This window comes from Sceloporus undulatus, chromosome 3 (genome assembly GCF_019175285.1).
Source record: "Sceloporus undulatus isolate JIND9_A2432 ecotype Alabama chromosome 3, SceUnd_v1.1, whole genome shotgun sequence".
Lineage (NCBI taxonomy): Eukaryota > Metazoa > Chordata > Lepidosauria > Squamata > Phrynosomatidae > Sceloporus > Sceloporus undulatus.
Genome location: NC_056524.1, coordinates 161,548 through 232,656, shown reverse-complemented (window position 1 = coordinate 232,656; position 71,109 = coordinate 161,548). Strand labels below are relative to the sequence as shown.

The following is a 71,109-nucleotide window of genomic DNA, read 5'->3' as shown; positions in this document are numbered from 1 at the left end:
TGTTCAAAGTCTTGCCATCTTGGCTTCTTCCAGGAGGTTTCTGGCTTGATCTGCTCTAGGGCCCCTTGGTTTTGTCCTTTTGGGATTGTCCATGGGATCCTCAGCCCTCTTCTCCAGCCCACATCATCTCAAATACATTGATTCTCTTCCTAGCCACTTTCCTCACTGTCCAGCTCTCAAATCCATCCATGGTAATAAAAGGGAATCGATGGCTTGTACGATTCTAACTTTTGTGCTCAGTTGTATGTCTTTGCATTTAGGATCTTTTCTAGTTCTTTCAGCTGCTCTCCCATTCTTAACCTTCTTCTGATTCCTGGCTGCAATCCCTGTTCCTATCAATGTTTGATTCCAGCTATGGGGATTCTTTGACTATTTCTATTTCTTCATAGGTTGAACGTGAGAGGTCTGCGTGGTCACTATTTTGGCTTTCTCTATGTTCAACATTGGCGCCCGCTTGTCGTGGGGGAGAGGCTTACGTACCTAATGAAGCTGTGAGCATGCTGGGCGGGTGATATAATAGCCACTATGGGGCCTCCCAGGCCAGACAGGTCACAACCGAAGGGTCTGATCAAGAGCGCCAAAGGGCAGGATGGGCTCTCTAGCCTTAGGGCAACCATCCTAGGAGAATAAAACTCTGATCCCAAACCTGGGCAGATGGTGCTCGTTTAACCCTGTAAGGTTGCATGCTGGAACATCAGAACCATGCAAGATTCTGCAGACAGTGGACGTCCTGAGCATTGTTCTGCCCTAATTGCCCATGAACTGTCACGACTTAACATTGACATTGCTGCTCTCAGTGAATTTCGTCTCCACGAGAAGGCAGCCTAAAGAACACGGTGCCGGCTACACACTCTACTGGTCTGGCAAACCCAAAACTGAAAAACACTTTCAGTGTGAGGCTTCATGATCAAAAACTCTATTGCCTCCAAACTCAAAACTTGCCAACAGGACACTCTGATCGCATTATCTCCTTACGCCCCCACATGTTGTTCTCTTCAGTATATATGCCCCAACCATGCAAGCCGACCCTGCGGAGAAAGACAAATTCTACTCAGACCTACGTCACCTTATACAGAAAGCCCTCGAAGAACAAAATCATTATCCTTGGTGACTTCAATGCCAGAGTAGGAAAGAACTTTGAAGCCTGGAAAGGTGTTTTAGGCAAGCATGGTGTTGGAAACTGTAATGATAACGGACACCTCCTGCTAGAGTTCTGTGAAGAACAGCAGCTGACTAACAAACACCATCTTTCAGCAGAAAGACAGCCTGAAGACAGCCTGGATGCACCCAGACCAAACACTGGCACCTCATTGGACTACATCCTAATGCGCCAGAGAAATATTCGCGATGTCCGTCATACCCGAGTGATGCCCAGTGCAGAAGTGCAAACAGATCATCGCCTCGTAAGATGTAAACTAAACCTTCATTTTAAGTTAAACCAAGAGGGGTGACCCTAAAGAGGAGACTCCAGTCAACAATCTTCAACAAGCTGCCATGAGAGACAACTTTCAGGCAAATCTGCAACAAAACTGGAAGACCACCCTAAGACCTCTCCTACGCGCTTTGGCAACTTACATATCAAAAACAGCATCCTGCAGTCTGCGGAAGAATCCTTAGGATTCTCCCTCAAGAAAAACCAAGACTGGTTTGATGAAAACAACCAAGAGATCCAGGAGCTGTTGACAAAGAAGAGAACTGCTCACCAGGCTCACCTCGCCCAGCCATCCTGCCATGTCAGAAAAGCAGCCTTTCGCCTCGCATGTAGTCAACTCCAACACAAACTCAGAGACATTCAGAACAAGTGGTGGATCAACTTAGCAGAAAAGATACAACCTTGTGCAGATCTGGGTGATTCCAGAAGCTTTTATGGAGCTCTTAAAGCAGTGTTTGGACCTACATATCAGACCCAAAGCTCCCTATACAGTTCAGATGGTCAAACACTAATCACAGATAAAGCTTCCATTCTGGACCAATGGGCTGAACACTTCCAAAGCCTCTTTAGCACCAACCGAGTCGTCCAAGACTCAGCTATTCAACAGTTGACACAACAACCGATGAAGAAGGAATTGGACATAGCTCCCACTTTGGAAGAAACCCTTAAGGCCATACAGCAGATGAAGAATGGCAAGGCTGCCAGGATTGATGGAATTCCACCTGAAGCCTGGAAACATGGAGGTCATGCACTCCATGCTAAACTCCACGAGCTCCTTGTGAGTTGCTGGGGAAAAGGTGAACTGCCATCAGATCTCCGAGACGCAGTCATCATCATCACTCTGTACAAGGAAAAAGGAGCAAAATCGGATTGCTCGAAGTACTGAGGTATAACACTGCTCTCCATTGCTGGAAAAATCCTTCCAAGGATACTGCTGAACAGATTAGTTCCTGCCATTGCAGAAGAACTTCTTCCCGAAAGCCAATGTGGCTTCAGAGCTAATAGGAGCACTACAGACATGATATTTGCCCTCAGACAACTGCAAGAGAAATGTAGAGAGCAGAACAAAGGACTCTATGTAACATTTGTCGACCTCACCAAAGCCTTCGACACGGTGAATAGAAAAGGTCTGTGGCATCAGATCCTGGAATGACTAGGATGCCCCCCAAAATCCTCCAAATGATCATCCTGCTACATGAAGGCCAGCGAGGTCAAGTCAGATATGGCGATGCTCTCTCGGAGCCCTTTCTAATAACTAATGGTGTGAAACAAGGTTGTGTTCTCGCTCCAACTTTATTTACAATCTTCTTCAGCATGATGCTCCAAAGGGCTACGGCAGATCTCAAAGAAGACGACGATGGCATCTATATACGCTACCGTTCTGATGGTAGCCTGTTTAACTTAAGCCGCCTGAGGGCTCGCACTAAGACTCTAAACTATCTAGTCCGTGAGCTGCTTTTTGCTGATGATGCTGCCCTCGTTGCCCATACGGAAGCAGCTCTGCAGCGCCTCACATCTTGCTTTGCAACAGCTGCAGAGCTCTTTGGACTGGAAGTCAGTCTGAAGAAAACGGAAATTCTCTACCAGCCTCACCTCAGGAAGAACACTACCATTCCCACATCGCCGTAGGCACATCTGTGCTTAAGTCCGTCCAGCAGTTCACCTGCCTGGGAAGCGTCATCGCCTCAGATGCCAAGATTGATAAAGAGATCAATCACAGACTGGCAAAGGCATATAGCGCATTTGGAAGGCTTCACAAAAGAGTCTGGAGTAACAAACACTTGAGGCGAAGCACAAAAATCAGAGTGTATAGAGCCATTGTACTGTCTATTCTCCTCTATGGGTCTGAAACATGGGTCACCTATCGCCAACACCTACGACTCCTCGAATGGTTTCATCAGCGCTGTTTACACACAATTCTAAATATACACTGGACTGACTGTGTGACAAATGTTGCTGTCCTTGAGCAAGCAGGGATCACCAGCATTGAGGCCATGCTATTGAGGACGCAGCTGCACTGGGCAGGACATGTTTCTAGGATGGAGGACCATCGCCTCCGAAAAACAGTATTCTATGGTGAACTCGCCACGGGTCAAGAGCGTAAGAGGGGCGCCCCAAAGAAGAGATACAAGGACTCCCTGAAACAACATCTCAGGCTTGGCCAGATAGATCACCAACAATGGTCCTCCCTGGCCTCGCATCGGGAGGCATGGAGACGCACTATCCATGACGCTGCAGCCTTTTTCGAAAGCTCACGGCAGACGAGTCTCGAAGAAAAAGGACAACGCAGAAAGAACCACAACCCGGAAACATCACCCAAGAAGACTTTCCGCTGTGCTATCTGCAACCGGACCTGTTTATCCTGGATTGGCCTTTTCAGTCATCAACGCGCTGCTTCTAGAAAGTGAGGGATCATGAGTCCTTCCTGAATCTTCGTGCGTGAAGTAAAGCCAGAGTGAGAGAGAGAGAGATGTTCAACAGTAAGCCTGCCTTTGCAGTTTCTTCCTTGATCTTCCTTAGCAGTTCTTCGAAGTCTTTGCTAATATTATGGAGTCACCTGTGTATATCTTAGATGGTTGATATTCCTTCCTCCTGTTTTCACTCCTCCTCCTTTTGCATTCAATCCTGCTTTTTGTTTGTTCTGCATACAAGTTGCAGAGCATGGAAGGTAGAAAACAGTTGGCGCTGAGAACCCTTCCATCGGATGGTCCTTCTTTGCCTTGGCACACTGGACTCCATTCCTAAACAGGAAGCTGAAGAGACTACTCCAAGGCTAGAAATTTGGGGAATAAATGGGGGAAGAGGAACTCTTATTTGGGAGGCAATGGCTTCTTTGTTTTGGCCTCTCTTCTTATGGCATCCCATGAGTGTCACTCTTCCACATGGACTTAAATTCTATTATTGGTCCTGTTCGGAGGCAAGACATGGAGTCAAGGGGGTTTACTTTCATGTTGGAGAGCCAATATGGTAGAATGGTTTGAACACTGGACTGAAGACCAGGGTTTGAATTTGGGCTCCACCATGAAAACCTTGGACAAGTCCCACTCTCTGGCCTTAGAAGAAGGCAAAGGCAAAGCCCTCTGAACAAACCTTGTTGAGAAAAACCCTGCGAGTCGGAAACAATGCAAAGGCACCCAACAACAGCAATGCTAACTGCATCTGAGGAAGTAGACTTAAGTCTAGAGCTGCATCCACACTGGAGAGATAACCTGGTTTGCCACCACTTAAACTTGTCTGGCTCAAGGCTATGGAATTTTGGGAGTTTGTTGTGGGGCCTTCCTTCCTTAAGCTCTGGGCCCACAACAAACTCCAACTCCCAGAATTCCATAACCTTGAGTCAGAAGGAGTTAAAGCAGTGCCAAACTGGGTTATCTCTCCAGTGTGAATGCAGCCTAGGAAAGCTCATATTGCCCATGTCTTGCTTTCAGTGAGTCTCAAAGATGCTGCAAAAAATCTCTGCATACCAACAGCAACAGCAGTGTGTAGTGTGTAAGGAGCCCATGTGGTTTTGCAGTGTAAGTGCTCTGGGAGACCAGGGTTCGAATCCCTGCTCAGCCATGGAAACCCACTTGGGCAACCCCTTTCTGGGCAAATCTTGCCAAGAAAACTCCATGACCCTCAGCCCTCTTCTCCAGCTCAAAGGAGTGTCTTTGTCCAGCTCTTGCATCTGTACATGGGGATGATGGGGAATATGATGAATTGGGGGGTTCTAACTTTAGTCCTCGGTTGTATGTCATTATACTTTAGGATCTTGCCTAGTTCTTCCATAGCTGCCCTCCCCATTCTTACAGCCTGTGCAGACCGGCCATTAAGGCCAGCCTGGGGGCGGAATCTGGGCGTGGCATCCACATGGCGGTGTGATACTGCATGGCACACCACACGGTGCTTGGCGTCATGGTGCTCCTCTGGCGCTGTGTTTAGATGACGCAGGGCCAAAGGGGTGCCGTAAAGCCACAGCGGCTACAGCGCCCTTTCCAGGGTGCAAAAAAGCCACCACTTTTGTGGGTCTTTTTTGCGCCACAGAAAGGCAGATTGGGGCCATGGTGTGTGCGGTTGCCACAGCCCTGATTTGGCGAAGATGGTGGTGTCTGCTGCAGGCTGCCCCTTTTGGAAAGGTCTCCACAGCCCTTTTGTCTTCATCTGACTTCTCGACTGCAGTCCCGTTCTGATCAATATTTGATCCCAGGCATTAAAACTCTTTTACTACTACTACTACTACTACTATTATTATTATTATTATTATTATTATAGCGCTGTAGATTTGCACAGCTCTGTACATAAAAACAACAAATATAAAAGAGTAAACATGACTATGGCGTACAATCTAAGAAATGATAGGATAATACAAATAAAAATACAAATAAAAATACAAATAAAATACAAATACTATTTCTATTTCTATATCTAGGCTGAATCTGTGTATATACTCCATGGTTCCCCCCCACCCCTTATGTTCAATATTAGGCCTGCCTTTGCACTTCCTCCCTTGACCCTCCTTCGTAATTGCTGAAAAGTCAAGAATCATAGAATCCTAGAGTTGGAAGAGACCCCAAGAAGGGCCCTGATCCAGTCCAATCCCCTTCTTCTGCCATGCAGGAAATCCCAATCAAAGCAGCCCCATTGACAGATGGCCATCCAGCCTCTGCTTAAAGACTTCCAAGGAAGGAGACTCCACTAGACTCCGAGGAAGGAGTGTCTTCCACTGGCAAACAGCCCTTACTCTCCGGAAGTTCTTCCTAATGTTGAGGTGGAATCTCTTTTCCTGCAGCTTGCATCCATTGTTCCAGGTCCTGTTCTCTGGAGCAGCAGAAAACTTCTCCAGGCTAACGCCCGGTTCTCGTAAGTCAGTCCTCATAGGGCTCATGGTTTCCAGACCCGTCACCATTTTAGTGGCCCTCTTTGGACACATCATGGCTCCAGTTTCCCTCTCCTTTGTTGAATTGTGTGCCCAGAACTGGACACAGATTATCCTCCCATCTGGGGCCTGACCAGAGCAGAACAGAAGGCACTGTTACTTCCCTTGATCTAGATGCTATACTTCTATTGATGCACCTAAAATGCTTGGCCTTGTTTGTGATGCATCACATTAGACACTATATGCCATAAAATCCAGATAAAAAAACAAACAATTATATGAACCAAAGTTTATAAACCCAAGTTCATTGAGATAAAAAGGGCCACACACAATAAGACCTCTTAAAAACCACAGCCAATAGGGAAACCAATGGAGCTTTCCAGAAGCACAAACTGGCTCCTCAGTTGCCTGGGGAAATAAGTCGCCAGCGTTGCAAGGGAAGTGCCAGGTCAGTCTCTGCAGGGAGGGCGGTTCCAAAGGCCGGGTGCCCACCCCAAAAGGGTCTTCTCCTTCCAGGTCACTCACCACCCCCCCACCCCCATTTTTGGGAAAGAGGGCACTGCAGGGAGGGTCAGGTCCGTAAGTTCTCTAAGATTCTGGACCTCCAGCGGTTTGTGGAAACATGTGCCCCGGCAGCTGCATCCCACACGACCTTTTGGGGTTGGGTTAGACTTTTAGGCGTGGTTCTCCCTTTAGCTTGATCCCAGCAGTGTTGTGTGATGGTTTGTTGCCATGTTTTAAAAAATAATATTAAATGATCCAGGTGGTGCTGGAAGCGACGGATGGTTTTTGCTGCGCAGAAGGTATGTTAAATGCGTTTGTTCCAGACAATTAACTCATCTGCTGAAGCCAGAAGTCCAGGGGCATTTTTGCGATGTAGATTAACGGAGCATCTTTACCTTTAAAAACCTGGCTCTTTCCAACTTTCTCCCGTGAGAAAGGATTTTGTTTTTTGTGTATTAGTGTATCGTTTTAGTATTTTAGCATTTTGTTCAGAACTCTTCCTCTTCACCGTCTCTCAGATGAGTCTGTTTTCTTCATAAGGCTTTCTTCACCTCCAGCTTTCACACCTTTCTAGAGAAATAAATGAAACGGGTGACATTGTCCATTGCTGTGTGTGTCTGTGTGTGTAGCTTTCAGCATCTTGTTGGTTGGCTGTGGTGTGGCTCAAGCCATTGCTGACTTATGGCATCCAGCTCAGCATCTTGTAACGTACCTTCAAGTTTGGGACTAATACCCAAGTAGGTTTAACCACCCCATGACCCAGAAAGTACCAGTGGCTTTGGAGCAGCACAGCAGACAGGCCTCAACAAGGGCAGCTTGTGTCCAGCCTGGCATTTCAGTGTGGATCCTGTGCAGCGCGGTGCTGCGAATCTCCACTCCTCAAGTCACAACCCTTTAAAGCAACAACCGAGGCACCCATTTTGCCACCAGAGAGAGGTGGCAGGAACTCGTGTGAGCCTTTGGGAACCCATTGTCTGTGTGTCCTTTGCGGTTCAAGGAATGCGGGCGTTTGCTGCTGATCGGAGAAGAGGCAGCGGCCTCCTTTTTGCAAAGTGAGAACATTGCAGCAGCATCTTTAGGTTTTATGTCGGTTAACTTTTTTAGAGTTGCAAAGCTTTCTGTTCTCTGGGGGAAAACAGCGTTTCCTCCATGGTGGAGTAAATGAAAGCCTCCTTGCTCTGGTTTGGGAGGGATTGCACTCAAAGGCGACCTCAGGAGGGGGCCTGGGAGCTGTCATCTATTCTCCTCTCTCCCTGTCCTTTTTTAATAGAAGGAACTGTGGCACCTGCTTCCAAGGCCTAATTCCAGTAATGTAGTATGTCAAGCAGCAGAGAAAAAAGATCTTGTTCAATAGAGCCCTTCCTGGGGAGAGGAAGGAGAGGAGAGCAGAGGGATGCTGCTTCTCCGCATGCCCCCTTCTTCTGCTGCTTTGGAAAGTTCTTTGCAGGACTACAAAATCCCAGAATCCCCAGCCATGCTGGCTCCAAAATTTTTGAGAGCTGCGTTTGAAAAAACAACTTTTCCTAAGCTTTAATGGAAGACCTCCACCTGTTTCTGCCACCCTCTTTCTCATTCTGCTGCTCTGGAGAGACAAAGCCAGCATGGCCTAGTGCTTTGGGGCATTGGACTAGGGCCCTGGGAGACCTGGGTTCAAGTGCCTGCTCTGCCAAGTAATCCGCTTAATCTGGGTGGTAAGTTCACACTCTCCAGCCTCAGAGGGTTGCAAAGGCAAACCCCTCGACAAACACTCCTCTGGAGGTTTTCAAACCGAGGTTGGATGGCCTCTGTCCCATGGACTGCTTGGATTGTGAGTTCCCTGCATGGCAGAAGAAAGGGGTTTGAATTGGGGAGGGTCCTCCTTGGGGTCTCTCCGATTGCCAAGAAAACCCCACTGATTGCCTTAAGCTTTAAGCAGGTCTCCATAAGTCAAAAATGGCTTGGATGCACAACAACCACAACCTGAGATAGCAGCCTCTGTCTTTGTAGAATTGTGTTGATGGTAAAATAATAATAATAATAAAGAATTTTTATTTTTATCCCGCCCTTCCAGGTCAGGGCGGCTACAACAGGATGAAAATACATACAATACAGAGAAAGTTTAAAAAAACCATAACACATAACAGATAAAAAGCCCCTATAGCCCCAACCCTCATGCCACGGAAGGGAGGAGGCCCACAGGATATTTATTTTTTCCGGGGATGCCTGCTGGAATAGGAAGTTTTGAGAATCCTTCCGAAATTGGGCCAGGGGGGTGGTAGATGACGGAGCCATGGGCAGCTTATTCCAAAGGTCTGTGGCAAAGCTGTGGAAGAGAGTCTCCTCGAGGTGAGGCTAATCTGGCCCCAGGCACCTCAGTAGTTGCTGCCGAGACGATCTGAAGGGTGGCGAGGCGGAATGTGCGGGAGAGACGGTCCGTTTAGGTATCCTGGGCCCAAGCCCATTAGGGCATTGAATAGGTAATACCAACGCTAAGAGTGAGCTCGGAAGCGAATGGGGGAGCCCAGTGGAGGTGTTGCCTGGTGTCTCCGATAGTGTCAGTCTGGGGGTCATCCGTGGCCTGGGAGACTCTGGGCCAAAACCGAGACCTCTGGACAATGGTCACCAGGGATGTCTTCAGCTTTGTGCATTATTGCCCCAGCTACAGTTTCGTTCAGACATGCAAACACAACAACAAAAATAACTTCCCCATGGCTCTGACATTCCTACCACTCTCTGCCTGGAAAAACTGGACATGCTGAAGATTTGAACCCAGAATTGTCTGCAGGCAAAGCAGGTGCCTGCCTTTCTTTCCTTTCCCTTTACACTGCTTTGTCTTGATCTAAAAAAAGAGCTCTGTCTAATGGCAAAGCTTGCATGGTTCCACAAACAGTGGATGTTGGGACGGTTTTACAAACTTTTCACTCATGGCAGCCACATGTGTTTGTAAAATTAGCTTCTTTCCCCAAACCCCCCCCCATCATCCCCTCCCCCCAAATCCTTAAAGTGGGCGCTCTGAAGAAACCTTGCCAGAAGAGCCCATGAGAGGTTCACTGAGGGTTGCGTAACAGTTGGGGAAGGACTTTGAAGGCACACAAAAGCAGGAGCGCACACTCAGAAAATGGGGTCGTTGGAGGAGGAGGAGGGAAAAGGAGGCCTGGGCTTTGCAAGCCGGCAGACCAGTTCTCCTCCCTGGACGCTTCCCATGTTGCCAAACCATTGTTCCCGCCTGCTGCTGTTTGAGATACTTACGGGTCCATAAAAAGACAGCAAGGCCTTCTTCCTTCTGACTTGCATCTTCCTTGCTCCTGCGGCCGGCATTAATGGCAAGGTTGGCTTGTCTTGGTTTGTGGCGCTTCATTCTGCAACTATTATTTTCCTTTCTTTACTGAATTATAGGCCTTCCTTTCTCCTTCTCCTCCGGATGGAGTCCAAGGTGGCTTTCATTAAAAACAAGCTAAGTGGCAGAGTCTCCTCTTTTGAGGTCTTCAACAGAGGTTTGATGGCCATTTGTCAGGGATCTGTCAAATAGGTTGGACTGGGTGGCCCTTTGGGGGATCTCTCCCAACTCGTGGATTATTTATTTATTATTTATTTATTTAATGGATTTCTTTATATCCCACCCTTCTTCCAAACGATCCAAAAAAGCCTTGATTCTGCCATTTTATATAAGGGGCACCATTTTTCTATGCCATTGTCATAGTGGGGCTTGAGCATCCACAGATTTCAGTCTCCATGGGTAACAAATTAAATGTGATTAGATTAAAAACAAGCATGCAACCACAACACTTGCATACACACTGTTGCGTAATTGAATCTCAGAGCCCTGCCGAAGGAGAAAGCTCTCCATCTGCTGGCAATTGGGTAGCCAAGGAAGGGGGCAGTGGCCATCTTCCAGTGGCAGGAGTCCCACCCAAAGGCACCTGTAGAGCCCTCCACCCCAGATCCCCTTATTTTTAACTGTTATGTATTGGATTATGTCCTGGCTTTTCTCCAAGTGGGACCCCAATTAAAACTGGGGAGCTGGCTCATGTGACAAATATCATCCTCTGTTGTCCTTTTTGGGAAGCTCTTCTTCTTTGCTTCTTTCTGTCCATTCACACCTGCAGCCCAGTGGGGGACCCGGCTCCAGGGGCCAAATTGGGGCCTGGAGCTCCCCAGAGGGTCCCATCCTTTCCTTTGGTCCCAAAGGGGGGGGGTCTTACCTGCCCACTCCTTCTAAAAGTTGCAAATAAAGGTAGGGAGAGTTGGCGAGCATAAAAGTTAAGATGTTTTTAGTCTGCCGCTCTGATTTTTGGCCCCATCCACGGAAGAAGGGGGGGGGGGGGGGGGGGGGGATGGGCCCTTCAGCGGAGCTGGTTCCACAATGGGAGTCTCCAGGCTTTAAGCAGAGGTTGGGTGGGCATCTTTGGGAGGTGATAAGACAGCCCTGTTTAAGTATTGGTGGGGTGTCACATTGAGGACGGAGCAAGCTTGTTTTCTGTTGCTCCAGAGATAAGAGACCAGTGAGCACGGATAAGCTCCAGGAAAAGAGATTGCACTATCAACACTAGGAGGACTTCCTGAGAGTAAGGGCCGGTGGACAGTGACAACTCCCTGGAGTTGGGGTGGAGTTCTCTTCCTGGAGGTCTTAAACAAGCTGGATGCCATCTGTCGATGCTGTGATGGAGTGTTCCTGCATGGCAGAAGAAGGGTTGGACGGATGTCCCTTTTTGGGGTCTCTCCAACTCTAGATTCTCTGATTCTAGGAGCCTTGGTTGGCTTCCGGCTGGCAGATTGAGGTTGGGATGGATGGCCCTTGGATGTCGTCAACTCCAGACTCCATGGAGTCGCCAGTTTGATGTCTTTGCAGGTTCAGCCATCCTCAGCAGTCGCCATTTGGGTTAGCAAAGGGCTGGTTCCTCTGCTTCATCATGGGCTGGGAAAGGGGCTGTGTGGGGGAACTTCAAGTTTGGGCAGGTGAGCAGAAGAAAGTGGAAGACAGGAAGGTGGAAGACAGTCTATAGGAAAGCCCACCCTCCAAGTAAATGACTGCCAAGCCCAGTTCAGGAAGTGGAGGGGCTCAATGGAGGTGGAGGGCAAAGGAAGCATTGGGGCGGAGGAATGGCGTGGTACCTGTGTTGGGAGAAGAAGAGAGGGAATAGAAAATAAAATAGTAGTAGTATAAGAATATTTAATACCCCCCCCCCCCATTCTCTCCTCAGCGTGTCTTAGAATGGCATGGGTGCAGTTGTTGAATATTGTGAATTGCGTTGGCAAACAAACAGCTCTGGAGCGAGATCGCTGGATCATCTGGGTATTAAATGGCATGTTTGGCAGGAGGAGACCCAGCAGGCGGTTAATGTTTAACACCATCCTGGTCGGCTTCCCAAAGAGCCGTTGGTCAGACGGGGCGGCTGGCAGCGTGGCATTTGCTCAGTCGGCAAGAGGGATGGATTCTATCTTCTGTGGGCTGGACAAGGAAGGACTGTGTATGGGGGTTTGTATTGGTGACCGGCTAAATTCAAAGGAATGGTCAGCCATGGCCCTTAACATCCTGGAGAGAATGTGACCAGTGGGGTGTCAGTGGGGCCTGTCCTATGCCGTCTATAACATCTTTATCAAATGACGTGGGATGACAGAATTGGGAGCCCAACTTATCAATTTCAGATGAACACAAAGTAGGGGGAAAGCTAATACTCCAGAGGACAGGATCAAATTCAAAATGACCTGAATAGGAAGGCTGGGCCAAAGCTAACAAAATGAATTTCAACACGAGAAATGTAAGGTATGCACTTAGGGGGGAAAAATGAAATGCACAATATAGGATGGGGGGAGACATGGCTGAATGAAACACGTGGGAAAGGGATCTAGGATCCAAAGAATGACAGGTGAACATGAGTCACAGTGCGATGCAGCAGCTAAAAGGCCAATGTGAATTTATGCTGCATCAAAGAAGTAATAGTGTCTACTAGTATCAGTGACCCGAGAGGCCCCACTTGGAATACTGTGTCCAGTTCTGGGCACCACAATTCAATGACAAGAGGGAGCGTGTCCAGAGGGGGCATCCCAATAGCGAAGAGGTCTAGAAGCCATGGCTTGGAAGAGAGACTAGGGAGAAGCTGGAGATTTTAGTTTTTTTTATTGATGGTAGTTGATACCCCGCTCTTCAGCCTAAAGGCTCTCAGGAGCGGCCTGGAGAAGAGAAGGTTAAGAGGTGATATGAGGAGAGCCTGTTTAGTAGTCTGAAGGGGATGTCCCCTGAGGAGTGACAGGAAACCTGGGATAGGTTGCACGGAAGTTGCCCATATGTCGGAAAATGCTGGGAAGGGCACCCAACAGCGCGAATAATATATTGCCAATCCCTTGGAGAATTAGGGCATTTGAGAGCTGTAGCTCATCCTGTGGAACCTTGGACTTGTAGGTTACAAGGGTCTTTGAGACTTTCTGCCAAAGATGCGGGGACTCACCAAACTACAGAGCCCAGGATTCCATAGGATGGAGCCACGGAAGATAAGCGGGTTCCATTATTCACTCTGTAGAGTCAGTGGCCCCAGGACTTTTTCCAGTTCCGTCGCCCCTTCCTTTGGGCAACAACCCTTGCGCCCCTCGCTGCCGGCCCGCTGCGTATTCTGACATGAGGGCTGTTCGTCTGCGAGTTCAAAAGAACGCATCTCGGCACTGCTCCATTGAACCTTTGGGAGCAGTGAGGAAGCCTCGGACTGTCCTGGGCCTTGGCGCAAAGGCTGGTTGGGGCAAGGAGGCTCTCGGGTCACTGCGACCGGTGGCTTGGCGCGCTCCCTTTGCCCCTGGTACCAGAGGAGGCAGCTGAAGCAGGGTGGCAGCAACAAGGGCTCTCATCCTGTGGCCCTTCCAGCAAAGGCCAGGGTGGGCAAGGGGCCTTTGGCCAACTGCTTGGTTGCTGCCGCCCAGGGGACCAGGCAAAGGGACCTCAATCCTTCGTTGGTGTGGAACAAAGAAGTTGCGGCCAGGATGTGTGTGTTTTGGGGGTTGGGCAGGAGGCCATTGCCCTGGGCGGGACTGGCGGTGGGGGAAAAGGAGAGAGATTAACTACATGAATGGGTCTGTGGCGAAGGACATTCCAAGAACTGACCCAAAGCTTAAGCAAGGTCCCAATTTGAATGGCCTTTATTTTGCTATGCTTCGCCTCTGCGCCAATGGCGTAAATCCTGCGCAAGTTTACTGACCGTCCCAAAACGGGCTGCTTGAGGCAAGAGAGACGATGCCTTGAATTTTCCCCACTACGCCACTACACTAGCTAGTAGTAAACACGCTTAAGATGTGGCTTAAGGAGTGAGCTCTCGGGGCAGGGCAAAGACCACATGAAGCCAGTTAGGCTTCTGCAGTGGTCTTAAGGGACCCTTAAAAAAGTTTAGCGGCAAACCCTTCGATCCCAGCATAACTCTGAAAGGATGATGGTTCTCCTGTCCTCCTTCTCTCACACAAGACTTTGACTGAAGACCCCCTCAACCCCCCCTCGCTGACCCCCGGGTGAAAATGCAACCCATCAGATGATGCTGGGGCATCTACATGGCAATGGGCGTGGAATAGGACAGTGGCAACTCTCCCAGGCGCCCTTTCCACTCCCCAGTTCCAGCTGGAAAGCTTTCTGCCCCTAGACCTTTTCTCCAAGGCTTGAACAGCAAGTCTATCTTGCCTTACAGCTTCCCTCAGCAGTGGATGCGCCATCGGCGGTTGAAGCTCAACAGGTCCAAGGACGGAGCTTCTTGTCTTCCTCCTAAGACCACTTCAAACACTCCTTTTCTGCTCTGTGGACAACATTTCCATTCAACCAGTCCAGCAAGCCCGCATCTTGGCTTTATCTTGACTCTTCTCTGTCCGTGTATCCCTCAGATCCAGAGCCACAGCCAAGGCTTGTAGATTCCTTTTTGTACAATAGTGCAAAAATCCGACCAGATCTCACGGCCACGACTGCCAAGATCTGGTCCATAGCCCGAGTGATCGCACGACATTACTGTAATGTCCTTCATCTGCTGGGCTTCCTTTTTCTCACCTCCGTCCTTTGTAATCTCTGTCCAGCTTCAGCTGCACTAATTGTCGCTTACTATCGATGTTCTGTTGTTGGCTGTTTATCGATCAGTTCCGTATTTCCTATGTAACTGGATATGTTTATCCTATTCCTACTTGTGATTAATGTATTTTTCTGCCCTGGTTAATGAGTAACCATCCATTAGGAAGCCTTGCACTCCCTCCAGTCCATCTGCCTGGGTTCGCAGCCTCGGAGTTGAGAGGAACGGCTGGACCTCTTAACCCTTCTCTCACCACGCACGTCGCCGTCTGATATCATGTCTTTTTTTTAATTTGTAGCCTGAGGGCAGGAACCGTCTAACTAAAAAGGATTGCCATGTACAGCGCTGTGTAATTTACAGCGATTTCAATAAATAAAGGTGAATAATATAATAATGATCTTGTGCCACGCTTCCATTGGACAAACAGAGGAACGGGAGAGGCCTCCTCTCTTCATGGCTGCCTTCAAGGCGGAGTAAAAGATGTTCTTGAAACCTTCCGTGTTAATTTCTCTTTTCGTCCCTGTTCTTTGCTAAGGGCTTTCAAGCAAAGCTCTTGCTGACCGTTGTTCTGGACTCTGAAGATGGTTGGAGTGCTGGCAGTGGCACCGGCAGCGCGCATGGGATGGAGGGGAAATCCCTTCCAAGTCTACCCACCTTGTGAAAAATTGTGGCTAGATCTTGCAACAAGCAGGAGCTTAGGCGCAACGTGTCAATCGGTGGAGCTGTTCGACATAGAATCATCTGCCTAGACCCCGCCCAGGAGCCTTTGGGGGCCTGACGCCGGGGCGGGGCGGGGCTCCAAGGGGACCACAGGCCCCTCCCCTCCCCCACCAGGCGCCCCGCCCCCTCACCTGTCCGGCCCCCAGCCAGTGGGCGGGGCCAGTGACTCACCTGTCGGCTGCTGTTGCTGCGGGGCCTCTCTCCTGGCTGCCTCCTCGGGGGCTCCCTGCCTTGGCGCCGCCGGGAGGATGATGTCTTCCCCTTCCTCCTCTTGCGGCCGCCAGAGCGTGCAGGTGCCGGACGACGCGGACTTCGCCGCCTTCCGGCGGGAGTGCCAGGCCGAGGCCGGCTGGAGCCTGACCCACAGCAAGGCCGGCCTCCTCGTCTGGGTCCAGCACGACGGGCCCGGCCCCGACAACGCCCCGGCCGCGGCCCCCGGGACCCTCCAGCGGATCAAGGTGAGTGGGGCAGGCTGGGCCCAAGGAGGACTGGCCCGGCTGCCATCAGCCCCAGGGAGGGAGAAGAGGAGGAGGAGGAGGAGGACAGGGCCTCCCCTGGGAGAAGCCTGGGTCCAGGGCTGGGCTCCCAGGTTCAAGAAGGGGGCCAAAATGGGGAAGGGCCTGGAGAAGAGCAGGGGGAGAGGGGAGAGCCCCAGCAGGGCCCTCTTCTTCTTCTTCTTCTTCTTCTTCAAGTTCTGCCCTGCAGGAACTCCCCAGCAGCCAAGCCCTCCCTGGAAGAGGAGGAGGCCAGCCAGCCTCCAAGGAGGGGGCTCCCCCACCATCTCCCCGGAAGGAGCCGGAGCCCCTCTCCAGCAGCTGCCCCTCCTGAGGTTGAGCTGGAATCGCATCCATTGCTCCATTGGGTCCTTAGTCTCTGGAGCAGCAGAAAACACGCTTGCTCCCTCCTGACTGTGAGGCTAGCCCTGGTGAAGTGTCACGGTGAGGAGGAGGGAGCAAACTTGTTTTCTGCTGCTCCAGCGAACAGGATGCAATGGAGCAATGCATGCAAGCTCCAGGAAGAAAAGAACCCCCCTCAGCATTAGGAGGAACTTCCTGGCAGTGAGCTCTCTCTCCTTCTTTGGGGCTCTTCCAGCAGAGGCTTGGCAGAAGAAGGGGCTTGGCCTGGATCAGGGCCCTCCTGGGGGTCTCTGCCAACTCTATGATCTGGGCATGTTGACCACCAGAAGGAAGCCCTCCCTCCGGCATTTGGCTGGGGCTCAGAAGGCCCTCCCCTGCCCTAGTCCTGGTCAGTCAGTGGGTCAGTCTCTGGTGGGATTTCCAAAGGCACAAAACAGGCCCTCCTCAGATGCCCACTTGGCACCAGGGCTGCTTTATGGCACAGCCTTTTCCAGGGGATTGGCACAGGTCCTGCCTTGGGCATTATTCTACGTGGCTTTTAAATTGCTTGGCTTCAAGTGATAAAACTTGCATTATGTTTATTTGGGGCTTTTAAAATTATCGTTGTTTATGCTGCCATAGGAGCCTTGGTTCTCAGGGGGAGTATAAATGCTGTATTTAAAATCATCATCATCATCATCCCTTTTTCTGAGTCTGGGAGTCAAGGCTGTATTCAAAATTTAAACCAGCTAAAAGTTACAGAGTACAAAAGCTAAAAGCCTAATTCAGCTGTCAGTAAAATCAAAGAGGCCATTAAAAACCCCCAGCAAAAGTGAACCAGAAAGCCAGTGAAAGAGCCTTTCTTTCTCGGCTGTCAGTCAGGAAAGGCCTCCTTGACAGCCCTGTTTAAATATTGGAAGGGATGTCCTACTGAGGATGGAGCAAGTTTGTTTTCTGCTGCTGCAGAGAAGAGGACACAATGGAGCAATGGTCATAGAATCATGGAGTTGGAAGAGACCCCAAGGGCCACCCAGTCCAACCCCTTGCCATGCAGGAACTCCCAATCCACAAGCAAGAGGAAGAGAGGCCACTTAAACATTAGGAGGAACTTCTACATTTGGAAACCATGGAGCCCTGAATTGCTGGGGATGTTTAGCCTGGAGAAGAGAAGCTTAAGAGGTGATATGATGAGAGCCCTGTTTCAATACTTGAAGGGATGCCATATTGAGGAGGGAGCAAGCTTGTTTTCTGCTGCTCCAGAGAATAGGACCCAATGGAGCAATGGATCCAACCTGCAGGAAAAGCGATTCCAGCTCAACGTTAGGAAGAACTTCTATCTCTGGAAACCATAAAGCCCTATGAGGAGATGCTTATTGAGCTGGGTATGAAGAGATGGTTAACAGATGAGCAGAACTGAGCAGGACAAAAAAAGGGGGGAGGTGAGTGGATGCCCCTCAGGGGTCCCCACTCTGTTATTCTGTGTATTCCTGCGTGGCAGAAGGGAGGTTTGACTGGATGGCCCTCAGGGGCCCCTTCCAACTCTAGGGAGTTGTTCTCACTGGCTTATATGCCAGGTTACCAATCGAATCCAAGGTATGGCGTTCCTATTGGAAACCAAATTAACTCTAGAACGGTTCTAGAGTAACCCGCAATCATAGCACCTCTTAACCTTCTTTTCTCCAGGCTAAACATCCCCGGTTCTCGTAAGTCATTCCTCATAGGGCTTCATGGTTTCCAGACCCTTCACCATTTTAGTGGCCCTCCTTTGGACACATGGCTCCAGTTTCTCCTCGTCCTTTTTGAATTGTGGTGCCCAGAACTGGACACAGGATTATCTCCATCTGGGGCCTGACCAGAGCAGAACAGAATGGCACTGTTACTTCCCTTGATCTAGATGCTATACTTCTATTGATGCAGCCTAAAATCGCATTGGCCTTGTTTGCTGATGCATCACATTAGACACTATATGCCATAAAATCCAAGATAAAAAACAAAACAATTATTATGAACCAAAGTGTGATAAAACCCAAGTTCATTGAGATAAAAAGGGCCACACACAATAATGACAGCTTAAAAAGAAAACCAGCAGCCAAGAGGGAAACAATGGAGCTTTCCAGAAGCACAAACTGGCTCCTCAGTTGCCTGGGGAAATAAGTCGCCAGGCGGTGCAAGGAAGTGCCAGGTCAGTCTCTGCAGGGAGGGCGTTCCAAAGGCCGGGTGCCACCCCCAAAAGGGTCCTTCTCCTTCCAGGTCACTCACCCAGCCCCCCCACCCCCACCCCATTTTTGGGAAAGAGGGCACTGCAGGGAGGGTCATGGTCCTAAGGTCTCTAAGATTCTGGACCTCCAGCTGTTGTTGGAAACACAGGTGCCCCGGACAGCTGGCAATCCCAACACGACCTTTTGGGGTTAGGGTTAGACCTTTTAGGCTTGGGTCTCCCTGTATTTCTTGATCCCAGCAGTGTGTTTGTGATGGGTTTGTTGCGCATGTTTTTAAAGAAATAATATTAAATGATCCAGGTGTAGCTGGAAGCGACTGATGGTTTTCGAAACTGTTTCTGCGCAGAAGGTATTTTAATGCGTTTGTTCCAGACAATTAACTCATCTGCTGAAGCCAGAAGTCCAGGGGCATTTTTGCGATTGTAGATGATAATGGAGCATCTTTCTACCTTTAAAAACCTGGCTCTTTCCAACTTTCTCCCGTGAGAAAAGGATTTTGTTTTTTGTGTATTAGTGTATTCTTTTAGTATTTTAGCATTTTGTTTGCAGAACTCTTCCTCTTCACCGTCTCTCAGATGAGTCTGTTTTCTTCATAACGGCTTTCTTCACTCTCCAGCTTTCACACCTTTCTAGAGAAATAAATGAATACGGTGACATTGTCCTATTGCTGTGTGTGTCTGTGTGTGTAGCTTTCAGCATCTTGTTGTTGTTGCTGTTGTGTGGCTTCAAGCCATTGCTGACTTATGGCATCCAGCATCAGCATCTTGTAACGTACCCTTCAAGTTTGGACTAATACCCAAAGTAGGTTTAACCACCCCATTGACCCAGAAAGTACCAGTGGCTTTGGAGCAGCACAGCAGACAGGCCTTCAACAAGGGCAGCTTGTGTCCAGCCTGGCATTTCAGTGTGGATGACCTTTGCAGCGGCGGTGCTGCGAATCTCCACTCCTCAAAGTCACAACCCTTTAAAGCAACAACCGAGGCACCCATTTTGCCACCAGAGAGAGGTGGCAGGAACCGTGTGAGCCTTTGGGAACCCATTTCTGTGTGTCCTTTGCGGTCAAGGGAAGGCTGCGTTTGCTGCTGATCGGAGAAGAGGCAGGCGGCCTCCTTTTTGCAAAGTGAGAACATTGCACAGCATCTTTAGGTTTTATTTCGTTTACACTTTTTTAGAGTTGCAAAGCTTTCTGTTCTCTGGGGGAAAACAGCGTTTCCTCTCATTGTGGAGTAAATGAAAGCCTTCCTTGCTCTGGTTTGGAGGGATTCGCACTCAAAGGCGACTCAGGAGGGGGCCTGGGAGATGTCATCTATTCTCTCTCTCTCCCTTTCCTTTTTTAATAGAAGGAACTGTGGCACCTGCTTTCCAAGGCCTAATTCCAGTATATACTGTATGTCAAAGCAAAGCAGAGAAAAAGATCTTGTTCAATAGAGCCTCTCCTGGGGAGAGGAGAGGAGAGGCAGAGGGATGCTGCTTCTCCGCATGCCCTTCCTTCTGCTGCTTTGGAAAGTTCTTTTGCAGGACTACAACTCCCAGAATCCCCAGCCATGCTGGCTCCAAAGTTTTTGAGAGCTGCAGTTTGAAAAAACAACTTTTCCTAAGCTTTAATGGAAGGACCTCCACCTGTTCTGCCACCTCTTTTTCATTCTGCCTCTGGGAGAGACAAAGCCAGCATGGCCTAGTGCTTTGGGCATTGGACTAGGGCCCTGGGAGACCTGGGTTCAAGTGCCTGCTCTGCCAAGTAATCTGCTTAATCTGGGTGGTAAGTCACACTCTCTCAGCCTCAGAGGGTTGCAAAGGCAAACCCCTCTGAACAAACCCTCCTCTGGAGGTTTTCAAACCGAGGTTGGATGGCCCTCTGCCCCATGGACTGCTTGGATTGTGAGTTCCTGCATGGCAGAAGAAAGGGGTTGAATTGGAGGGTCCTCCTTGGGGTCTCTCCTGATTGCCAAGAAAACCCCACTGATTGCCTTAAGCTTTAAGCAGGTCTCCATAAGTCAAAAATGGCTTGGATGCACAACAACCACAACTCTGAGATAGCAGCCTCTGTCTTTGTAGAATTGTGTTGGTGTTGCCTGGTGTCTGAAGCTGGTCAGTCTTGGGGGTCATCCGTGGCTCTGGAGACTCTGGGCCAAAACCTGAGACCTCTGGACAATGGTCCCAGGGATGTCTTCATGCTTTGTGCATTATGCCCCAGCTACAGTTATCGTTCAGACATGCAAACAACAACACAAAAATAACTTCCCCATGGCTCTGACATTTCCTACCACTCTCTGCCTGGAAAAACTGGACATGCTGAAGATTTGAACCCAGAATTGTCTGCAGGCAAAGCAGGTGCCTTGCCTTTCTTTTCCTTTCCCCTTTACACTGCTTTTGTCTTGATCTAAACAAAGAGCTCTGTCTAATGGCAAAGCTTGCATGGTTCCCCCAAACAGTGGATGCTCTAGGGACGGTTTTACAAACTTTTCACTCAGTGGCAGCCACATTGTTTTTTAAAATTAGCTTCTTTCCCCAAACCCCCCCCCACCATCCCCCCCCCCCAAATCCTTAAAGTGGGGCCTCTGAAGAAACCTTGCCAAGGAAAGCCCATGAGAGGTTCACCTGAGGGTTGCGTAACAGTTGGGAATGACTTGAAGGCACACAAAAGCAGGAGCGCACACTCAGAAAATGGGCCTTGGAGGAGGAGGAGGAGGAAAAGGAGGCCTGGGCTTTGCAGCCGGTCAGACCAGTTCTCCTTCCCTGGACGCTTCCTCTTTGCCAAACCATTTGTTCCGCCTGCTGCTGTTTGAGATACTTACGGGTCCCATAAAAAGACAGCAAGGCCTTCTTCCTTCTTGCACTTGCATCTTCCTTGCTCTCTGGCTTGGCATTAATGGCAAGGTTGGCTTGTCTTGGTTTGTGATGCTTCATTCTGCAACTATTTATTCCTTTCTTTACTGAATTTATAGCCTTCCTTTCTCCTCCGATGGGATCCAAGGTGGCTTTCATTAAAAACAAGCTAAAGTGGCAGAGTCTCCTTCTTTGAGGTCTTTCAACAGAGGTTTGATGGCCATTTGTCAGGGATCTGTCAGAATAGGTTGGACTGGGTGGCCCTTTGGGGGATCTCTCCCAACTCCGTGATTTTATTTATTTATTTATTTATTTAATGGATTTCTTTATATCCCACCCTTCTTCCAAACGATCCAAAAAGCCTTGATTCTGCCATTTTATATAAGGGGCACCATTTTTCTATGCCATTGTCTATAGTGGGGCTTGAGCATCCACAGATTTCAGTCTCCATGGGTAACAATTAAATGTGATTAGATTAAAAATACAGCATGCAACCACACACTTGCATACACACATGTTGCGTAATTGAATCTCAGAGCCCTGCCTGAAGGAGAAAGCTCTCCATCTGCTGGCATTGGGAGGCCAAGGAAGGGGCCAGTGGCCATCTTCCAGTGGCAGGGAGTCCCACCCAAAGGCACCTGAGAAGCCCTCCACCCCAGATCCCCTTATTTTTAACTGTTATGTATTTGGATTATGTCCTGCTTTTCTCCAAGTGGGACCCACATTAAAACTGGAGCTGGCTCATGTGACAAATAGCATCCTCTGTTGTCCTTTTTGGGAAGCTCTTCTTCTTCTTTGCTTCTTTCTGTGCCATTCACCTGCAGCCCAGGTGGGGGACCCTGGCTCCAAGGGGCCAAATTGGGGCCCTGGAGCTTCCCCAGAGGGTCCCATCCTTTCCTCCTTGGTCCCAAAGGGGGGAGTCTTACCTGCCCCACTCCATTCTAAAAGTTTCAAATAAAGGTAGGGAGAGTTGGCAGCATAAAAGATCTACAGATGTTTTCAGTCCTGCCACCTCCTGATTTTTGGCCCCATCCACTGAGAAAGTGGATTGGGCCCTTCAGCCGGAGCTGAGTTTCCACAATGGAGTCTCCATCTTTAAGCAGAGGTTGGGTGGCCATCTTTGAGGAGGTGATAAGACAGCCCTGTTTAAGTATTGGAGGGGTGTCACATTGAGGACGGAGCAAGCTTGTTTTCTGTTGCTCCAGAGAATAAGAGACAGTGGAGCACTGGATGTAAGCTCCAGGAAAAGAGATTGCACTTCAACACTAGGAGGACCTTCCTGAGAGTAAGGGCTGTTGGACAGTGGATCACACTCCTTCCTCAGTGGAGATTGTGGTGGAGTCTCCTTCCCTGGAGGTCTCTAAACAGAGGCTGGATGGCCATCTGTCAATGCTGTGATGGAGTGTTCCTGCATGGCAGAATGAAGGGGTTGAACTGGATGTCCCTTTTTGGGGTCTCTTCCAACTCTAGGATTCTCTGATTCTAGGAGCCCTCTGGTTGTGTCTTCCTGCCTGGCAGATTGAGGTTGGACTGGATGTTCCTTGGATGTCCCTTCCAACTCCAAGACTCCATGAGTCCCATGTTTCTGAATGTCTTCTGCCAGGTTCAGCCATCCTCAGCAGTCCAGCCATTTGGGTTTAGCAAAGGCTTTCCTCTGCTTCATCCATGGTCTGGGAAAGGGGCTGTGAACTTCAAGTTTGGGCAGGTGATGCAAGAAGAATATTGGAAGACAGGAAGGTGGAAAGACAGTCTATAGGAAAGCCCACCCCTCCAAGTAAATGACTGCCAAGCCCAAGTTTTCAGTAGCTGGAGGGCTCAATGGAGGTTGGAATGGCAAAGGAAGCATTGGGGCAGATGAATGGCTGTACCTGTGTTGGGAGAAAGGAAGGATATAAGAAAATAAAATAGTAGTAGTAATATTAATAATTATAATAATTCCCCCCCCCAATTCTCTCTCTCAGCGTAGTCTTAGAATGGCATGGAGTGCAGTTGTCTGAATATTGTAATTGCTTTGGCAAACAAACAGCTCTGGAGACAGACGATCGCTCGGATCATCTGGGTATTAAATGGCATGTTTTGAGCAGGAGACCCAGCAGGCTGGTTAATGTTTAAACAACCATCCTGGTCTGCTTCCCAACAAGAGCCCTTGCGTCCAGACGGTGGCTGGCTGGCAGCCTGGCATTTGCTCAGTCTGCAAAGAGGGATGATTCATATCTTTCTGTGGGCTGGACAAGGAGAGACTGTTAGGTGGGTTTGTCATTGGCTGACCGGCTGAATTCAAAGGATGGTCAGCCATGGCTCCTTTTCATCCTGGAGAGAAGTGACCAGTGGGGTGTCCGGTGGGGCTCTGTCCTGGGCCCAGGGCTATTCAACATCTTTATCAATGACCTGGATGACAGAATTGGGAGCATACTTATCAAATTTGCAGATGACACCAAATTAGGAGGAATAGCTAATACTCCAGAGGACAGGATTAAAATTCAAGATGAACCTGAATAGACTAGAAAGCTGGGCCAAAGCTAACAAAATGAAATTCAACACAGAGAAATGTAAGGTACTGCACTTAAGGTGGAAAAATGAAATGCACAGATATAGGATTATGGGAGACACCTGGCTGAATGAAACTACGTGTGAAAGGGATCTAGGAGTCCAAATAGATGACAGGTTGAACATGAGTCAGCAGTGCGATGCAGCAGCTAAAAAGGCCAATGTGATTTATGCTGCATCAATAGAAGTATAGTGTCTCTAGATCAGAGACCCAGAGGCCCCACTTGGAATACTGTGTCCATTTCTGGGCACCACAATTCAATTACAAGATGGAGCGTGTCCAGAGGAGGGCATCCCAAAATAGCAAAGAGTCTAGAAGCCATGCCCTTTGAAGAGAGACTTAGGGAGAAGCTGGAGATTTTATTTATTTTTATTGATGGTATTTATACCCCGCTCTTCAGCCCTAAAGGCTCTCAGAGCGGCCTGGAGAAGAGAAGGTTAAGAGGTGATATGAGGAGAGCCCTGTTTAAGTATCTGAAGGGATGTCACACTGAGGAGTCACAGGAAACCCTGGGATAGAGTTGCACGAAGATTGCCATACGTCGGAAAATTCTGGAAGGCACCCAACAACAGCAGCAAATAATAATATTTGCAATCCCATTGGTAGAAATTATGCATTTTAAGAGCTGTAGCTCATCCTGTGGAACCCTTGGACTTGTAGGTTTACAAGGTCTTTAGACTTCTCTGTCAAAGAATGCGGGTGACTCACCAAACTACAGATCCCAGGATTCCATAGGATGGAGCCACGGAAGATAAAGCGGTTTCATTATTTCTACTCTGTAGATCAGTGGTCCCCAGACTTTTTCCAGCTTCCGTCTCCCCTTCCTTTTGGGCAACAACCCTTGCGCCCCTCTTGCCCCCGCTGCGTATTTCTTGACATGAGGGCTGTTCTTCTGCAGATTCAAAAGAACCAATCTCGGTCACTGCTCCCATTGCACCTTTGGAGCAGTGATTGTGAAGCCTCTCGACTGTCCTGGCCTTGCAGCAAAAGCTGGTTGGGGCAAGAGGCTTCTCGGTCACTGCTTGACCGGCTGCTTGGTCGCTGCTCCCTTTGCCCCTGGTCACTAGAGGAGCAGCATCTGAGCAGCCGGCTGGCCAGCAACCAAGAGGCCTCTCATCCCTGCTGCCCTTCCAGCAAAGGCCAGGGTGGGCAAGGGGCCTTTTGGCCAACTGCTTGGTTGCTGCTCCCAAGGTGACCAGGTGCAAAGGGACTCTCAATCCTTCTTTGTTGGAACAAAGAAAGTTGCGGCCAGGATATGTGTGTGTTTTGGGGGTTTGCAGAGGCCACTTGCCCTGGGCTGGAGACTGGCGTGGATGGGGAAAAGGAGAGAGATTAACTACATGAACTGTTCTGTGGCGAAGGACTATTTCCAAGAACTGACCCCAAAGCTTAAGCAAGGTCCCAATTTTGAATGGTCCTTTATTTTGCCTATGCTTCTCCTCTGCTGCCACATGGGCTAAATCCTTGCTCCAGTTTACCTGACCGTCCCAAAACGGTGCTGCTCTGAGCAAGAGAGACGATGCCTTGCAAGTTTCCCCACTGCCACTACTACTACTAGTAGTAACAGCTTAAGATGTAGCTTAAAGGAGTGAGCTCTCATGGGCAGGCAAAGACCACATGAAGCAGTGAGGCTCTGCAGTGGTCTTAAGGGACCCTGAAAAGAAGTTTAGCGCAACCCTCATCCCGCTATAACTCTAAAGGATGATGGTTCTCCTTGTCTCTCTTCCACACCAAGACTTTGACTGAAAGCCCCCCTCGCTGACCCCCGGTGTAAATGCACCCACAGATGATGCTGGTGCATCTACATGGCATGGGCTTGGACTAGGACAGGTGGCAACTCTCCCAGGCCCCTTTCCAGCTCCCCATTTCCATGATCTTGTGCCACGTCTTCCATTGGACAAACGGAGGAAACTGGAGAGGCCTCCTCTCTTCATGGCTGCCTTCAAGGCGTGATAAAGATGTTCTTGAACCTTCCTTGTAATTTCTTCCCTGTTCTTTGCTGAGGGCTTTCAAGCAAAGCCTCTTGCCTGACCTGTTTTTCTGGACTCTGCAGATGGTTGGAGTGCTGGCAGTGGCACCGCAGGCGGCGCATGGGATGGAGGGGAACTCCCTTCCAAGTCTACCCACCTTGTGAAAAATTGTGGCTGAGATCTTGCACAGCAGAGCTTAGCGCAACAGTTGCATCGGTGGAGCTGTTCTACATCTTTCCACGCCGTTTGGTGGCTGGCAGAGAGCAGAGCAAGGAGCCTATGGCTCTGTGGCCATGCGCAGACTGGTCATGTCGCTCATTAGGATTGCCATAAGTCAGGAATTGCTTGAAGTCACACGACAACAAGGCCAACCCAGCTTGCCACTTGTTATATGAACTGGACGGCGGCTTCTGGCCAGGCTGGTCTGGATGCTGGGAAGCAGCATAAATCTACAGGTGGCTATGATGGCTTTGGGCAATTTGGGGGCAAATGGAGGTGGGGGATTCTGCAAAGCCATAAATGAGGGCATTGCCAGGTGCTTCTGCAATCCCCCGTGTCCTCCAGCAGCCACTGAATGGACATGGGGGGGGTTACAATGGCTAAATGAGGACCCTGGGTGCACATGTGCATGTGTGGTATGGGTGGGAGGGTGAGAATACTAACCTCTGCAATGACCCCAGAGAGGGATGCCCACTTGGACGGTGAGTATATAGGTCCATTTATGTCACCAACTGGATGCCAGTATGGGCGAACTGTGGCTTCACCCCAGTGCAACACATCCAGGGCCCAGGAAAAGACCCAGAAAGGAATGCAAGCAAGGGCAGGAAAATGTTATAGGTGATGCTACAGTGACCCATTCTCAGTTTGGGCATGATCCGCTGGGAAGTTCCTCCCAAGGAAGCTTCATCAAAACAAATGGGATGTGTGTGCTTTTTGCCCTATTTTACTGATCATGTTGAGAGGCTGGAATATTAACTGGCTAACTTAAATATTTATATCCTGCCCTATATCTGAGGGTCTCTGGGTGGAATATAGTTGAATAATGTCAGAAACCTTTAAAACAATGGGAATATTTGTGGAAGACCAAAACCTTAATTAAACCACTTAGCAATCTGAACAAGGCAATTTAAAACCAATTAAAAGAGTTTAAAATAATTCATTCAAACCAGCTAATAATAAGCTGGATGGCCACCCGTCGCAGGGGCTGCTTTGACGGAGAGTTCCTGCATGGCAGAAGAAGGAGGGGGCTGGGCTGGATCAGGGCCCTTCCTGGGGTCTCTTTCATCTCTAGGGTTCTATGATTCTAAAGTTTGAAAGACATATGGGTTGAGTCTCCCTTATCTGAAATGCTTGGGACCAGAAGTGTTTGGACTACAGATTCTTTTGGATTTTGGAATACCCGTATTTCCAGCATGGCTCAAGGATTTGAGTGTTAGACTGTGATTTTGGACTCGAGTTTAATTCCCAGTTTGGCCACAAAACGCACTGGTTAATCTTGGGCCAGTCACACTCTCTCAGCCTCAAGGGAAGGCCATGGCAACCTCCTCCAAACTAATCTTGCCAAGAAAACCCTGCAATAGCTCCACCTTAGAGTTGCTGTAAATTGGAAGTAACCTGAAGACACAACACAACAACACAACAAGTATTTTATAAATACATTATATAATAATATTATATAATGTAATTATATGTACATGATGGGCAATCGTAGAGATGGCATCCAAATCTAAACGTAACATTCATTTATGTTTTGTACACAACTTATAATCTTAGCCTGAAGGCAATTTTATATAGTATTTTTTAATAATTTTGTGCATGAAACAAAGTTTGCATACATTGAAATATCATAAATGGAAGGTGTCACTCTCTCAGCCGCCCAGGGAAAAGAGTTTTAGTTTGGGGGTTATTTTGGGATTCTGAATAAGGAAGACTCAACACAGGGCCCAAGGAGAGATCGCAGCGGAGCACACTTACTTACACACAGGACACACTTCTTAAGAGATGTGCTTCATTGCCATCTCTCCTCTGGAGGAGCAAAATGTGAGCGATGGTCCTTGGACAAATGCCCAGAGGATTATAGAAGAGGCGGCTGGCCAGGCGCATCATGGGCTCCATCCCAGGGCTTCTGAGCATGGGAGGATGGAGGTCAGCCTGGCTGGCTGCAAGGAATGTGGCATACGTGGCACTGTCCGGCTCTGTCCAGACCAGCGTCTGCACTTGGGGGCCTGGCTCCCTTCTTGCCCACAGCGCAGCCTTCCTCCCTTTGACGTGGTCCCATTGGTGGCCATCCTTCGTTAAAACCCAGAGCAGTAATTACAGGGGACTGGCTAGGAACGGTTGAGATCAGCTTTTGCAAACGTTCCCTTTTGGGATTACAGATTCACAACTGGCCATTTTAGATGCAGGATTCTGGGATGGATAGGGCTTTGGGTCTTTTTGAAGTAATGCGCTGGTTCTGATGCAGGCATGTTTCCTGATTGGTTTTTGCAAAACATTGCCCTTTTAGATTCCAAACTCCAGAAACGGAGTTGAAGGTTTTTATGGCTGGCATCCATAGATTTTTGTGGGTCTTTTGGGGTTATGTGGCTCTTCTAGAACATGGCCACATAGCCTGAAAAAACCAGGCAGGGGATTCTGGGATTTGGAGTTTAGAAAAGGTGATGTTCTCATCCTGCTGCTGCTGCTGGACGCTTCCGTTTGCATCGCTAGAGACATGAAGGCCTGGGGGAGAAACACCGGGGAAACTTTCCCCCCTTGAATCATGCTAAAATAAAGCGTTCCATAATTTATTTTCCTCCTTCTAAAAGATTTTTTGTTCTGGGTTTGTTTTTCTGATTTTCTCTAGGCTTCACATCTCTGAGCATGAGAAGCAAAACTTGGAAAAGTTACTTTTAAAATGAATTCAATACTTTCAAGTTATATAACTTTCTTGTATTGTTGGGTTTTTAGGAATTAACTGCTATAGGCTTTTAAGGCTGTGCTGTCTGTTAATGGATTTTGAAAGGGTTTAATTCTCTATACAGTAGATGGTTTAATTACTCTTTAGAGTAGCATACTGTATATGTGTGTATGTGCACACAGTGGACCCTTAGTATCTGCTGGGACCCTCCGCAGATCCCAAATATCTGTGCATGCTCAAGCCCCACTGGCCTAGCAAAATGGTGCCCCCCCCAAGCTGTAGATGGTTGAATCTGTGTTTGCAGGATCCATGGACGCAGAATCCGTGGCTGTGCAATCTATGGACATGGAGGGGCAACTTTGTTGTGTGTATGTGTACACAGACGTCCATACAATGAACATGGGATCCAAGTGCTACAACCGTGCAAATGCAAAAGTAACTGTCACTCTCCTGACACTCAGCCACTTCTGCAGATTAAGATTAAGGTCAAGGGGAGCACCAGACTAAGGGAAGCATTTTAGGAGACAGGTTGAAGTCCAGCCAATATTTGCATTGAAGTGATGATCTTGGATGTATTCTGCTTTGGTACCCAAGCTCTTGTTCACTCTTGGAGGAATTGGAGGCTGGCAAATTGGGTGTATTTTATTGATGCGTCTACATCCTGTAAGAACATCCTTCATGTTAGCAGAGTCAATATTGGCTCACAGCTGCTCAAGGGGCCGAGTGCGAGTGCCTTCCCGGATCCCCAGCAGGAAGCTTCCTTTGCCTGCCATTGCCTCCTCTTCCTTGCCCCTTCCCATCGAATGCCTTGTGGGGGGGGGGTGTGTGCAGGGAAACTTTGGACTACAACTCCCATCATGTCCGGCTGCAGGGGAGCCTGGGTGTTGTTGTCCCAGACAGGGATGCTCTCCAGCTCAGGCTCTTGTGGTTCAGAAGGAACTGCCTCTGTCAATCAATCAATTAATCAATCGATCACTTTATGTATAGCCTGCCCTTTCAAGGAGGAGGTGTCATGAAACTCTTTGCAGAATTAAAGCTGTTTAAAACATAAGGAACTTAGAATAAAAACTAGACATCTGGGTAAAAGAGAAGTCCTTGCATGTGAACGGTGGGCCCTCCAGCATCCATTGGGGTTTGGTCCCAGCACTGCCATGGAAAGGAAAATCTGTAGATGCCCAAGTCCCATTAAATACAGTGGGCTTGTAAAATCGCATCCCTTATATAAAAGGGTCAGAATCTAAGGTTTGCTTTTGGGAATTTTGTTTGGAATATTTTCAAGCCCTGGATAGTGGAATCCATGGGCTCAGGATCTGTGGATACGGAGGGCCAACCGTAAAGCATCCAGCCTCCCAATGCCTGCGGAAGAAGAACAGGAATCCCAGAGCGGCCCCAAAGAAAGCCCAAAAGTGTCCAGGGAACTGGTGGGGCTGGAGTAAGGCCCCCTGTGAGGACCTAAGAGGTCAAGCCAGTTTCAGGAGACAAAGTGTCCTTTTCCAGAACTGGATCAAGGGTTCCCTTGGTGTTGGAAAGGGACACACATGGCTACGAGAGCATTAGCTTTATGGGTGGTAAATTATGCAGCAAATGTCACATATAGCAATACAGTAGCATTTCTATACTGCTTATGAGTGCGTTTAGAAGCACAGAATCATAGAGATGCCAAGGACCACCCAGTCTGCCATGCAGGAACTCACAATCAAAGCATCTGTCTATTTCCCTTCCAAAATGGTGGCCAAAGGTGGTCTAAAGGAGCAGAAATGGAAGGAAAAGGCTTCCCTTTGGTCACTGGGTTTGCCTTTCCATCCCTTTGGGGACAAGGGGAGACCCCTGGACTCTGGACATTTGACCATCTCTGTTCTGGAGCTGGAGGAGCTCCACTTTTGGGAGGATGATGTATTGTGTATTCCTGCATGGCAGAAGGGGCTTGGACTGGGTGGCCCTTGGGGGTCTCTTTACGCTCTAGGAATCTATGGCTAGACCCCAGGGATGCATCTACAGCGCAGAAATAATAATAATAATAATAATAAGTTCTGCATGATAGTTTTTTGTAGGAATTTCAGGCTATGTAGCCATGTTCTATTATGTGGGTTTTTCTGGCTATGTAGCCATGTTCTAGAAGAGTTTCTTCAGTGAAACATCTGGAAGAAACTCTTCTAGAACATGGCCACATAGCCTGAAAAACCCACAAAAAACTATGGCTGCTGGCCACGAAAGCCTTTGACTTCATGTTCTGCATAGTGTTTATAATCAAAGCATCCCCATTGACTAATTGGCCACCCAGCCTCTGCTTAAAGACCTCCAAGGAAGGAGACTCCATTACTCTCCATTGAGGAAAGAGTGCGTTCTGCTGTCGGACAGCCCTTACTCTCAGGAGGTTCCTCCTAATGTTGAGCTGGAATCTCTTTTCCTGGAGCTTTCATCTATTGCTCTGTGTCTTAGTCTCTGGAGCAGCAGAAAACAAGCTTGCTCCATCCTCAGTATCTGACACCCCTTCCAATATTTAAACAGGGCTATCATGCGCTCTTGTCAGATAACGTGGTCCATTCCAAGGAGCGCTGCTTTTTGCATTAATGCCCTTGTCAGTTTCACAGTCCGTTGCTTGTGTTCTTACTGTTATTGGAACCACAACTGTTTTCTTTCTTTCCATACCTCTGGGAAAAGGAAAGAAATGTGTCTCTGGCGGTGAGAGATGCTTTGGCAGCAATTCCAAACAAACTGATAAAACATCTGGTTGACGTTGGCAGAGATGGGATCGCAGCCGCGCAGTTATGAAACAACAACAACAACAACAACAACAATAATAATTTTTATGTCTATCTTCCCGCCTTTCCCAATGGATCGAAGCGGGATCACAACAAGGTTAAAATTTCAATTACAGTATTGCAGCATTAGTTATTGCACCATTAAAACCACAGTAAAAAATGAAAGCATAAGAACCTAAAAACTTTAACATCAATCAATCAATCAATCAATTGCGGGGTCAGCTGTTCTCGTTCCATCCTAGTGGTCTTCATAGGAGGTCAGGAGGAGAAGCGCGGCGGAAGAGCTGCCTTTACTGCCTTCTTGAAGGTTTCTAAGGATGAAACAAGGCCGGTCTCCTTTGGGAGTCCGTTCCAAAGTCTAGGGGCAGCTATGCTGAATGCCTTCAGGGAAATAGGAACATGTTGGGATGATGGTATCTCCAACAGGATCTTCCCACTTGTTCTGAGAGTGCGGGACGGATTGTATAGGGAGATGTGTTCCCACAAGTAGCCCGGACCCAAGCCATGTAGGGCTTTAAAGGTGATAACCAACACTTTGTATTGCGCCTGGAAGCTAATTGGCAGCCAGTGTGGATCTTTCAAGATAGGTGTTATATGGTCAAGTCTCGAAGAGCTAGTGACCAACCTGGCTACCGCATTTTGCACTAGTTGGAGCTTCCGAACTTGATACAAGGGTAGCCCCATGTAGAGCACATTGCAGAAGTCGAGATGGGAGATTACCAGAGCAAGTACTACAGCTTCCAGGTCCTTTTGGTTGAGGTAGAGTCGCAGTTGGCGTATCAACCGAAGTTGGTACCAAGCACTTCTGGCCGTCACATCCACTTGAGAAAACAGACTCTGTTTGGAATGGGCCACATTGTTGTTGTTCTTGTTAACTGCCACCATTAAATTGACTTCAACGTTTGGTAACTGTGTGAATGAGAGGCCCCAAGTCGCCCTTTCGGACCCAAGGTGGCCGCCATGGTGGCTTCCCTGACGGACTCCCTCCACCTCTTGTCCTCCTTCCCTTGGCCTTATCAAGCATCATGTGCCCAAAGTACAATAGTCTCAGTTTAGGCATCTTGGCTCCCAGGGAGAGTTCTGGCCTGGTTTTCTCCAGGACCCATTTATTTATTTTGCAGTCCATGGTATTCTCAGGAATCTCCTTTCATCTCATGGGAGTCGGTTTTCTTTCTTATTAGCTTTCTTCACTGTCCAGCTTTCACAACATAACCATACACGTTTCCAATAGGAATTGGGAATGCGGTGGGAAGTTAGGTTGGACAATCCTATATCCAGTTATGTGTCTTGACGCTTCAGGATCTCATGTAGCTCTTTCAAAGCTGCCCTTCCAAGTCCTCATTTTCATCTGATTCCTCCGCTCTGAGGACTGAGCTGATCGCAACCTCTTTCATTGCTATTACTGTTACTATCTCTTCTTTTCCCCAGTTTGAGACTCAAAGTGGCTTACAGCAGATTGAAAAATTCATAGTTAAAAATTCACAAAATACAAAAGTTAAAGCGATATTAAAGAACAGAACCTAAACCATTATTAAGCACATATATGTGCATGCGTGCTCACACACATCAGCACAGCAATTAGCAATATCTAACACGTTGCGTAAGATGAGCTTTGTATCGTCACTCTGGAAATACATTTTGGAATAGACATGCCTTTGCTTCTCTGAAAAGGGAAAGTAGGGAGGGTTGTGGCCTGACCTTTCTGGAAAAGGAGCCCCAGAGACTGGTTTTGGGCACCCACTGAAAAGGCCCCATTTCCCCCAAAAGATGCCCCTGTGAAGGCGATGGGAAGAGAGAAGGTGGCCCTCCTGAAAAGGCCTCAAAATGTCAGGAGTGGGTTTGTGTGGGAGAATGTGTTCCTCCAAGTGACCTGGACCAGAGCCATGTGGGTCTTTCTGGGCCACGGCCAGAGCTTTATCACCATCTGAAGATGCCTCATTTATTTGTGGGTTCTTGGACAGAATCCAAATCATTGATGGTCCAGAGTTCCAGTCAGTGAACCTGGCAGACTGTAAAACCAAGATGGTGATGATGATGATGATGATGACGATGGAGATGACCTCCACCCCCTGCATGCACCCATCATGAGTTGTTGTGAAGCTAAAATGCAAGGAGAGAGACACGCATGGCGCCTTGCAGTCCACATAGGAAGCATGAGACACAAATGTGATAAATGATTTGTACTCCTTGAGTGGCTTCAGGGGGAGCAGGCGGGTGTTGCATTTTGGCTCCCAAGGAGGACATAAATCAAATCAATTGGCACTCACTGCCACGTTTTGGCATAAATGATGCTTCTTTTGCGCTCCCCTTGGAGAGGATTTCCAGAAAAGGACCGGAAGCTCCCCCTCCCCGCCAAGGCTCCCCTTCCCATAAAGCCCCCCTCGGCCATTCCTGAGACCCCCTGAAGAGCCTACTGCTCCCAGGATGGTTTACACACTTCCAGCCAACATCTGTAGCATTCAGGACCAGAGTCTTCTCTTTGAGAGCTAATTTAGGGGACTCGGGATGCTGAATTTGGGAGCCTTTGGGCCAGTTGCCTGCTGCCTTTGGGGCACAACAGAACCCCACAAATGGAGGCTCCTTGCTACCTCTTGGTCTTTCTTCTTTTGCAGTCCCATAGCATCTGCCCAGGGGTCTAGATACCCTAAACAGGTACCAGATCCTGCCTGGTCTTGGAAACTAAACAGGGCCAGGCCTTGGATGGGAGACCACCAAGGAAGGCCAGAGAGTGTAGGAGGAAGGAACTGGCAAAAGCACTTCTGAGGGTTTCTTGGCTAAGAAAACCCTGTGAAAAATCCATGGGGCCGCCATAAGTTGACAGGTGACTTGAAAGGGCGCATGCAGACGCACAGTGGGGATGCTGAATTTGGGAGCCTTTGGGCCAATGCGTCTCCTGCTGGGTTTGAGGCACACAATCTCTCCGCTGCTTCCTTGCTTTTGGTCTTTTTTCTTTTACAGCTCTGTAGCGTTCTGCCCTGAGCTTTCAGAAAGAAAGGGGTGCTTTTAAAAAGGGTCTTTTAAAGTGCAAGAGGAATGGGAAATGGTCCGGCCTCAGCTTTTGAATTCCTTGCCAGCTCCTGCTGCGTAGATGTCTAGGCCAAGAGGAGGTTTCTGCAGCTCTTCCCATTTGCCGTGAGGCGAGATGCAGTTACCTGCGCAGGAGTCGGGCGGAGGTGCCAACGCTTCCTCTCCAGAGCGTAAAAATAGCAGCCAAGTGTGGCACGATCCGTCCTTCTGCCCAAGACGAAGGCTCCCTGGAAAACCCTGAAGCCGTCCATAAGAACAGCTCCTCTTTCCACTTTGCAAGGTTGCTTCCCTTCCCAGCCTTCATCCAAAAGGAAAGTTTGGCGTCAGACCAGTTCACGCGTTTAAGGCATTTTGGGTTCTGATCCTGATTAAAGTCTCACCCAACTTGGAGTAAGAGAACTGTGTGCCTCCAACAAGCATCTAGAGAGGAGAAGGCAGAGAGAGAAGGAAACAAAAGAGATGCAACCATCTTTCAGTATTGAGGATGCTGCCATGTAGATGTTGCCATGTAGCTTGTCTTCTGCTGCTCCGGAAGGTTATAAGATTCTGGGCGCTTCTACACTGTAGAAATAATGCAGTCTGACACCACAGTGCCATCCCATGGAATCTTGGGATTTGTAGTTTTGCAAAGCCTTCAGCCTTTTCTGTCAAAGCTTGCTGGTGCCTCACCAAACTACGCATCCCAGGATTCTGTAGGATGGAGCCATGGCGCTTAAAGTGGTGTCAAACTGCATTATTTGTACAGTGCAGATGGACCTTCAGACCATTGGATTCATGTTACAAGAAAGAAGAACGAAACACTAGGCAGAGCTTCCAGACATCATCATCAATCATCATCACTACGCTGACTTTTTCCTAGTTTGGTATTTTGACTGGTTTTGTTGGGGTGGTTGCGATGTGTGTTCAAGTCATTTTTGACAGCCCTAAGGGGAACCTGTCATGGGTTTTTGGGGGGCAAGATTTGTTCAGAGGAGGTTTGCCATTGCCTTCAAGAATTCAATGAATCATAGAATACATAGAGTTGGAGAGAGACCCCAGGGCCATCCAGTCCAACACCCATTCTGTATGCAGGAAATCCAATCAAAGCATCCCTGACAGATGGCCACCAGCCTCTGTTAAAGACCTCCAAGGAAGAGATACATCACCTTCCGAGGAAGGAGTGGATTCCCCACCTGTCGAACAGCCCTTACTCCAGGAAGTTCCTCCTAATTTCAGGTGGAATCTCTTTTTCCTGCAGCTTGCATCCATTGCTCTGATGAGAGCCCCTTAAAACTGGGTCCCTCAAGGGGCCATTCGGTCTCCCATGCTATTTAACATTTACATGAAACCACTGGGAGAGATCATCCGGAGACATGGGCGCGGGGTTATCAGTACGCGTGATGACACCCAATATTTTCTCTATGTCCCGACTGATGCATGACTGGGGAGGGGGTCTCTCCTCTCGTGGCCTGTCTGGAGTCAGTAAGGGGCTGATAGGGGAAAACCGACTCAAATTGAATCCAGAAAAACGGAGGTATTAGTGATAGGTTCCCCTGGTCAGGAATGGCGGTGGTTCCACCTGTCCTGAACGGGGTCACGCTCCCTGTGAAGGACTCCGTGCGCAGTCTGGGGGTGGCTTCTTGACTCGTCGCTTCACCTGACTGCTCAGGTGAATGCGACGGTCAAGAGCACTTGTTATCAGCTTAGGCTGATTCGCCAGCTGCGCCATACCTGGCCCAGAGGGACCTAGAAACTGTTGTACATGCTCTGGTAACTTCGAGACTGGATTTCTGCAACGTACTCTACATGGGGCAACCCTTAATACCAAACTCGGAAGCGCAAATAGTGCAAAATATGGCAGCCCGCTGGTCACTGGTGCGTCCAGGACCAGCCATATAACACCAGTTTTAAAAGATCTTCATTGCTGCCCATTCGCTTCCGAGCCATATAAAAGGTGTTGGAATTACCTATAAAGCCCTAAATGGCTTGGGCCCAGGAACCTGAAGGACCGCTCTCCCTCATACATTCCGCCTCGCACCTCAGAACGTCTGGGCAGCAGCTACTGAAGGTGCCTGGGCTAGTTGGCCTCCACTACCGGAGGTCGTTCTCCATAGCTGCCCCAGCCCTTTGGAATGCGCTGCCACAAGAGCTCCGCTCGTCCACCACCCGCCAATTAGAAGGACCCTCAAAACCTTCCTATTCCAACAGGCATCCCGAGTAAATATCCTGTGGGCCTCCCTCCTCTCTTTGGGCCAAGAGGTTGGGCTTTGGGGCTTTACTGTTGGGTTGTTTTAAATATGTTTTTATTGGAACTGTTTGTATTTTAATTATGTGTGAGCGCCCTGATCGGAGGAAGGGCGCATATAAATAAAAATTTATTATTATATTATTATTATTGTTCCGGGTCTTGTTCTCTGGAGCAGCAGAAAACAAGCTTGCTCCCTCTTCAACATGACATCCTTCAAATATTTAAACAGGCTATCATATACCTCTTAACCTTCTTTTCTCCAGGCTAAACATCCCAGCTCCCTAAGTCTTCCTCAAGGGCATGGATTTCCAGACCCTTCACACATTTTGTCGCCCTCCTTTGGTCGCAATCCTTCTGAATTGTGGTGCCCAGAACTGGAACAACATATTCTAGGTGGGGCCTGACCAAGCAGAATACAGTGGCACTATTACTACTTCTTGATCTAGAAACTAGACTTCTATTGATGCAGCCTAAAAGACATTGGCCTTTTAGCTGCCGATCACACTGTGACTCATGTTCAACTGTGTCGACTTGGACTCCTAGATCCCTTTCACACACGTTTCATTCAGCCAGGTGTCCCCCATAATCCTATATCTGTGCATTTTATTTTTCCGCCCTAAGTGGCAATACCTTACATTTCTCCGTGTGAATTTCATTTTGTTAGCTTTGCCAGCTTTCTATTCTATTCAGGTCGTTTGAATCTTGAATCCTGTCCTCGGAGTATTAGCTATCCCCTAATTGGTATCATCTGCAAATTTGATAAGTCTGCCCCAATTCTGTCATCCAGGTCATTGATAAAGATGTGAATAGCACTGGGCCCAGGACAGAGCCCCACGACACCCACTGGTCACTTTTCCAGGATGAAAAGGACCCATGCTGACCATCCTTTGGCTTCGGCCGGTCCAACCAATTACAGATCCATGTAACAGTTCCTTTGTCTAGCCCACATTTTACAAGCTCGTTTGCAAGAATGTCATGGGGAACTTTGTCAAAGGCCTTACTGAAATCAAGATATACTATATCTACAGCATTCCCTCATTTTACAAGACAGAGATAAGTTTGTCTGGCATGACTTCTTCTCTGAAACCCATGTGACTTTTTGTGACCATGGCTGCCTTCTAGATGTTCACAGACTCTCTGTTAATGATTGCTCCTCCAGAATCTTTCCTGGGATGGATCTCAGACTAACGGGACGATAATTGTTGGGACCTCTTCTTCCCCTTGCCCCTCCCCAGTCGGCTGGGATCTCTCCTGTTCTCTAGGAGTCCTCAAAGACTATTATGGCAATGGCCCGATATGAATTTGCGTTCTTTTAATACCCTTGGATGGAGTTCTCTGGTCCTGGAGACTTAAATTCATTGAGATTAACAAGTATTCCTCTACATCCTTGACTTATTCGGTGCTGAAATGCCCCTATTCTGCCCTGCTCCATTTACTTCAGGTTGAGCCCTTTGCCTTTTCTGAGAAGACTGAGGCAAAGAAGGTGTTGAGGAATTCTGCCTTTTCTTCTCTGTCTTCTGTTAGCATTTTGCCACTTCTCCATTCAGTGAACGTACCGTTTTTCCTTCTCTTCCTTTTGCTGCGGACATATCCAAAAAAGCCCTTTTTGTTTGTTCTTAACCTCCTAGCAAGACTGAGTCATTCTGCGCTTGAGCTTCTGACTTTACCCTACAATGCCTGCTATTTCTTTGAATTCCTTTTTTTGTGATTTCCCCCTTTTTCCATTTTCTTATACATCTCCGTTTCAAACTCATCGCCTTGGAAGTTCTTAGTCTCCATCCTGGGTTTCTTGAGACCTCCCGTTTTCTTTCTCACTGGAACTGTTTGAAATTGGGCCTTCAGTATCTCTCTTTTGAGAAAGTCCCATCCGTCCTGAACTCCTTTCTTTTAGTATTTCGGACCAGGGAATCGCCCTCATAACTTCTCTAAGTTTTGAAATCCGATCCGCTCCAAAGTCGAGGATGCGTGTCTGACTCTGCCTGGCTTCTCCTTTCCACTGTATTACAAACTCCAGGAGAACATGGTCACTTCCACCTAAGGATCCACCACTTGCACCCCATAACAAAGTCATCCTTGTTGGTTAGGATCAGATCTAAAATAGCTGACCCCCTTGTTGCCTCTTCCACCTTTTGGACCATGAAATAATCTTCCAGGCAAGTGAGGAATTTGTAGGCTTGAGGATTTGCTGAGTTTGACTTCCAGCAAATATCAGGATAGTTGAAGTCGCCCATCACAACTACATCTCTCTTTTCTGACTGTGGTCATCTGTTCTAGAAAGATATCATCCAATCCCAGTCTGACTTGGGGGTCGTAGTAGACTCCCACCGTAACATCCTTGTTGTTTCCCTCCCTTTGATTCTTATCCAGATGCTCTCCTCCTGGCTTCCATGATTGATGTCCAGGACTCTTCACTGTGTAATATCTCTGACAATAGTGGCTATTCTCCTCCTTTCTTGTTTGCCTATTGCCTTTAAAAGGTATACCCCTCTATTCCCTTCCAATCATGAGACTCATCCCACCAGTTTCAGTGAGGCCTATTAATCAATTGCTTTGCTGTACTAGGAGTTTCGAGTTCATCTTGCTTATTTCCCAGCCTGTGCATTAGTGTAGAGACATCGCAGACCATGGGTCCCCTTTACTTGCTGCCTGTGCAAGTTTATTTGCATCCCACGTTGGGTCCTATGCACTGTGTTGCCTGTGTCGCCTCTGATGTCAGTTTGACTATTTTCGCCATCCCTTTCGCCTGCCGTAAATTGTCCTCCCTTCCCCTCGGAACTCAGTTTAAAGCCCTCCTGATCAAGTTCTTGAGACTGTTGGCAAAAACATTTCTTCCAACTGGCGTGAGATGCAACCCGTCTGTTGCAAGAAGTCCCTCCTCGTGGAACCGCAGCTGAGAGTGTGTGACTTCTTGCCCAAGGTCACCCTAAGCGGTTTACAATTCATTAAAAGAATAAAAAGCCACAAGATAGGAAAGTTAAAATGAGATTAAACAATTGCTATTATAAGAGGCTTTGAAAGGAATTCTGGAAAACCAGTCTGCAAAGGGGTCTTATGGCTCCTTTGAGACTAATGGAGTAAAAGAAGTAGTAGCATCAGCTTTGGAAGACTTACGGCTGCTTCCTCAGAGGCATGGAGGAAGCGCAGCTAAGTCTTCCAAAGCTGATGCTACAACTTCTTTTGCAGAGTTAACCTCAAGGGTTCTGTGAGACCCCTTTGCAGATTGTATTTTGAGGGCTACTTGCAAGTGAGAAAATGGTGGTCTCCATCCATGGGGGCCTTTGATCCTCCAGATGAGTCAAATGTGCCATTCCTTGCCATCGTTCTGACTTTGCTTTGTTCTTAAATATCCCAGTGACGTGGCTCTTGGCAGGGATTATTTTCTGGCAATCCTTGGCCTGAGCGCCAGCGTTCCCTTCCCACCGGCGTCTGGGTTTCTCTCCGTTTCTAAGACCTCTCAGAAGAAAAGAGTACCCTTCCCTTCGCCTTCTTTTTAATTCTCTTCCACCGAGAATTACAGGGCACCAGTCAAAGGGCCATTTTGCACCATAACCCTAAAATTAGAAAGTCAGAGGAGACATTCAGAAATTTAGATCCAGCCATTTCTTGGATCTGCACCAGAATGCTTGCATAGCTCTCTCTCTCTCTCTCTCTGTGTCTCCACCTTTGCAATAGTTCTGGTACTGATCCAAGGAATGGCGACAGAGAAGCTCTCCAAAGGGATTTAAGGTTTGGAAATGATTGCAAGAAGGATCACCTTTTTAGACCAGAGATTAGAGGCAAACCCAGTGCAAATCTTTTGCGACGGAGGATTCCTGCACGGCAGGGGCTTGGTTTGGCGATGGTGGTTTTGATGGCATTCATTTATGTATATCTTGCCCTTTTCCCAGCCAGGGACCCAGGATGGCTTACAAGAGTTAAAAGAAGCACAGCTTAAAAACATGCCGGATATGAAAGTTAAAGATGCAGTTAAGCAATCTGTAAAATTGAAACCAATTAAAAACATGATCTATTAAAAGGCACAGATGAAGGAGAGACAGACAGCAGGCCCTTGGGGCGCCTTCTGGCTTCATGATTGCAAGGCCTTTGATCTGCCTCTTCTCAGTCCCCGAAAGAAGTTCAGTCCTTGGTTCACACTGAGTTGTTGTTGTCATTGCGTTGGGTGCCTTCAAGTTGCTTCTGATTTATGGTGACCTTAAGGGACAAATTTGGGGCCTTCTGTTGTGGGATTTTCATGACCAGGTTTGTGCCACCATTGCCTTTGAGGCTGAGAGAATGTGACTTGCCCAAGATGAATGAGGATGGATGGACTCAACCAGGGAGGTCATGGGCTTGGATTTCATAGAACCATAGAGTTGGGAGAGACCCCCAAAAGGGCCATCCAGTTCAACCTCCTTCTGCCATGCAGGAACTCACAGTCAAAGAAACCCTTGGGACAGGTGGCCATCCAGCCTCTGTTTAAAGACCTTCAAAGAAGGAGACTCCACCATCCTCCGAGGCAGCAGCATTTCCCACTATCAAATAGCTCTTACTGTCAAGAAGTTCCTCCTAATGTTTAAACGGGATCTCTTTTCCTAGAACTTGAATCCATTGTTCTGTGTTCTGGTCTCTGGAGCAGCAGAAAACAAGCTTGCTCCATCCTCAATGTGACACTCTTTCAAATAGTTAAACAATGGTATCATATCACCCCTTAATCTTCACTTCTCCGGGCTAAACATCCCCAGATCCCTCTTACCTCATTGGGCTTCATGATTTCCAGACCCTTCACCATTTTGGATTAGGTGGAATCTCTTTTCCTGTACTTTGCATCAGTTGCTCCATTGTCTCCTATTCTCTGGAGCAGCAGAAAACAAGCTTGCTCCCTCCTCAATATGGCATCCCTTCAAATGCTTAAACAGGGCTATCATATCCCCTCTTAACCTTCTCTTCTCCAGGCTAAACATTGCAAGACCTGAGCAAAGAAGTGGAGGACATGGGGCCTTGGCGATAGATGCCACAGGGTTACCATGAATTGGAAGCAACTTGAAGGCGGTTTACAACAACCACAACCTCTCCCTGCTCTCTCTATGTGCACTATGTTTGCGCCTCTTTTACTGTCTGCTCAAGAAGAAGTGCTGGCCCACCGACTTATTTTAACGGAGGCAGAGACACCAGCTCCAGACAGTCTTTTATGTGGACCAGGTCCCTTAAGCCTGGCTTTCATTTTCTCCTCCTCTCTTCTGTCTTTTCTCCAAACCTTCCTGCTCTGGTTGGACTTTTTGGAAGTGGCTCAAGCTGTGACTTTGGGGGATCTCCAAAATGCAGAGGAAACTCGGGAGATCAGACCGAAGAGAGGATGAGTAGTGGGTAGAGCAATGGGGGGACATGAAGTTATTGAAATTATGGGCTCTTTGGAGGACCTGGTGGAGATGGGAAGGTTTTAGGCTGGAGAGGGTTGCGCTTCGGAGGCCTGGCGTCTCGCTGGGCTTTGGATGAGATAGGACTTATCTGCAGGCTCTTAAGAGCGATATTTATAGAAATCACATTTTTAACAAGCTCTATGTAAAGCCGCCTGCTGCTGATGCCAAAAAAAGCCCCATCTCTGCCCAGAACATGCTGCTTTTTATAAGAAAGGAGCTTTTTATGATCATCCGTAATTTCCTCCCTCCCTCCCTCGCCGCCGGACAGCTTTACAGTAATGTCACTCGGCATATTCCTACAGCACTTTACGCAAAGCAAACATTTATATATCTAACGTTAAAATATTTATATCTTGCTCAGAATCGCAAGGTCTTAGAATTGAGAGACATGACCGTGTTAATCTGGCATATTTTGGGTGGCACACAAACGGACTAACTGGGAGAAAGGAGTTGTAGCATCAGCTTTGGTAGACCTGGGCTGCATCTGCACTGCAGAAATAATCCAGTTTGAGACCACTTTCACTGCTGTGGCCCAATGCTATGGAATCCTGAGATCTGTAGTTTGGTGAAGGATCTAGGCTGCATCTGTAATGTAGAATTAATGCAGTTTGACGCTGCTTTAACTGCCATGGCACCATCCTATGGAATCCTGGGGCTTGTAGTTTTTGTGAGACATTGAACCTTCTCTGTCAAGAGAGCTCTGGTGCCACGACAAACTACAAATCCTAGGGAGTGCTAGCGGCATAGAAATGTACTTGCTATTGCTATTACTATATTGCTATTCCATAGGATTGAACCATGACAGTTAAAGAGGTGCTGAAGTGCATCAGTTCTGTAATGTGCTCTCTTGCCTCCTTTTGTTGCTGCAAGTTTGGGTTTGTCATTTGTTGTGCATTTTGGACACAAAAGTGGAAAGCAAAAAAGGTACAGTGTGAAGTCAAAGGCTTTCATGGCTGGCATCCATATATTTTTTTGTGGGTTTTCAGGTTATGTGGCCATGTTCTCGAAGAGTTTGTTCCTGATGTTTCGCCTGCATCTGTGGCTGGCAAAACGTCAGGAACAAATTCTTCTAGAACATGGCCATGTAACCGGAAGAATCCACAACAAACTATTAAAAAGGTGCAGTTTGGAAAACAGACCATGCGCAGTTGGGGAGATAGATGGGAAGGAGACATGCATTGCTTATATGCTCTTGGGGGCTGTGCTTAATCTCAGTGCAAAGAGTAGAAAGACTGCTTTGGAGCAGGTCCGGCATTGTTTCTACAGACTAAATCAGGGCCAGGAAGGGCGGCAGCTCCTTTGAGGGGCTTTAAGGGTCTCTGAGTTGGGAGGCCATCATTGCATTGACCCTTTTCTTGTCCTGTTGGTTGCTGAACCTAAAGGCAGGTCCATGCATGGAACGGTTCCTGCGTCAGAAGTGAGAGCCTGCCACAGGAACATTATGGAGGCCAGAAGAAGAAGGATTTTGTCTTTCTTGGCTCCTCTGTCTGTGGCTGTGCATGCGCTGAGAGAGAGAGAGAGAGAGAGAGAGAGAGAAGTCATGCAGTTGGCATATAAAACCAATCCTTGGGAAGAAAGCCAGGGGTCAGCTCTGTAATGGAAGCCCTTGCCGGCTATTTAGACTGCTCTGCTGCTGCTGCCGCTGCTGATCACAAAATCCCCAGCCTCTGCACTTGCTCAGAGGCACCCTCTTTGGGTCTTCTGCCTCAGCCCTCCCTTTGCAACCAGCCCTGACTGCAGGATCTGGGGCCCCCAGAAAGCAGGTCCCTCACCCCAATTTATAAGTTGTGAGTTCAATCTCAGGCAGGGGCTCAGGGTCGACTCAGCCCTGCATCCTTCTGTAGGTCGCTAAAATGAATACCCAGATTATGAGGGCAATTGGCTTACACATTGTAAACCGCTTTGAGACTGCTGAGTGCATTGATGATAGAGTTGGGAGAGATCCCAAAAAGGGCCCTGATCCAGTCCAACCTCCTCCTGCCATGCAGGAACTCTCAATCAAAGCATCCCCAACAGATAGCCATCCAGCCTCAGTTTAAAGATAAGCAGTTGCTATTGCTATTGCCATTTGTTGGTTTTGCATTTTGTCTGGGGATGGGGACAGGATGCTGTTTTGCCGCCCTGTTTCAGGCAGCTGGACATCTTGGACCAGCTGCATTGGTCAGTTAGCAGTCCATTTGGGAGGGAGTATGGACTTTGGGGACTACAGCTCCCAGAATCCTCAGCCCAGCAACCTAGAGCAGAAAAGGTCAGTCTAGTCCAGCCTTTTGTTGTGCAGGAAACCCACAGCCAAAACCAACCTCTGCTTAAAAGCCTCTGTTTTCCAGCATTTTCCACTAGTTTTGAAACATCCCACCAGCTTCTCTCTCTCCCTCCTTCTCCTCTTCTTTCCTTCCTTCCTTCATCCTCAGCTGCAAACCGAGTTCAGGTTGCAAAAGTAGTTGGCAGTCAATTAACTCAGCAGAGTAAAGCAGAGAGGAGAGGAGAGAATCGGGCCCTTAAAAGTCGGACCAGGCAAAAGCAAACTGCTGCGGACGCCCCTAGCTTTGCCATCTTGACCCCACACCGATGTTTTTCAGCTGCACATGTCCTGATGAAATGCTGGAGGGATGCCAAAACCCCCAGCCTTAGCAGAGTCTGGGAAGATCTTGGGACCACAGCATCCAGAATCCCCCAAATCAGCGTGGCTGCTGTGACTGGGGGATCCTGGGAATTACAGACCACAACCAGTAACTATCTCAAGGTCTGGTTGTGAACTATTGCAGTTACAGACTGTGCTATCTGCTCATTTGGAAGCCCCTTTCTGAGCCTCATAGTTAAATAATAATAATAATAATAATAATAATAATAATACTTTTATTTGTATCCTGCTTTTCTGTGATGAGACAATCAAAGCGGCTCACAACATATTAAAATATCCACATTCACAACATTGTGTTACAAATTCCCCCCCTTAAAACAGGATTAAACATGTTACAATTAAAATATCTATTAAAAACAGAAATCTGTCTGTCTGTCTGTCTGTCTGTCTGTCTGTCTGTCTGTCTGTCTGTCTCAAGGACAGAGCGGTGGGCTAATAATCCATGATGCGGGGGGTATTCATTCTGTGGCCGGGCACTTTATTCAGGAAAGGCCTGCCGGAAGAGATCCGTCTTGACAGCGTCTTTAAAGCTGTCTAAGCTGGCAATTTGACGGATCTTGTCCGGCCGGCCGTTCCATAGTTTGGGAGCCATTGGAGAGAAGGCCCTCTGGGAGGGAGCAGTTAGTCTGGTCTTTAAAGGCGGCTGTAGATTCCTCCCAGAGGACCTGAGGGTGCAGTGGGGCGGATTGTATGGGAGCAGGCGATCCCTCAAATAGGTTGGACCCAAGCCATGTAGGGCTTTAAAGGTGATAACCAATACCTTGTACTGCGCCCAGAAACTAATAGGCAGCCAGTGAAGAGATTTTAGGACAGATGTTATTTGGTCGCTCCTAGTTTTTCTGGCGACCAGCCTGGCTGCCATATTTTGCACTAGTTGAAGTTTCTGGACTAGGCACAAGGGTAGCCCCATGTAGAGCGCATTACAAAAATCAAGTCGTGAGGTTACCAGTGAATGTACAACAGTTTCTAGGTCCTTTACTTCCAGGAAAGGGCGCAGCTGGCGTATCAGCCGGAGCTGATAGCAGGCACTCCTGATAGTCACATTCATTTGGTTCGTCATGTGAAGCGACGGGTCTAGGAGCAGCCCCAGACTATGAACACAGAGTGTGAGCCCATCTAGGACCGGAGGTTGCAACCCTATACCTGGTTTGGGGGCCCCTACTGTAAGAACCTCCGTTTTGTCTGGATTCAGCCTGAGTTTGTTTTTCCTCATCCAGCCCATTACCGCCTCAAGACACTGATGGAGGGGAGAAATGCTGATTGGGAAATGGAGAAATATATTTGGGTGTCATCAGTGTACTGATAACACCTGCCCCATGTCTGCGAATGATTTCCCCCAGCGGCTTCATATAAATGTTGAATAGCATTGGGGACAGGATGGCGCCTTGAGGGACGCCACATTTAAGCTCCGTTTTCGAGGAGCGACTGTCCCCGAGCATCACTCTCCGGAATCTACCCGAGAGGAAGGACCGGAACCACTGGAGTGCAGTGCCACCGATTCCTAACTCTCCCAGGCGTTCCAAGAGGATGTCGTGATCTATTGTGTCAAAGGCCGCTGAGAGATCTAGAAGCACCAACAGGGTGCCTAGACGAAGATTGTCAGCCAGAGCAACCATGGCAGTCTCCACCCCAGATCCCGTCCTGAAGCTGGTTTGAAATGGGTCTAGATAATCGGTTTCATCCAAGATGACTTGGAGTTGAAGGGTTCAGACGGTGTTTTTAATGCAAAACTGGATGCGGGGAGGTTTGTGCTTTTGGGGAGCTTCCTCTCTGACTGGTTTGGCTCAAAGGAGTGGAGAAAACGTGTTTAGTTAAAGCGACGCAGGAGCTGTGGATGAGAAACTGGATGGGCGGCCGGTTCTTTTGACCCCCAAGAGCTGGGGTTGCCAGTCCTGGACCGCCTTGAGATTTCTGGCCCAAAATCTGAGGCTGAGGGACAGTGACTGCTGGGTGGCATTAAATGGTGCCATAAGACCATAGAGTTGGAAAAGACCCCAGGGGTCACCCAGTACAACCCCTTTCTGCCATCCAAGAAGACACCATCAAAGTACCACTTGTTGTTCAAATACACACACAGAGAGAACATATTTTCCTGTTTGGAGGTCAAGTCTTTGCTAAAGGGCTGTTCTCAGGTCAAGGTGAAATGTGGGGATTATGCCTTCCCAGGCAGATAGGAAAAGGATCACATTGCCTATCATCCTTGCCTGGTCCCACAATGGCTGGGAGGGAAGGAGGAGGCTGGTTGAGGAAATGCAAAGACCCCTGGAGAGACCCCTTTGCAGCAACAAATGAATGGGTCCTTGCAAATTGAAGCAAGGGCTGGAAATCTGCACCCAGTGCTTTGCTCCTTCCTGGAAGTGAATCCACCAAGACTGGAGACTTTATCTGGGGTGATGACCCATGGAAACTGGACAGGTCTAAACACTTGACCATCCTTGGCTAGCCAAGCTTCCACTTGTCCCCAAGAGAACTACGTGATCCGTCCATAGCGCAATCTCCCTCCGTCTCCGAACCACCGCTCTGACATCGAAACAAGTGCAAGATGTTCTTGGATGAGTTTCAGGAACCAGCCAGAAAATGTAGGTCGCTCTCACCTGGCAAAATGGTGTATTATCTTTCTTTCTCTATCTGTGTGTGTGTGTGTTTCTTGGTGTTTTGTGGCTGCCACACGCCAGTCAGCTCCGTGGCAGAAAGGAAGGAAGCCGAGTCCTTGATCTCGGATGAAAGCAAATGCTCCTCAAATGAGATCAAATAGCAAAATGGAAATGGATGGAAATGTATTCCGCTCACTTGGCGGCCTCATTGGAGGAGAGCCACTGCTGCTGCTGCTGCTAGGGATGAAGCTTCAAAGGTGGGCCTGAGCATCCTACATTTGGCCACAGTGGCCTCTTGGGTCAGAGACGCCATTGCCAGGCAAAAGGCCCTTGAAGAGGCACCTGGCCAGGGATTAATCCCCCCAAAGAGAGGGCAGCCCTCAGGGAAACAGAGCCAGCCAGGCTGAAAATGATATTTCCAGGTAATGCGGTTTAAGAAGGTATGGACATCTCCCAGCCGCACCCTGAAGAAGTCACAGAGCAGAGCCAGGCACACCTTGGATTTGCTGTCATTAAGGGAGCTTCAACTTGAACATGAGCCAACAGTGCGATGTTGCAGCTCACTTGGCCAATGCTATTTTAGGCTGCATCAATAGAAGTATAGTGTCTAGATCAAGGGAAGTATTAGTGCCACTCTATTCTGCTTTGGTCAGGCTCCACCTGGAATACTGTGCCCAATTCTGGGCAAAATAATTTAAAAAGAACATTGAAAAACTGGAGCCATGTGTCCAAAGGAAGGCAATTAAAATGGTGAAGGATCTGGAAACCATGAAGCCCTATGAGGTGGTCCCAGACCAATGGCAAAGGCACCCTCCGTTGCGTAATGCCTCTAACCAGCGGAAGGTTTGTGTATCGCAACCACTGTGCAGCCATTACTGTGCAAAGGCTCCAGCGTTATTCCCAAAGATACTATAAGATCCTTTTTGCAGCCTGATATCACAGATGAATATGACAACGGCTCTGAATCCTACCTCCGTGGAGCCATCCGAGTGTAGATTTACACCATGCAAGGCCCATGTAGGAAACTGACCAATGCCTCTAGGACTTGGAGGATGCACCCGCGCCATTTGATGCCCTCTTGATACCTCTGGCCTCGAACTTGGATTTGCGCCGGCCGTGAGGAGTGGTGGGCACAGCGCCCTTCCTTTTTTTGGGGGGGGGCTGTTAATGTATGAGAAGGAGCCAGAGTGGCATAGTGGTCTGAGCGTTGGACTCTAGAAACCAGGGTTCGAATCCCGGCTCAGCCATGCAAACCCACTGGGCGACCTTGGGCAAGTCACACTCTCTCGGTCTCAGAGGATGGCAAGGGCAAACACCCTGTGAAGAAATATGCCAAGAAAACCTCGTAATAGGCTTGCCTTAGGGTCACTGTAAGTCAGGAACAATTTGAAGGCACACAACAATAACAAACATATTGGAAACATTAAGGGGTACTGTGTTGGCCATTGAACAAATACAAACAAAAATCCATCAGTTAGGAGTCCTGGCGGCGCAGGGTGCAATGCCTCTACTGCAGCCACTCACAAGCCATAAGGTTGCGAGTTCAATCCTGGCCAAGGGGCCCAAGCTCGACTCAGGCTTGCATCCTTCCAAGGAGGTGGCTAAAATAAGTCCCCAGATTTTGGGGGGCAATTAGCTTACAGTTGTAAACCGCTGAGACACTGCTAGATCAGTATGATGTGGCATAGAAATGAAGCTGTTTATCAGTGGTAGAATCATAGAATCGTTGAGTTGGAAGAGACCACAAGGGCCATCCAGTCCAATCCCATTCTGCCATGCAGGAACTCTCCATCAAAGCATCCCCAACAGATGGCCATCCAGCCTCTGCTTAAAGCCCAGCTTTCTAGTCTATTCAGATCATTTTGAATCTTGATCCTGTCCTCTGGAGTATTAGCTATTCCCCCTAATTTGGTGTCATCTGCAAATTTGATACGTATTCCCCCAATTTTGTCCTCCAAGTCATTGATAAAGATGTTGGATAGCACTGGACCCAGGACAGAACCCCACTGGACACAACACTGGTCACTTCTCTCCAGGATGAAAAGGAGCCATGGCTGACCATCCTTTGGCTTCAGCCGGTCAACCAATTACAAATCCATGTAACAGTTGCCTTGTCTAGCCCACATTTTACAAGCTTGTTTGTAAGAATGTCATGGGAACCCTTGTCAAAGGCCTTCTGAAATCAATATATACTACATCCAGCATTCCCTTCATCTACCAAGAGGTCATTTTATCCAAGAAAAGTTAGGTTTGTCTGGCAGACTTCTCTTCTACTGAAACCCATGTTGACTTTTTGTGATGATGCATTGCCTTCTAGATGTTCACAGACTCTCTCTTTAATGATCTGCTCCAGAATCTTTCCTGGAATTGATCTCAGACTACACTCAGTACTTCTCAAATAGTGGGTGCCCCCCCCCGGGGGGGGACCGAGGCTCCGTAAGGATACAGTACGTATAACAATTTTAGACAATGATACTATTACAGTCGCGCAGGGGGCGCGAAATGTTTTCTTTTTCCTAGGGGGGGGGCATCATACAGAAAGAATTGAGAAGCACTGGACTAACTGGACGATACTTGTTGGGATCCTCTTTCTTCCCCTTTTTGAAGTGGAGACAACGTTTGCCCTCCTCCAGTCGGCTGGGATTTCTCTTCTTCTCCAGGAGTCCTCAAAGACTATTATTGCCAATGGCCCTGAATTCCATTTGCCATTCTTTTTCTTTTAATACCTTTGGATGTGTTCATCTGGTCCTGGGAGACTTAGCCAGTTACAGACGGGCTTAAAGACGCGCAGAGCGCGTACTGAGTTAAGGCGGGCGGTGCTTCCGCCACTGCCCTAACCCTAGTGTCGCAGTGCACACACAAAATGACAGCGCCGTTCCACATGGCTGCCACCATCGATACGTCACACCCCGCGCCACCTCCAAATGAGGTGGTGCGGTTGTGACGTATGGGGTCGCAGCAGGGCGCCCTAGGGCGGCCCTTTCTGCAACCCCGGAAGGAGCTCCGTTTCGGAGCTCCTCCTGGTTTGGTCCTGCTGGGGTGCAGTCTTTGACGGCTGCGCCCAGCGGACCAAAGGAGGAAAGGGGCCAAAAGCCCCTTTCTCCTTTTCCCCGCGGCTGAGGGTTCCTTGGGGTTGAAGCCCCAAGGACACCCCTTTCCAGGCTGCAGGGAAGGGGCTTTTGCAGCTTCCCCGCAGCCCGGAAAGCGCCGGATCGGGCCTCAGAGGCTGCCGCGCTCTGGACATTAAGGCCGATCCGGCGGGGAAATGTGCTCCTACAGGGCCGCCCCCCCAACGGGGCGGTCTGTAACACCTCTTAAATTCATTTAGATTAATAAGGTGTTCCTCTACTATCTCTTACTTATTCTGTACTGAAAATGCCCCTCTCCTGTCCTCGCTCCATATCCTCAGTTGAGCATCCTTTGCCTTTTCTGAGAAGACGGAGGCAAGGAGGTCTTGATAATTCTGCCCTTTTCTCTGTCTTTGTTAACATTTGCCATCTTCTCCACGGAGTGCCCCTACCGTTTCCTTCTTCTCCTTTTGCTGCGGACATATCCAAAAAGCCCTTTTTATGTTCTTATCCTCTCTAGCAAGACTGAGTTCATTCTGCGCTTTAGCTTTTCTGACTTTACCCTACAAATGCCTGCTATTTCTTTGAATTCCTTTCTTGTGATTTCCCCCTTTTTCCATTTCTTAGACATTCTTCCGTTTCAAAATCATCTCGGTTGAAAGTTCCTTAGTCATCCATCCTGGTTTCTGAGACGTTCCGTTTTTTTCTTTCTCACTGGAACGGTTTGAAATTGTGCCTCGTATCTCTCTTTTGAGAAAGTCCCATCCGTCCTGAACTCCTTTATCTTTTAGTATTTCTGACCATGGGAATCGCCCTCATACTTCTCTAAGTTTACTGAAAATCCGCCTCTCTAAAGTCTAGGATGCCTGGCTTCTCCTTTCTTCCACTGTATTGCCAAACTCCAGGAGAACATGGTCACTTCCACTAAAGATCCCACCACTTGCCACCCATTAACCAAAGTCATCCTGTATACGAAATCCCAGGAGAACATGGTCCTTTGTTGGCCAACCAAATGCAAGTTGTTGCAAGCTTCTTCAAAAGCTTGTATAGAGTATATTGTGCAGTTTGGTTGGCCAATAAAGGTATCACTGATGAATTTTTGTTGGGGGGTGGGGGTTGGTGGAAGCAGACCAAGTGATGGGTCAACCCACTTCCAATGTGTACAGATAGTCAGCAACACACACACACCAATATGCCATGCCTGCAACAGTCCTGATTTGGCAGGAATGGTCCCAGTTAATCCTCCGCCGTACCACATTTTCAGCTGCTTTTAAAATGCCTGGCTTACCATCACCGGCGGCAAGCCTGGTTCAAAATGCAAAAGTGTTTTCTCTCTATTAGAAAGAAGGTTCAGGCCAAAAGCAAAGCACTGCGGCCCTTCTGGCTCCTCTCTTCCTCCTCATTAATACCTTCTGCAATTTGGAACGGACTCTATGTTTCTTGGCCACGGTTTTCCGTTTTCCATCAGTAAACTCTCAGAGAGCGTGCAACAAACGTACTCTGCGTGTGTTGCACCCTTGCACCATTATAGCTGGATTTGTAGTTTGGGGAGAGGCCTTTAGATCAATGGAGAACTCTGGCCCAGTCGCACAGGGCTTTCTGGCAGAGATTCTACATAGGTGAACAAACTCCACATCCCACAGTCAAAGTGGGACGGAGCCATGCCTAGTTATAAAATGGCATCGACTGTGATGATTGCACATTGTTTGGAGGACGCGCCTTGTGTCTCATCCGGACCCCGCGCATGGTAGAATTACTGGCAAATGGGAAGGATGGTGACGACTGGTGGGTTTGCTTTTGAGGAAATGGAGGAGGTTGGAAATACGAGAGAGCACTTAGGAAGCCTTGCGTGTAATTTACTCCGGGGTGTATAACTGTGTTTAACCCATCAAAGGGGAGGGAGGAGAGCCGGAGATAGGGAAACCTAGAGCGGTGCAGAAAAGAATAGAGGTGCCCAAAGTGGGTTGAAACCCAAAAGAGCAAATGGAAGGCTGGCCAAAGTCAACACTTTGCCGCCGGCGTGTATAATACAACAATATATCTGTGTGTTCAGAAAACTGTGTTCTCGCTCAGCAGACGCTGCAAGCTTTGCTTTTTACCCTGAATCTCTGTCTCCTTGAATAACATCAATCAATCTCATAATCCACATATTTCAAAATTCAGCACAGAGTCCAGGTTGGATTTGGAAGGCAACCGGCATTATTTAACCCTCACGAGTGCTTTAGTTTTTCCCGGCATTGTTTTGCAGCTATAGGACATTTTCTTGTTTGTCATGTTCCTTCAATCATTTCCAATTTAATGCAACCCTAAGGTGAAGCTGTCATGGGTTTTCAGCAGGTTTCTTTAAAGGAGGGTTGCCACTGCCATCCTACTGAGGCTGAGAAAAGTGTGACTTACTGCCCAAGCCACCCAGTGGGCTTCCTTGGTGAGCCAGGATTCGACAAGCCAGTCTCCAGAGTTGTCCAACGCTCAAAGCACTGCGGCACACTGACTACTCTTCTTAAAAGTTTAATATACTACACACCATTGCATGTTGTCCCTGACCGCTGGGATATGATCCTTCAGAGGACTACAACTCCCAGTGGCCCCTAGCCAGTGAACCAAGGATGAAGCATGCTGGGAGCTACAATCCGCAACCATCTAGGGCTCCATGTGGGTCCCATCCCGAAGTAGAGGCCGTCGAGAATACGAAATACAGTGGCATCTATCAAGTGGATTTAATTCTTACCATAAAGTATCAGTGACTCAAACCAAATAACAGAGGATGCAAAATTCAAGTGTAAAGTACTCATAGATGTTCTCAAATACTCAAACGTTCAAAGGACAGCTGGAATATATTTGGCAGCTATATTCCTCAAGAAGAATTCAGGGGAGAAAACAAATCAGTTCTTTGTGTTATAAAAGAAAAGAAAGACAATATTCGAGGAGTTTCCAGACGGTGGATGTCAATCTTCTTGAATTTCATTTGCTTGGATAGAACAAAATAATGCTACTGTTTTGCCCCATTGTGAGGAAAGCCTCAAAGTTGTGAAGCTTTCAAGGACTATTTAGAGTTGAGGATTTTTGATGTTTTTTTCTTATTCTTTTTACTTTAATTTGGATTGAAGTAGTCTAAAGAGATGGTGTAAAAACACACACACAATGGCAAAAAACCATCCTTTTCCACACAGAAATGTTATTGATGTGCAGAAGGTGATGCTTCCTCTGCAGAAGCTTGGCCATTTCCAGACAGAATGGGCTGCAAAATCCCCGCCTGCCATTCTCCGAGGGAGGTTTCTTAATGCCCAGGAAACTCATTTTGAATTTGCCATTGAAATACTTTCAACAGCCTTTCCATCGATGCTGCTCCGGAATGGCATTCCTCCATTAATTGGCAGAAGGAAGATGGACTTCCTGATTCGCTGATGGAAAAGGCTGTTGGTGACCAAGGCCAGCAGCCTGACAAAGGGCCTATCCCATTTAAAAGAGAGGAGGGGCTGGGAGTTTTGCTGGCTGAGAATTGTAGGTGCCCTTCCCTATAACTACAAATCCCAGGTTTCACTGCATGGAACAGTGGCAGGCATTGGATCTTTTTGTGCTCCAATGGTCTGATGGCTAGTTAAGACACTGGAGACCAGAGTTCGATTCCTTTCGGCCCCGGAAACCCACAGGATGACCTTGGGTGAGTCACACACTCTCAGCCCTAAAAACCAGTGATAGGGTCAGCATAAGTCAGAAATGACTCAAAGGCACACAACTTCCATTATCAAATCCTTTGCTGAAATCCTGATGACGGCACCTGAGTATTTCTGCCAGGGACCAAACTGGTGACCTGAAAAATGATAAGGCTCTATTGGCAGGACTGGTTCCCGCTGGCTGTTACGGATGGCTTGCCTTGTTGCCAAGGTACTTGCAGACAGACTCCTGTGTAACCTGGGTTGGTATTTTTTCCTGTGGGGCTGTCTATGGGGGAAAAACTGGTACTTGTATGGAGAGAGATCTTGTAGCTCCTTTGAGACGAACTGAAAGAAAGAGTTGGCAGCATGGACCCTCGCTTGACCGGTCAGACCTTGTTCATCTTTACCTCTTTTGGAAGGAATTTTAAGAGGGCTCTATTCTGTAGGTTGTTTAATTGCCATTTTCAAAACATGTTTACTGTTTTTATTCATGTTGTTGTATTTATTCTAATCTGTACTTGTGTTAAGATTTTGTAGTGGCCTTGCACCTCAGTGTTGGGTAGTTGAGTAAAAGCCAGGAGATAAATGAGCTCTCCTCTCCTCCTCCTCCAACCATCGAGTTGGAAGAGATGTCCAGCAGCGGCCATCCGCGTACCCTTTCTGCCGTGCGGAAGACTCCATCCAAGCCCTCCTGGACAGATGGCCATCCAGGCCCTGCTTAAAAACAGCCTCCAAAAGAAGAATCATTCCTAGAGTTGGAAGGTTACCCCCAAGGGTCATTCAGTCCCACCATCTTCTGCCATGCAGGAATACATAGGATCCTAGAGTTTGAAGGGACCCCCAAGCGCCATCCAGTCCAACCCTCTTTCTGCCATGCAGGAAGACACCGTTGTTGTTGTTGTTGTGTGCCTTCAATTCATTTCCAACTTATGGCTACCCTAAGGTGAACCTACCATGGCATCTTCTTGGCAAGATTTGTTCAGAGAAGGTTTGCCTTTGCCTCCCTCTGAGGCTGAGAGAGTGTGACTGACTCAAGGTCAACCAGTGGGTTTTCATGGCCAAGCTGGTCAGCAAATCTGGTCTCCAGAGTCTCCATAGACCAGTCCCAGTGGGCGGACTGTGCTCCCCACTGACCATGGACCTCATGGCCGGACGCCTGGCTCTGGCTCCAGCCTTTGGCCATGCAGAGCCACTTGACCTCGGAGCAACGTCATGAGCAGGGTCCACTTAGGAGCAGGTAGACCAGGCCCTCCAATTTGGAGGTTGGCGTAGTAGACTAAAACGAATGTCTATAAAACAATGTTATCAACAGCCATTTCAGTGTGTCACCCAGTGTGGCTTTCACCCCTTGCACTCCCATAGTGACACTGCTGCATCTCCTGATATCTCCAAAGCATGACGTTTTGGTCATAATGTCACAAAAGTCAGGAGAGGAGTTGCCAGACTGAAACCTGGAGAGCAATATTGACCCTTTAACAGCCGTGCAGAAGAGGAATTTCACCAAGTAACAAGCCACACTTTCCAAAATTCCCTTTCCGACGCAGCCATTAAAGGTCAAGGAGCCCTCTCTGGCTTTCCATCTTGCATCTCTAGTTTGGAGATTTGGGAAGAAGAAGGAGAAACAGCCTTGCCCTTTCCTCTTCCTCCATCTTCGGAGGGGCTTTGAGGGTCCTTGGTGCAACTGCACTTCTTCACCAGCCATAGTCCAGCATTCAGCAATTTCTTTCTCTTTCCTGGCTGTTTGTGCTCTTTCTCAGCCTGAGGTCAAAAGAAGCTTCTCCGGTTTCATGTGGCTTTCGTGGGAAGCTCTGTATGGAGTGGAAAACCAGCCCCGGCTTTTGAAACTGGCACAATGGCCAGGCAATGCAATATGGCCGGTGGACAAAAGGCCCATGTGTCGCCAGTGAAAGCTGAGGCCTCCAGTTCTGCCTGGCCTGATGTTCTATGAACGAGGATCATGGCGTCTGCGGGTATCGATGTCCAGATTGGGTGGCAGGGCCATGACCTTTCCATCTGGCCGCTGAATGGGCCATTGGTGCGGCTCTTTTCCTTCTTCCTTTATGGTTTGATGGTCTCTCTGGCCAGAGGGGGGCACCTGCGATAAATGCCTCTCCCCCCACAACAACAACAACAACAACACACCTTGCAAGGGTCTTATGAAATATTTAAAGTGCCGGCTTGTAAGTCGGCGGAAATGATAGCCTTGATTAATAATGAGAGAGCTCTGAAATGGATCCTGGGTCCCATTTTGCCATGAATGCCATAATGATGTAAGGAAGCAGTGTCTGTGCCTTTGGGTTTAGGAGACTCCTGAGAGCAAAGCAATGCGTGAAATGAGGGCATTGCTCCCACCCCAAGTAAAATTCATCCCCGTAATGAAATCTTCCTTCAGTCCCCAAATTTCCAATGTTGCAGAGCAGGACATGCTGAAAACTCTTGGCGCCTGGAGCGCCTCTGTTTGCTGCGCCGGCTTTCCTTGGGTCCCTTTGCCCTTTTCCTTCAAATGCCAACGCTCTGCTTCTGAATGCTAAACTTTTATATTCCTGCAGTGCTCAAAATTGTGGGACAGAAGGAGAATTTCATCTGGAGTTCTTATGGGGAGGGCGAAGATCTCGTTTTGCTTCCTCCCTCAATTCTATTCCCAGACGCTTCTGATGCTGAGCATCATCTCCATTTGAGGCAAAGGCCCACCTGTCGGACTAGGACTCCCAGGGACCAGGGTTCGAATCTGCTTGTCCATGGGGCAAAGCTTCTGCTTACTTGGCTGGTGTGCATTGTGGAAGGGCACACAACCCTACAACTAAACGACCCCCAAATCCTCTTGCACGGATCCCCCTTTTCCCACATCGGGGCTTGTTGGTGGACTGTCCTCTGTGTGTAGAAAGAGGAATGTCCTGTTGCAAAGAAAGAGATTAAAACAAATCTGACCAGATCCTCATCTAATTGATCCTAACTGTCCAGTCCTTGTCGCTTGAAGGCCCTTTCTGCTGGCCTGACCTTTTGGTCTCCATAGTTTCTCAGCAAAGTTAACTGCAAACAAGAGAAAACGGTCATAACTGAGAGCGGCTGAGATGATTGTGTTGGGAAAACAGCTCCTGCTCAATGCGCTCAAAGTGCCCAAAGCGCCATGCAATGGCCAACAAAGGGGAAAAGGATGCAAACGCTGCTTTCATTGCTAGGGCCAGGGATAGGACCGTCTTGTTTTATTTGCTTATTAATGTCTGCCTCGGTTACCTTGTCCTTTGGCCAAAGGAGAGGCTTATAAAGTGGGAAGGAGCATTGAGTGGGATGGTATAAAAGGAGACGGGTGCAAAATCTGAGAAACACTAAGTGTGACATTTCTGTGTTTGTAGCAGACTAAGCGCCAAGGGCTTGGAGAGGGATAGACGGAGGAGGGCAAAGGCGCCACATGGGCGTGCAGTTTATGGGCCTGGACGGGATCCGTCACTCCAAAACTGGCATTGGTTTATTCCATTATTGGGAGAAGGAGGCACGTTTCAGCCTGGGCTACGGATGCATGGTCAGCCTCCCTTGAGTCTCAACAGGAGCCAAGGAGAGACTCAGAGGAGTATTCTGGTGGGCATCTGTAAGCGCAGTAGATTAAGGCAGCAATCCTCTTTTTATTTGCCACTGAATTCAGTTGAACTTCACAGCAATAGCAAGAACATTTCTGTACCTAGTGAACTAGCACTCTGTAAGCGGTTTATAATCTGTAAGCCAATTGCCCCCCCCCCAAAAAAAGCTGGGTCTTCATTCTCCTGACCCAGAAAAGGATGGAAGGCTGAGTGGACCTTGGAGCCCTGCCTGGGATCGAACTCACAGCCTTTTGGCTTGCAGTACAGGCATTTAGCTCCTGTGCCAGACTTTCTTCTGAGTAGAACTACATAAGGCCCTCTTGTTAGCAGAGGGCGAGACTGGTGCAGTCTGCAGACAATGTTGGGCTGCAGTCTCCATCATCCGTGGCTAGGGCTGATGGGAGCTGCAGTCCAGCAACATCTGGAGGGAGGCATCATTCCCATCCATGATGCCACACTACAAAAACAAGACAGCTTGTCATTGCCACAGCTCCATGCTATGGAGTCCTGGGATTTGTACCTTGGTGAGCTATTTAGCTTTCCCTCTCAGACAGCCGTGGCAGTTAAAGCAGTACAAAAATGTTTTGTTCCTGCAGTGCGGCCGCATCCGTCCCAAGGCCTCTGCCTGCGCTGTCCCTGCTAATAGCTTTGGTCCTCCTCTTTCTCTCCAGTGCAGGATGGACTGCAAGGATGTTTCGGCAGAGACCCTCTATGACGTACTCCATGATATCGAGTACAGGAAAAAGTGGGACACCAACGTCATTGAGACCTTTGACATCGGGAAGCTGACTGTCAACGCAGACGTCGGGTACTACTCCTGTGAGTAGCTCCTGCGGAGGGGAAAGGGGCTTCGTTGCCTCCACCGGCTTCCACCCAGAGATTGTTCTAGGGCAGCTTCATCCCAAGTTGAAGAGTTGCATCCACATTGGTTTTTGGAATGCAACTCCCAGAGTCCACCAGCCAGCAAAGCCCTGCTAGCCGATAGGTTCTTGGAAGTGCATATCCTCTCACTCTTCACAGATAAAAACCTGGACAGAGCGGTCAAGATGGCCAAAGTGGTTAATGAGGGAGAACAAACAAGCCAAGTGAGGCTGCAGGAGTTTGCCTTTGCCTGAGCCAACGCAGGCAAAATCTACTGAGTGGATTGACTGCAAACCACTTTTGCTTTTTGGATTAGGTTTGAAGTAAACTGTGGGCAAAGGGGGAAAGTAGGGGGACAAATAGTTAAATGGGTGCAAACTACTTTTACCCTTAGAGCTCTCTTTGCAACGACTGAAGTGAGCAGAGGACAAAGGAGGAATGTAGGAGGAAGGAGAGAGGAACCGGGGCAGTTTAAAAGCAGTGGAGAAAGTGGGACGGCAGAGGATTAGTCCGGATTCTCCCCGCCAAATCAGGGAGGAGGGTATGGAGCTGGACTCCAAAAAGGGCACCTTTCCCCAAATTCTGCAGCCACCGATTGCCTGGAGACATCCTCGCCGCCTTGGTGGCATCTGCTGCTAGCTTTCTGCAGTTTGCCTACCCACGCTTGCATTTGTTTATTTAGCGCACGTTAAGCCAGGCGGCTCAAGATTTCAGAGGGAGATAATAAAGCAGATGGCTGTTAGCAGTGTAAAAAAATTACAAAATGTAAAATGCACTCAAAAACATATAACAAAAACTCAGTCTTAGAAGGAGCCAACAGGTAAAAACAGCCACTTGGCTGCTTAGAAGACCTGAGTGGATAAAACAACTAACAATGAGGACCTGATGGGCACAATATTTTAAAAATGTTTGTATTAAACACAGAAAGTTTATAATATAAAACTATGTATATAGGGAAAAGATAACGAACATTCATTACACAAAACAAGACACACACACAAAAGGGGCTGCCCCATTACCTTCCCTCTTGGCAGTCATTGGTTGCAGTTATCTACTTAGTCTAGTTCCGCTATTGCATTACCTTATTTCTAATACATCATCCTTCTTCAAAAATTATCTGTTGTGACTCCTGCTTATAAATCCATTATGTCCTTGTGCAAACATCTATATATCAGAATCATTGATATGATTTAATTACTCCAGAAGCACTTCTAGTATCATGTTCTCAGTCCCAATTCCTTTACCCTTCTTTTATAATACTTCATGAACATTACTTAATTCTGTCTACTTAATGATTTATAGTTATACCTAACCAATCTTTTTTTAACCAAAAGAGAAGAAAAGAGACGCATGCAGCATTGCCTCAATACTGTGTGTGTGTGTGTGTGTGTGTGTGTGTGTGTGTGTGTGTATATATATATATATATATATAGGAGAGAGATTTAAGTGAAAATTGCCTGGTAAAAATAGTGCCCAAAGACACCCCAAATGTGCGAAAGCACACCGCATCCTCCTGAATCCTCCAGATTGTTAGCTGAATCTTCTTTTCATAGAATTGTAAAATCCTAGAGTTGGAATGGACCCCAAGGGCCATCCAGTCTGACCCCCCCCCTTCTGCCACGCAGGAACTCTCAATCAAAGCGTCTGTCTATTTCCTGTCCAAAATGGTGGCTGGAGGGGACCTAACATAGGAGAAATGGAAAGAAAAGGCTGCCCTTTGGCTGTTGGGTTTGCATTTAAATCCTTTTGGGGACAAGGGGAGACCCCTGGACTCTGGACATTTGACCATCTCTGTTCTGGAGCTGGAGGGGCTCCACTTTTGGGAGGATGATGGACTGTGTATTCCTGCATGGCAGAAGGGGCTTGGACTGGGTGGCCCTTGGGGGTCTCTTTCCGCTCTAGGAGCCCAGGGGTGCATCTACAGAGCAGAAATAATAATAATAATAATAATAATAATAATAATAATAATAATATGTTCTGCCTAGTATTTACTTCTTCTTTCTTGCAGCTTGGACCCATTTGTCTGAGGGTGCATCTACACTGTAAAAAGTAATGCAGTTTGGTGCCACTTCGACTGCTATGGCTGCATCCTGCAATATCCTGGGATTTGCAGTTGTGTGCAGTCTTTGGCAGAGGATGCGTAAGACCTTGCCAGACTCCATATAGGACTTAAAGTGGTGCCAAAGCGCGTTCTTTGTGCCGTGCGGATGCACCCCTTGTGACCCACCTTTCTGCCTCTCTCCCCTCCCCCCCTTTCCAGGGAAATGCCCAAAGCCCCTGAAGAACCGGGACGTGATCACGCTGCGCTCCTGGCTGCCGATGGGGGACGACTACATCATCATGAACTACTCGGTCAAGCACCCCGTAAGTTTCCACCGGGGCTGGGGGGAGGTGGCCAGAGAGTGTGACCTTTCCAGGGAAGGGCCTTAGATGATGCTGCAGGAAGCCTCTGGGGAGGGATGGGGAAGCAGCATTTCACGGACAGAAAGTGTGGTCAGTTTGGCCAAAGTTATTAATTGGGAAGAACATACACACCAGGAAAGGCTGCTGCGGTTTGCTTTTGCCCGCTCTAACCGGGAAGGGAGAGATGCTGCCCTTCTTGAGTTAACTGCTGCAGACGAAAGGGGAGAGGGGACTGGGGCCTTTTAAGAAGAGCTGGAACAGGTGGAATGACCGGGGATGAACTGGGACTGTCCCGGCCAAGTCAGGACAGTCGGACGTTTGCAGGATCTCCAGATTATTCTGCCAGTACTTTCTTTTTTCCGTGAAAACCTGTCGGGGTCTATAACTTCCAGAAAAGCGATCCTCTGCGTCCTTGGGTGCATCTGCACCATAGAAATAATGCAGTTTGACCCAAATTTAACTGCCATGGCTCCCTTATAAAGAATCCTGGGATTTTTAGTTTGGCAAGGCACCAGGACAGTTTTGGCTGAAGACCTTGAAGAACTACAAATCCCAGGATTTCATTGGTTGGAGTTACAGCACTTAAAGTGGTGGCAAACTGCATTATTTCTGCAGTGCAGAATGCACCCAGAGAAGGCTAAGGACCTTGTAAACTACAAGTCCTGGGATTCTGTAGGAATAAGTTACAGAACCAAAAGTGGTGCCAAGCTGCATAATTTGTGCAGCGCAGATGCACCCTTGATGCAGTGCTTCCTAAAATGATGATACTAATGATGGCAATAAGGCCTTCCCCAACTCCTGCATTGGGACTGCTGGGAAACGCTGCTGTGCTCTTGGACGTAAATCCCATTTCCCCCTGCCACTCCTCTCTTTCCAGAAGTACCCTCCCAGGAAGGACATGGTGAGGGCCGTCTCCCTCCAGACCGGCTACTTGATCGAGGGGAAAGGAGCCAAAAGCTGCACCCTCACCTACCTGGCGCAGGTAGACCCCAAAGGTAAGCCAAGGCAAGGCAAGGATGGGGGGCTTGTGCCAAGCGATCCCTGCAAGAAAAGCCCCTTTGCTCTCCTCTGCCTCTTCACCAGTTATATATCTTCATTTTAACCCCAGTTTTGCTACCTTTCTTGCTCCGGTCCAACTGCTGCGTGATCTCTGCATTTGTAAAAAGATTTCCAGATATACTCAGCCATAAGTTGACCTCAAGCATAAGTCAAGGGCAGGTTTTGGAGCCAGAATTATGGACTTGGATATGACCTGAGGGTAAATCGAGGGTAAAACTTAGGGACAGGTCACAAAGGATCTATGAAGCAAAGGAAAACAATGCCAAAGAACTTACAAAATTCCAGCAGGAATTCCTATTTGTGGTCATACTAAATGCTGGATGGATGAGAGAGTAGAAGGGGGTCAATGCTTCCAGGACAGATTGCATCCTTCCCTTTCATCAGAGGATGGTCCCATTATATGTATGAGTTAAAGTACAGTACTTACATTGACCTGTGGATAAGTCCACTCAGGTTTCTTGGGTCAATTTTTTGACTAACATTTCTAGACTGATACCTGAGTATATACAGTACGTAGGTTTGATGGTGGACTGGATGGCCCTTTGGGGGTCCCTTGCAACTCTAGTGTTCTAGGCTTGCATCCTTCCGAGGAGGTCGCTAAAATGAGGACCCAGACTGTTGGGGGCAAATTAGCTTACAGTTGTAAACTGCTTAGACAGTGTTTAGGTGGTATGAAGCAATATATAAATGAAGCTTGTTTGTTTGTTTTCTTTAAGAAGGGTTGCTGCTGTTGTTGCTATTTTTAATAAGAAGCTGTTTTTACATCCAAATATATAGACATGGTACCATTGTGGTGTAATGATTTGAGTGTTGGACTCGGAGAGACCAGGGTTCAAATCCCCGTTCAGCCATGGAAAGCCCCTGGGAGACCCTAAGCAAGTCACACTCTCTCAGCCTCAGAGGAAGGCAATGATGGCAAACACTCTCTGGACAAATCTTGCCAAGTTTGCCTGAGGGTTTGTAGCCATTCAGGAATAAGCCTCCTCTGGAAAGCCTAAGGGGATTTGCAGTAAGAAGAAGGAATAATCTGAAAGCCTGCAAGCAATGTTTGGAGAGGCTAGTGACTAGAACCTTTGAGGAAGCGACTTCTTCGCTGTTAAAAAGGAATATCTCTTCTGGTAGATAACGTGGACGGCAGACCTTAAAATGCTGATAATGAAACTGGCAATGCAAAAACACACAGAATTGAAAGAGACCCCAATGGAGGGCCCTGATCCAGTCCAACCCCCTTCTTCTGCCATGCAGGAACTCTCAGTCAAAGCATCCCCTTTGACAGATGGCTCTCCAGCCTCTCTTTAAAGACCTCCAAAGAGGTCCCTCTTCCTGGCCCTGAAGAAGAACCTGGTATTGCTTGCAAGCTTGCTTCCTGCATTGAAACCGTCCCATCGAACAAGAGCAGTGCCTCACTTCTTTGGCGTTTCTTCTGCCGACTTTGAGGAACGTGATCGACGTGTTCCCTCTCAGAGGCACTGAAACCTGCCTTCTAGGAGAAGACATGAGTTTCAGAATCAAAATCTCAATAGCTTGGGCATCGGCAGATTTTGTCCTTCTCAGATTTCCTCCGTTTTGTATTCCTCGGATTCCTTGTGCCTCTAGCTTGTGATAACATGGGAGTAAGAGACAAGGAGCTTGACATGATTAGACTTGGGGATAGCAGGGGCTTGCCGTCCGCAGATGCTCAAATCCACGATGGTAAGGCTGCAGATAGCAAGGGCTCGCTGTATATAAATTGGATGAAATATCTAGAAGTGGCCAGCGCCCAGCGAAGGGAAGGCAGTGGTGGACTTGTGCCCTTGGGCAGCTGGCTCATCCCTTCTGGCCTCTTCTGGGCATGAGCCAAGAGTGTGATGTGGCAGCTAAAAAGGCCAATGCAATTCTAGGCTGCATCCATAGAAATAGAGCGTCTAGATTAAGGGAAGTCATAGTGCCACTGTATTCTGCTTTGGTCAGGCCCCACCTGGAATATTGTGTCCGGTTCTGGGCACCGCAATTCAAAAAGGACATTGAGAAACTGGAGCCATGTGTCCAAAGGAGGATGACTAAAATGGTGAAGGGTCTGGGGATGTTTAGCCTGGAGAAGAGAAGGTTAAGAGGTGATATGAGAGCCCTGTTTAAATATTTGAAGGGATGGCATATTGAGGAGGGAGCAAGCTTGTTTTCTGCAATGGATGCAAGCTACAGAAAAAGAGATTCCACCTCAACATTAGGAGGAACTTCCTGAGAGTAACAGCCTTTGTGACGGTGGCACACACTCCTTCCTTGGAGATTGCTGTGGAATCTCCTGCCATCTGTCAATGGCTGTGCTTTGATTGAGAGTTCCTGCATGGCAAAAGGATGTTGGCCTGGATCAGGGTCCTTAGGGTCTCTTCCAACTCTAGGATTCTGCGATTCTGCCCCCATGGCACAGAGGCATGCAAACCAACCAGTGGCTGGCATCCTTTTGGGGACCTGGCGTCTTCATAAATGGACTTGTGTCTGCAGCATCCATATTCTGTAAAGGTCTGCTGTTACGTTACGATGGCCAGGAGCCAGCAGAATGACCGACGCACAACGGGATTGATGGACATTGACCCTGCTGTGCACCATTGGTCCCATATTGAGCTAGGGAGGGCCACTGTGCATCAGGATGCCCTTCCCAGCGTCCCGTTACACATCTTCACTAATGGGGTCTTGTGGGTCTTCTACTACATAGCTAAATACATGCAAAGTTGCATTATGTACAGTGCAATAGAAAACTACAGCCATTATCTTTATTTGGTGTGATTTGAGGTAGAGCTTCCATTATTTTGGAATCATGGCAGAGTTTTAGGAACGCAGAAGGAAAGCTCCTTCTATCCCCAAACTTCCAGCATTGTTGTTGTTTGTTGCTTTCAACTGAGCTTTTAGAAATGGAGTTTAGCAGAAGAACAGGATTTCCCAAAGGATAAAACGACAGATAGCAAATTAAAAGGTACAGTTAGAATAAATATCACCCCAAAAAAACCCAACCCAAAAATTGGAGGAACAAAATTATAATGAATTAGAAGTAAAAAGGAAACTAGAAGAATGTAAACACATTAAATTATTGTGGTTTGGTAGAATTGCATTAGTAAACATGAAATTTTTATCTAAGATCACTTTTTTGTTTAGGATGTTACCAATACAAATATCAGAAGCTGAAATGAAAACATTGGCTAGTGAATATTTTTTGTAATGGGAATAAAACAAGCGAGTATCAATAAAATACACTGGTATAGAAGTGGAGCTTGGGCCTCCAAATAAAAGATGCAGAGTGACCACAGGAAGAGGCAAACATGGCAGATGGAAGAATCTAGAAATGTAGAAATATGGGGCCGAAGGAGAATTTTCTGGGGTTCGGGCTTCTCCTTTGGAGGGGCAAGGCCCTCGCTTTGGATCCCCAGCCCTGGCCATAGTGGCACCCCATAAATTGCCAATGCAGATGTGGAAGCTTTTGGGGCTGAGTTCCCTCACGCTCTTCTGCTTTGTCCTTCACAATAAATGACCAATGCTCTATATATGTGACCAGTGCTCTATAGTTCTATCTGTCTCTGCATTTCAGGCTCTTTGCCAAAATGGGTGGTGAACAAGTCCTCTCAGTTCCTGGCGCCGAAGGTGAGTCCGGCCATCTTTGCTCCTTCAACCTCTTCTCTGATGACCGTTTCCATTTGTAGTAGCCATTGGGCCACGGAAAGAAGACCAGGGATTGGCAGTGACAGCGGGGAGGGCTGAGGGGTGCCCCAGTTCCTCTCCTCTCCTTCCCCCCCCCCCAAAAATTCCCAAGAACCCCTCTGGGCCCTTCATCTGGGCCCTTTAAGAGATTTTGGACCCCGGTGCCCAGAAGCCTAAGCCATGCTGGTCTGGGATGCTGGGAGGTGAAGTCCAAAATCTGTTAAAGAGCACAATTTGGGGAGCACTGATTTTCTAACACATGTTCAATATGAGTGGGAAAACCCCATTTGCCTCTCCTTTCTTCTGGTGGCCATTTCTTCCTAATTTGACCCCTTTGGATGACATTCAGATTTCATTTCATCTTTGAGGCTGCATCTGCACATCACAATGAAAGCAGTTTGAAACCACTTTAAGTACCGTGGCTCAAATGCTATGGAATTCTGGGATTTGTAGTTTTGTAAGATGTTTAGCCAACTTTGGCCCTCAACAGACCGGCAAAAACGCTGGTGTGAGGGCAGAGGGGGGTGGCGACTGACCACTGCCTGCCCCCACGCCAGTGTCATGCTGGTGTCCCGTCACCTGACCAACCACATGGCGGGTAGCATCATGCTGTGCCTTTGGCACAGTGTGTAGACATGCTGCGCCAAGGAACAGAGCTTTTCGCAGTTTCTTTTTGCCGTGTTGTGTGCATGATGTGCAGATGCTGTGTCCCCAACCCAGGGCTTCCAGAGGCGCTGCAGCCACCTCTTTAATGGTGGTCTGCTGAACCCCTTTGTCAGAAAGCTCTGATGCCACAACAAACTGCAAATCCCAGAAGTCCATAGGACGGAGCCATGGCAGTCAAAGCAGCGTCAATCTGGATTCATTTTGCAGTGCGGCAACAGCAAATTCTTCCACTTTTCTCTGAGTCCCGGAACAAGTGCGACTGAGCCCTTGGAAGAGTTCTGCTTGTTTTTGGGACTAGAACTCCCAGCGGTCATTGTGGCTTGTGGAGTCTGGGAACTATACTCCATAAGCTGCCATTCTCTGGTGTGACCCAGAACAAGGTGCCAGTTGTTGATCTGCATTTTCTACAAGAGCAGAATTGAGATATGGAAAGGTTAATAGCCATGATTCAGTTCCATAGCCAAAAAAAAGGAGGGGAGGCAGAATAACACAGAAGCAAGACCTTCACCCAGTTTTACCCCAAAGGCACCGTCAGTCAGATCCTGCCCTATCTTGGAAACTGAGAGGGTCAGCCCTGGTTAGTACTTGGACGGGAGACCAACAACAATACCAGGTGTGTAAGCAATATTTCCCAAGCAGAGGATGAATGACCATCTGTCAATGGGGAAGCTTTGATGGAGAGTTCCTGCATGGCAAAAGAAGGGGGTTGGACTGGGTCAGAGCCCTTCTTGGGGCCTCTTCCAGCTCTAGGATTCTACGATTCTATGGCAAAATCACCATTGAGTATTCATGTGAAATCCATGAGGTTGCCAAAGTCAACAGTAAGTAAACATACACGTACACACACACACACATATCCCAAAGCATTCTTGGGGGGTCATTCTGCATAACAATAACCATGACCTGTCTCTACAAAGAGTTGTCAATTTTGCAAGAAACCATGTTTTTCTAAGTAATTTTTTTTAAAGAACATGCTTTTGGTTTGAAATCTCTTTTCTGGGTGGAAATTGTTGCTGCGCAGAGTCTTTCCCCAGAACATTTCAGGATGTGCAAATACACAAAGAGTGCTGCACAGAAGTTTTCTTCCTCTTCTTTTCCCTGCAGAAATTATCCATCTCTTGTGCAAGGACAAAGTAATTCATGTGCAATTCTAAATATGATCTAGTGCAACTCTAAATACTGGACCTGGCCAGAAAGTAAGGCTATTGACCAAGCATCTGGGTCCTTGGCCAGTGCTGCCCTTGTGGGCCTTTGTTTTGCTGGATGTCGGGTTCTCCTTTGTCCTCTTTGGATGTCGATGGCAAAATCACCCAAACGCCCGGAGCTCTCCCTTGACGTCACCCTTCCTTTCTTTCCATGATCCGGGCCCTGGATTCATGAGCTGTGTTGCCCAGGGATTGCATTCAATGCCAGCCCAGAATGGCACAATGGCAAGGGACCCGCGCCAGCAAATGTAATGATACCCCCATTTAATTAAAGAGAAACCAAACATACACCTGAAACACAAGGAAGGGAGGAAGGAAAAGAGGAGGAGAAGGGAGGGAGCAACGTTTGCTTTTGTCGTTCCAATTAAGCATATTAGTTTCCCAGAGACAGGAGGAGATCTAGACAACAAACTGAGCCTGTTTTAGAGATAGCGTTTGTGTTTCTTGCACAAACAGGTGCCAGCTGCTCAGTGGTTTTGCTATAAAAAACCAGTATCATTTGGTTCAAGTGTCTGCATTGCAAAACCACAGCTGGGGGGGGGGTATTTATGTATTTTATTGCAGCTCCCAGAATCCCCCTTCAGCACAGCCTCTGGACCCCCAAACATTTGGCAATGAAGGTTTTGCTCAGCGCTTTCTTTGGGAGAGTAGCCCACAAAATTAGTCACCTCAACACTGAATTTTAATCCCAAACGTCTTATTTGCCTATGAATGAATGATCAGGGTCTGCTCTCTTGGGGTCGTGCCAGAATCTGGAAGAATAAACATTTTGAGACTACACCGCCCAGAATCCCCAGGCTTGCATGATCTCATGGAGGTGGTATATTCCAAAAAGTAACTTTTCCAAGTGGTTCACAAAACTGAAATGAGAAAAGGAACCTAAAACCTGGGACAGAGTCTTGGCTCCAGCGACACCAAGGTCTCCGGCCGCCACTGACCACAGTTCCTCCACCTCTTGCCCTTTTGTCCCCAGCCTTTATGTCTGGCCATGTGCCATTTGGGCTGCATCCACACTGCAGAAATAATCCAGTTTGACACCCTCTTTGCTCAGTGCTAAGGAATCCTGGGATCTGTAGTTTGTGGTGGTTCCAGAGCTCTCTGACCGAAAAGGCTGATTGCGTCTCAAAACTACAAATCCCAGGATGCCATAACATTGAGCCATGGCAGTTAAAGTGGGGTCAAAGTGGATTATTGCAGTGCGGATGCATGATGGAGGTCTTGGAAGGGGTTTTTCCCAGCAGACAATAGATGATTAAGTAAATGGACCCCCTGAGACCATATCATTCAACTACAGAACAATACACAGATTAACATGGCAATCCCTTCCTCTCAACCAAGAGTCACAGTGTGTGCGTGTTTCTATCAATCACTCCCTTCCATGCCATTCATTCTCTGAAGATGCCAGCCACAGATGCTGGCGGAATAAACACTTCCAGAACATGGCCACAGAGCCCCCAAAACCCACAGAAAACTATGGCCATGAAAGTCTGTGACTTCACAACTTAGTTTCAAAGGTCCCAAACTTTGGTCTTCCAGGTGTTTCAGACTTCAGCTTCCAGAAGCCCCAGCCAGGTTGGCCAACTGTCAGGAATTCTGGGAGCTAAAGTCCAAAACATCTAAAGGACCAAAGTCTGGGTATCACTGTGCTAGATTGACGGGTCGATCGATAGACCAATTGACCAAATCTACCCTCTTTTAACCCTCTCTGTGCACGCTGACCGCAACCTCCGTCTCCTCCTCCCCCCGTTGCAGGCCATGAAGAAGATGTACAAGGCTTGCGTGAAGTATCCGGAGTGGAAGCAGAAGCACAACCCGCACTTCAAGCCCTGGCTCTTTCCGGAGCAGAACGCGCTGCCCAGCCTGGCGCTCTCAGACCTGGCCATCCAACACGCCGACTCCCTGGAGAACATCGACGAGAGCAGCCTCTCTGAGACCAAGGACGACCGGGCCGACGGCAGCGACGAAGACAGCGTCAACTGACCGCTTCGTGACGCCCGGGGCCCCGGCTGACCCTCTGCTGCATTCGCCCACCTGGGCTTCTTCTTTGTCTGTGTAACTTGCCGTTTGTCTTTTCAAAACAACAATGAGAAAGAGAGAGAAGAAGGTGCTGCCTTCCCTTGGTGTCATTCGCACGCAGAGCCTGGGCAGGCGGATCCCTCCAAACCCAAAGTCACAGGGCTAGTTTCTGGTGGAGAGGGAAACCTTCAGCTGGCTAGATTTTATAAATAAAGGTACCGCTGTAAGGCTCTCTTCCTCAAGCGCTTTTCTGCCATTTGACTGTCTTGGGATTTCTGCACATGCTCACGTTCTCTCTCGCCTTCCTTTCCAAAGTCCCCTTTTGTGCGAGAGGGAGCCATTTCTTAGCAGTGGTGGTCATTGGCCGTGGGTAAAGCGGTCAGCGAGGGGGAGAGGAACTAAGAAGATGGACCAGGATGACCCAGCTCTCTTATCTCTTCTGACTTTCTTCTTGGGGACTTAAAGAGATGGAGACGCCTCTCCTTCCTCCTCCTCCTTTTTTCTCTGGAATTAATCAGATTCGGCCTCTTGGCTTCCACAAGGCAGTGGCTATAATAGAAGGACTTTCCCCACCTTCTGCAATGGGCTTGTACCGTCCTACAAATTGAGGATTATGGCTGGGCGGCAGCAGTGGAAGTAATGGAATTTGCTTGCCCCAAACAGGATAGCAGCCGAGATTAAAAAATGGCCCCATTTGCGGGGGAAACTTTTGACCTACAGAGCCGCTGGCGTATATGCTCCACTACAGAGTTATAGCACATTGATATCACTTGACCTTTCATGGCTATAGCCTAAGGAATGCTGGGATTTGTAGTTTGGGGGGCTTTGAATTCCCTGCTGGAGAGTGATAGCGCACCCCCGAGCTACAGAAAGCCCAATTTAATCCTCATCCTCTCTTCTCAGGGTCCCGTTGGGACTGTAATCTGGGGTTCCAGAGCTCTAAATCAGAGAATCATCTTCCACCATAATAGAAATCCCAGCATCCAACAAGATGGAGCCATGACAGTTGAAATTGAGATTGATCTGCTATAATAGTACAGTGTAGATGGATCCTTGTCTCAGCATGAAGGGAAGAAGAGGGTGAAGGGGGAGAATGATCTTAAAGCAGATATCTGCAGAAATGGGAGTCCCTTGGCTGAAGGAAAGGCCAAGGGTCCAGTGGTCTCCCCATTGCGGGAGGGTGGTTTCACATGGCGCAGCGGCCAAGGTCCACCACAATGCTTGCAAAATGTAACATATGCTCACGTTGTTGCACCGTGTGCTACTTCACACTTCCGCTGAGAGTAGGGAGGTTGTGCCCCTGATGACGTCTATCCCCCAAATGTCTTGATTTGGCAGGGACAGCCCCGACTCACCCCCTGCTGTCCCACTTTTTCAGACACTTATGTGTGAAATGTCCAGTTTCTCCCTCTTTCCTTCACTTCCTCCTCATCCTCCTTCAGTTGCTCCAAACTGATCTGGAAGCGTAA

The 71,109-nt window shown here is 48.1% G+C and overlaps 1 protein-coding gene across 1 annotated transcript; it reads left to right on the top strand.

The window, feature by feature from the left end:
- Positions 1–15,658: 15,658 nt before the first annotated feature.
- On the top strand, positions 15,659–69,883 carry STARD10 (StAR related lipid transfer domain containing 10). Its single transcript, XM_042460778.1, has 6 exons — positions 15,659–15,975; positions 58,433–58,580; positions 60,883–60,986; positions 61,903–62,020; positions 65,644–65,696; positions 69,377–69,883. The coding sequence occupies exons 1-6, from the start codon at positions 15,766–15,768 to the stop codon at positions 69,602–69,604; spliced, it is 861 nt and encodes a 286-aa protein (XP_042316712.1). The 5' UTR covers positions 15,659–15,765; the 3' UTR covers positions 69,605–69,883.
- Positions 69,884–71,109: the final 1,226 nt, after the last annotated feature.

Excerpts from the sequence above, each read along its gene's own strand:
- STARD10 (XM_042460778.1), top strand. The coding sequence starts at position 15,766 with ATGATGTCTTCCCCTTCCTCCTCTTGCGGCCGCCAGAGCGTGCAGGTG. Across the intron at positions 15,976-58,432 it reads GGACCCTCCAGCGGATCAAG|TGCAGGATGGACTGCAAGGA; the intron begins GTGAGTGGGGCA and ends CTTTCTCTCCAG. Across the intron at positions 58,581-60,882 it reads AGACGTCGGGTACTACTCCT|GGAAATGCCCAAAGCCCCTG; the intron begins GTGAGTAGCTCC and ends CCCCCTTTCCAG.